At 40.1% G+C, this 65907-nt stretch overlaps 2 protein-coding genes across 2 annotated transcripts; one reads left to right on the plus strand and one right to left on the minus strand.

Moving 5' to 3' along the window:
- Nucleotides 1-10567: 10567 nt before the first annotated feature.
- On the minus strand, nt 10568-26120 carry FASTKD2 (FAST kinase domains 2). The gene is made up of 12 exons (XM_068544603.1): nt 25841-26120; nt 24328-25147; nt 21255-21358; nt 20452-20560; nt 20029-20152; nt 19618-19757; nt 18299-18471; nt 15219-15382; nt 14027-14236; nt 13538-13625; nt 11729-11843; nt 10568-10743 (listed from the first exon to the last, which is right to left on the minus strand). The coding sequence occupies exons 2-12, from the start codon at nt 25045-25047 to the stop codon at nt 10639-10641; spliced, it is 2052 nt and encodes a 683-aa protein (XP_068400704.1). The 5' UTR covers nt 25048-25147; nt 25841-26120; the 3' UTR covers nt 10568-10638.
- Nucleotides 26121-26175: 55 nt separating this feature from the next.
- MDH1B (malate dehydrogenase 1B) lies at nt 26176-54786 on the plus strand. Its single transcript, XM_068544604.1, has 11 exons — nt 26176-26238; nt 30426-30538; nt 33943-34077; nt 34269-34411; nt 36459-36955; nt 40184-40325; nt 41674-41837; nt 44850-44989; nt 45294-45345; nt 50275-50355; nt 54676-54786. The coding sequence occupies exons 1-11, from the start codon at nt 26217-26219 to the stop codon at nt 54702-54704; spliced, it is 1518 nt and encodes a 505-aa protein (XP_068400705.1). The 5' UTR covers nt 26176-26216; the 3' UTR covers nt 54705-54786.
- The last annotated feature ends 11121 nt before the right edge of the window (nt 54787-65907 follow it).

Consider the following 65907-nt stretch of genomic DNA (forward strand, 5'->3'; position numbering starts at 1 on the left):
ACATTTTAATACATGTGAACTCTTTCCCTTGGAAACCAAAGTCACATTTTGCCAAAATGGAAATGATCTCAGGAAGTGGAGTTTCAGAAGTTCTGCATCACATTTGGCCAGTCTCCTTCCCCCATCACTGGGACCTCAAGGACAGGTATATCTGGCCCTGAACCAACCCCTGAGCACCTCAGTTTCCTCCCCCAGGATCTGGCAGTCTGAAAGATGTTGGTTGCCAGACAGAATTCATCAGATTCACTTCCCAGATGCTATCGCTTCTGATGCCGAAAGAAAAATAGGTTGCCCAGAAATTGAGGTTGGAAAGGATGAGTGTAGCTGAGAAATGCACAGTGATACAAAACAGTAAAGGGCTATTCTTGTTAACATTCATTAGCATATTCTATCTGAATATTCCAGGGGTCCTCACATCCCTCAAATCCCAAACTTAGTCCCCGGAGGGGCAAGCACTACATCCCAGGCTAAACTATCCCCCAAAGCAGAGTTATAAATGGTTCTCGATCTGTCAAAATCAGCCACGGCTCCAACACCGAATGAATAAAAGTTGGCCTGACCCCGCTTCCTGTTTCCAATTACAGCAAACCCAACACCTGATGGGGCCTCACCAGCAAGAGTATTGTATACTCAATCCTACTAAAAAAGACTCTTTCTTTCTGGTCATTTTTTCCCAGACATCTCAGGGAGCTGTCCTGCTCTTATTTGAAATTCAGACCAGAAGAAAGTCACCTCTAAAAATATCGGTTCCCACTTGCATTTTCACGATGATGCAGCACCACCTAGGGGACATTTTTATTCATTTCTTACTATTTCCACTATAACATTTCTTCTAAAATATCGCAGCACCCTGCCCCCCCCCATATATACATGAGATAGGTATAGAAGCTTCTCTGCACATATTTTTCAAGATTTCAGCTCCAGACTTAATTCAGCTGGAAACCCTGGTTGACTAGCTCATTACATAAGGATCACTGCCAAGGGCTGCAGTTCACATTTACAATCACTATAGAAAAGTTGCTATATTAAAATGCTGTTATTAATATAATGCTATATTATATTAATATATTATAATAATATATTATGTTATATTATTATATATAACAGAATATATTTTATATTATGTAATATATTTATTATATATAAAATATATAACTGTTACATATTTTATATATAAATATTATCAATTCATATTATAAAATATAGTTAATATTTTATATTATAATATAATTAAATAAATATTATTTATTATTATAAGAACCACCAATTAAGCATCTGCTACATGACAGGGTATATATATATTTATTTCTAATATATACAATAGTCCTTCAAACTGGGTATTAGCATCCCCATTTTACAGATGAAGAAACCAAGGCTCTGAGAAGTAAAAGACCCAGAATCCCAGATCAGGGCTGTCTTACTCTTTCCACTATAAAATACCATGAGTTGTGCCTACACAGCAGTGACGCTGTTCATTCTAGTGACAATAAAGCAGAACATTCAAACATGCTTTCCAAAGAAGTCACTTTGAAGCCTGTATTATCATCCCAATAACTAACGGTCATAACATTTTGAGTACCTGTTGTGGGAAGTGCCTCAGAGCTGTGAGCTGCATGACAGAATCTCTTTGCCTTAAATGTTTATCACATGTTTAACAAAAATACGGTGGAGATACCATGGTCAAGCGGTGTGATATTTTTCAGGCCCCTCCTCTGCAGATTTTGATTAGGTATATCTGGGCTAGGGTCCAGGAATTTGTATTTTCACCAAGTATGAAAGTGATTGTAATCATCAGGAAAGTTTTAGAAAATAATAGTGTAATGATACACGTATGAGCTTTGGGTTCAGAAGGACTTGGGTTGCAGATCCAGCTCTGTCTTTTTTCTCATTGTGCACTCCTGGGAAAGGCATTTAAAGCTTAAAGCCCCTGAGCATCAGTTTCCTCATCTATAAAATGAATATTAATATTTATTAATAGCCATCAAACAGGGTGGTGATAAGGACTGAATGAGACTATGGGTGTGAAATGCTAGTACAGTGCCTGGCACATAGTAGTCATTACTATTGTTACCTAATCACCCACCCTCAATTCATCAAATTTGTCCTCTGTGGCTTTTTACTATTTCCAAAAATTAAGTCCCTGGTAAAAGAATATGAAGATGCACAAACTATAATACAGTAACATGTACTTAATTTAAAAATAAACAACAAAAGATTCTTAGGAGAGATGGTAGATAATAGATAGAGAGATACAGAGATGTGTAATCTTTAGGATAAGAAAATGCTCTAGAAATAAGAAACCAACATTTAAAATAGTTTAACACTCAAGAGAATAACAAGTTTCTTGGGGGAAAAAAACACAACACATTGATACAAAAAGTAGAAGCAACCCAAGTGTTCATGGATGGATGAATAAACAAAATGTGGTATATACATACAATAAGATATTATTTAGCCTTAAAAAGGAAGGAGATTCTGATACATGCTACAACATGAATGAACACGGTGGACATTATGCTAAATGAAATAAGCCATCACACAAAAGGACAAATATTGTATGATTCCACTTACAGGAGGTACCTAGAGTAATCAAATTCATAGAGACAAAGTAAATGGTGATTGCCAGCGGCTAGAGAAAGGGGCAATGTGAGTTACTGTTTAATGGGTACAGTTTCAGTTTTACAAGGTGAATGGAGTTCTAGAGATGGATGGTGGTGATGACTGCAGAATAATATGAATAGACAATGCCATTGAGCTGTACACTTAAAAATGGTTGACAGATGGTAAATTTTATGTGTATTTTACCATGATTTTTTAAAAAATTAAAATACCCAGATTGATATTAAAGTCACAGTTAACATGAGTTTGAGAAATGTCTTGCTTGGTTTGTATTTCTAAGACAAAGACTGCCATGTGAGATACTGTGGCTTAGAAAAGCATATAGTACAACCTTTTTTTTAAATGGGCAAGTAAATTCTCAAAAGTGTGACCAGCACTTCTTTGGTTGCCTGTTTTTCCTTAAAGCTACATGTTTACCCAAGATCACCCAAGATATATTATTGGGCAAAATAGGAGGCTAAGACTGGAAAACTTGTTCTGATTTTACTGCCCCAGCCTGGGAGAGTGCTTTGAGAAAAATGGCTGAGGATCATAGCGCACCCTAAGGAAAACTTGGAGGAAGCGGGATCGTGAGCTCTTAAAACACGGTGGCCTGTGTGGAGTTCTGCACGGGGGCAGCAGAGTACAGAGCAGGTACAGCAGGGGCACAGCCTGTGGACTGGACCGGGCAGGACCCCGTTTTAACTACCGCCTGCAGCAGCAGCGGGAGCGACAGCAGTGGATGCAACTTTATGTGAACCTCAAGCTGGCGAAGAGGGCATTGCCCTTCCATTTCAATTATCTTTAATTGATTTTCTTCCAGACTAGCATTTAATAAGGTAGATGGAATATGTTTTGATGATTGTGACACTGAAGCACTTCAAAGGTCCTAAAATATGATAGCATTGGCTTTTTTGTCTAATTTAAAAGTTATGACAAAAGTCTTTATATATTTAGTAAATTCCATGTCTTTCTCCCTCTACTGCATTTTTTTTTAGTAAAATAGGAAGGAATTTCCTGAGACAATTGGGCACAAGTTTGATGCTATTCTCCTTTCCCTTTTTCAGGATTGTGGGTCCTAATGTAAAGAAATTGCCCAAGATGAAACTAGCAAATTTGCAGAGTTGCAAAATCAGGAAGTATGGGGAAAATTGGGTACAAGGAGAAAAAGTAGAAAATAAAGGCAGGTGGGCTGATTTTGCCGTTCATCTGCCAGTGAAATTTTATTGCTGCCTAGAGAAACCTCCTGAGGGTGAGGTACACGTAAAACCAACTGACAGGGCTTCCCTAGTGGCGCAGTGGTTGAGAGTCAGCCTGCCAATGCAGGGGATACGGGTTCGAGCCCTGGTCTGGGAAGATCCCACATGCCGTGGAGCAACTAGGCCCACGAGCCACAACTACTGAGCCTGCGCGTCTGGAGCCTGTGCTCCGCAACAAGAGAGGCCGCGATAGTGAGAGGCCCGCGCACCGCTGTGAAGAGTGGCCCCCGCTTGCCGCAACTAGAGAAAGCCCTCGCACAGAAACGAAGACCCAACACAGCCAAAAGTAAATAAATAAATAAATTTATAAAAAAAAAAAACCAACTGACAGTATATGTGAATATTCCTAGTGAGTCTTAGTCACGTGATATATGGGTCTTACCTTGAGTGAAATTCTTTAGAGAATTCAGGAGGTTTTAAAGAAAGGTATCCTATTATGTGTGTGTACATATACTACAATACATATATACACATTCTATACACACACACACATATATACTGTAGTATACTGTAGGATATATGGGTATGTATATATAGAATGTATATATATGTATATACTGTAACATATTATGGTATCTTTATCAGTGTTTATTGCTGATAACAGAAACCTCTCTAGTTCAAACACAGTGTGCTTAGCTGACAACTTCTGGGCATTCACAGAAGCCCCCTTCTGCGTACAAGACGACTGGAAGGGCTGAAGCAGCAGCCTTTAATGTGACTTCCAGGAATCCCTCTGAGAACACCACCACAGAACTGGCTGTCCAGAAGAGCTGCTATCTCTGCTTGCAGCCCAGAAGCTAGGCAATCAGGACCATGCTGCCTCGTTGCTAGCTCTAGATCCGTATTACCTTAGCGACACTGCCCCCGGCAAAATAGAAGCCCCATATCCTGCTGCACCAAACCCTGGGACCTCTGCTATTGCTATTCCAGAAAAATCCAACGTCCCTGACTGTTGGCAGAAATAGCAGAAATACGACCTCCATCTCATCTGGCTTTCTTAATCTCAAGCAGGCACATCTGTTTGGAGGAAGTTAGGTCACATCTGGAATTCAAGCTGTAAGGGGATTTGGGAAATGTATAGATTTTAGTTTTCTGGGCCCACCAGTGAGCCTAGCACACACATGTGCCACAAATGGGTTACAAGTGTGTCTTGTAACAAGAGGTATCTATTTCCTCAGCCTTCTGGGTAGCCACAGAGGGCTGGACAGCCAAAGGCCTCTTGGCCAGTAACCTCCTCACCTAATGCTCCCTAGAAGGTAGCCTGAACAGCGTGGGGTCTGATGGTTCACTCCTCAGCTCCTACGGATAAATAATATGGGAGGTATCAGGCCCTCGCTGCTCTGCTGTGATGCTGTGTGAAGCCGAGAATGCATCCAGTCACCCAGACAGCTTCTAAGAAGCCTGCTGCTGAGCAAGCCACTGACCATCCTGGACAAGAAACACGCTAGCTGCTGGGTCATTTCATGGTAAGGTGCAGTCAGGGCTTGGGAAAGGCCAGCTCCTCATGAGTACAGCTCCAGGTAGATGCCCCAAATCTCTGTCTTATGTTCACTTATGTCTATTTGCTTACTTATGTCTATTTGCTAGTTGCAGGGTGACTGCTCTATCAACACACACACACGCGCACACACACACACACTCTATAAATTAGGACTTCACTGTTATTTGTAAATACTTGATATGAAAAAATTCAATTGCATTTGAGATCCACTTGTATTATCACAAAAAATATCAACATCACATTTGTCAATGACAGAACAAGAAAGCTGTTGGGCTCTAAACATAATTTTTAGTTTTTGAATGGTTTTAAAAATAGTTTTAAATTGTTCCATCAGTTACTTATGTAAAGCTTCCTGCCAATGACAACAAAGAATTTGATAAAATATTTTGATCAAGAATTGCATATAGCCATTTCAAGCATACAACTTGATATTTAATGGTTATGTCTAGAAAGCAAGATCAAGCTTCTCATTAAGGAATTTGGAAAAGTTAATGTTTGGGAATTTAACACAAAGTCAATATTTAAAATCTTCCTTAATACTTAGAATTTTACTGATTTTAGTTCTTACTACATCATATAAAGAAAATATATTTTTTTCTACTAAGCTCCAAATAAACACCAAAATACACTCCCACTTAGTGCTATGAAAGCTGTCATTTTCTTTGTGCACCATGACATAAAAATGATAAGGCTTGGAATGGAGTAGAATGAGCCAATTTGCAATATATGCCGCAGTGTCACATACACAAGATTTCACAGTAAATGTAAGAAAGTTATTTACTTGCGACATTAACATTCTCAGCAAAGGATAATTCTCCTGGCTGTTTTCCCTTTTAAAATTCAGATATCAGAATTTATCACATGTACCTCCATCAGTATCATTCATTCCATCTCAAAAAACCTGGGAGAAACAATTTTCACATCATATATGGTCTCCCTTTGTATGTTGCCAAATCTTGTTCACCCTCCTCTGTTCAGCTCTGTACAGCTCTGAAAACCCAACCCAGTGACTCCTTTCCCCTCTGACTTCCTCTTATCTTCTGCTTTGTCATACATCAGATTATCTTTCAACATACAATAATGGTGTCTTATAAACTTGAGAGCATCTCTGTGTTAATTTCTTTATCTCCCCCATAGTTCTGGGCATATATTAAACTCTTAGTGGTTATCATTAATTTCTAAAATGCTGTTTGGGAAATCAAACAATAGAAATGGATTGACATCAGCTAATGATTTGCTTTCTGATTTTAAGTATAATACATATTCATTCTTGAAGTATGAAAAATAAAGTATAAAGAAAATGAAAATTACAATTCTATCAATACTATTCAGAAATACCACTTTCTACATTTTTATCCCTTTTCTTCCTTTTATGCACCTCTTGCCATTATTTAAAACAAAATTTGAATCCTCGTATATAGAGTCAGTGTTTGTTTCTCCATTTAATAGAATCGTAAAGTTTTCCCCACATCATTAAGTAACTTATGGCACATCCAGATAATATTTTACAAATATTAAAATGATGTCTTAGAACAGCACTTCTCAAATTTTCATGAGCATACAAATCACCTGGGATATTGTTAAAATACAGATTCTGGTTCAGTGGGTCTGAGATGGGTTCCAAGAGTCTGCATTCCTAACCACCTCCCAGATGATGCTGATACTGCTAGTCTGTGGACCACATTCTGAGTAGCAAGTGCTTAGAAGATATCTATTCCATTAATGATGAATGCTTAAATAGTTTCCAGTGTTTGGCTCATACACAGTGAAATATCAAATCAATGGAGTGATAAGAATCCTTACACATATTGTGGGAATAATACAAATACTTATCAAGTGTATACTAAGGGTGCATACAGGCGCAAAGATAATTAAAATTCTAACTCCTGGTCAATGTCAATAGATATCAATATTTTCAAGACTCTGCATGCATACAGCTGAAGGGCATTCCAGTGACAGAAAGCCCATCAGTGGTTTCTAGGGAACAAAGGGAAAGGCAAAAAGGGAGGAAACTTTTAGGGGTGGTGGATGTTCATTACCTTGATTGTGGTGATGTTTTCATGGATATTTTATATTTATATATATATTACATATATAATCTGTTAAAGCTTATCAAATTGTACACTTTAAATATATAGAGTTTGTTGTCAATTATACCTCAATAAACCTATTTTTTAAAATATGGGGAAAAAAGCCACAAAATGTGTTCCAGAAAGGTTGTATTAATTTACATCCCACCAGCAGCATATGCAAGTGCCTGCCTCATTTCCTTTGTCAGCACTATAATTCTTAAAGAAAAAAAACCCCATGATGCTAATTTAGAAAGGCAAAATCTCTCACTTGTTTGAATGTGTGTGTCTTTGACTACTAGTAGACTGAAATTTTTTCATGTTGATCAGCTCTTCACTCGTTTTTCTTTTGTAATGTGTGTTTATCAACTTATAGGAGCTCTTTATTTAGATATGTGTCATAAATACATCACCTATTTTTTTTCTCTTGGCTAGATGTTTACATTTGTGTATGTGATGTAATTATAACATAGACATTTTAAATAAGTTCAAGAATCAAAAAAATAAAAACAAAAACAAAAGCCAATCTTAACACTGCTCAAAACACAAACAAAAAAAGCTGTCAGGACATAGAATTAAACATAAAAAAAACCAAAAATCTTTTACAACACCTATCTCTTCCACAAGGTGGCTGACTTATTAGCATAAAACTACATCAGAAGCAAGCCATATATATAAACATATCAACATTATACCTGTCATATTCACTCTTTTAGTTGGTTAATACAGTAAAGTAGGTTAGTTTTATCCTCTTTAAAATGAAGAGTTTGGTACTGAGGTATAACATATTTTGTGATTTAATCAGGAATAGTCAGAATTTGGATTTATAAACTTCCACTTTTTGTTTATTGATCGTAATTGTTAGAAATGGGTCCATAAAATCAACCTGGGGTTGAGTGGTTTTTGTTTGTTTTGAATCAACTGAATAAATACCAGAAAAGGAGAATATTTACATATTCTCCTGGAGAGGAGAGTAAATCTTTATATTAACAATCCTGAGAAGACGTATTTTTAAACTGTTTTCCTTCACTCTATACCTGAGTCTCACAAGATTTTTTTAGACAACACAGCAATGAAGAATGCTAATACTAGTAATACTGGTAAAAGAGGAATGCTTCTTTATCTGCCATGCCAATTGGTACAAATTCAAGAAAACTAGTTCCTCCAAAAGGTAGTTACAAGTATTCATAAATTTGTCCAATCCTTTGAAAATGAGTCATAATTAGCCACCAGAAGAGACAGATATGCACTTACCATTTAAAGAATGAACATTTTAGTTTCCTTAATAGACTATTTTCAACTCTTGTTCTGAAGCCTTATAAGGTTAAATCATTTGGTCAAGTACGTAAAACTAGATGATGTCCAATCTGGAACAAAAGTCCAGATTTCCTGAGGTACAAGCTGAAGAGCAGCAGGAGATGAAACGTGGAAATAACGTGGAAGATAACGTGGAGATAACGTGGAAATCAATGATGTGGCTGAGGGTCCAGAAAAATCCAATTCTTTGAACTTTTACTTCCTCAGCCATAAAATGAGGGAGGTGGATTAAATGACCGATACACTTCCTTTCAGCTCTAACCTTCTCTAAATGTAGGCGAGGTAAGTTGATAAAACCTGTGACACATGCAGTCATATTGCTAGAGACCTTTTATTGCCAACCTGGGGTTTCTCGACTACTTTTTTTGTAAGTCCATGTCAGCTCAGGTTCAAACTCTAGCCCTATCCTATTTATGTAGCTTTGATAGTTTATCCTCTTATTAGATAAAAGGAAATAAGGGTCCCAAGAGATTAATAGCAGCTACACCTCAAAGAGTTAAGATGATGAAAAGAGAGAATACATCCCAATGCTTAGCAGTGCCTGGCATAGAGTAAGATGTCCAGTAATTGCACGTCTGCGTATTTGGGGTACCTTAGTCCATCCAGGCTGATATTAACAGAATACCATAGATAGGGTAGCTTATAAACAACAGAAATTTACTTCTCACAAATAACTGTGGGAGAGGCTCGGAAGTCCAAGATCAAGTCTCTGGCAGATTCTGTGTCTGGTGAGGGCCCCCTTCCTGGTTCGGAGATGGTCATCTTCTCACTGTCCTCACATGGAGAAGTGACAAGGGAGCTCTCTGAGGCCTCTTTTATAAGAGCGCTAATCCAATGCATGAGGCCTCCACCCTCATGACCTAATCATCTCCCAAAGCTCTGCCTCCAAATACCATCACACTAGGGGTTAGGTTTCAACACAGGACTTGTGGGGATGGGGTGGAGGTGGCGGCACAAACACTCGGTCTTTTACACGGGGCTAAAATAATACCAACTTATGTGGCACTCAGGTTTCACAAGTGAAACCTGCTGTATCCCCAACGAGTCAAATATTAGGTAGACAGGCATATGACAAACTTGAACAAGTACTTCCACAAAAGGATGAACAAACGTAACTGAAAAATAGCCCTCAGGTCTGGCTCACAAAACAGTTCAGCTATATATTTACTTTAAAAGACTTTGTGAAATGGTGGGTGGGGAAAGGGGAAGAGGGAGAAAGCAATGACCTCACCAATGTCAAGAACTGTGGTGTTAGCAACCCACAACCTATCAATCTTAAGAAATTAGGACTCCTTGCCATCTCTGTACTATCTCATCTGTGTTTCTCTTAGTAAGGGCCACAAACCACTTCCACCTAGAATGCTTGTTACAAGTGCAGATGCCTGATCCTCACCCATTTTTAACACGCTACCTCATTAATTCTTATACAGTCTACAATTTGAGACCCCAGCCCAATTGCTTTGTGGCCAGTGCTTGAATGTGGTCCATACCTGAGTCCTAAAACAGCTTAGATTCCAAACCTGAGGACTGCCCACATCAACTTACCTGCAACCCATCACAACTAAGAAACCAGTTCTGAATGCACCAAAGCTAATGAGAAACAGTAAAACCTACAGCTCATGAATTTATGAAGTATCTGGGCACTGGAAGGAACAGGTATGACTGCAAAAATGACCCTTCTGGAATTTTCTCAGCATATTCTAAAGTGCCAGTAACAATATTTCTTTCATTCTCAACTTTAATTTTAGCAGTGAACTGAAGTAATGCTTTTTATTATGGTGAGCAGTCAGGTAAGTTCCATCGACAACTGAATTGTAGTCTTTATTAAAGTTATTTTTATAAATTTATGTCTAATAACATTAAAAGGTTGCTTTTTACTTTAACATGTGCTTTGTTAATATATATCAGCAGTAGAAAGTGCTTCCGGTGAATAGATTTTAGTCTTCAAAAATGTGACTGCATCCTTCATCTCTAGTTTTTCCACCTCCCAATTATTGACCTTACCAAAGAAAGAGGAAAATAATCAGTTTGCAAGAAGATGACGACGTATAAAATAAAAGCTAGTTTCGAGATCCAAGGATATTAAAATAACATCAGCCAACCACTTATAGTTACGCACATTTTAGAAGTTTAGTAAGACTATGTGCTATGGTCGAAGAAAGCTCTCACAGTGAAAATTATAAAAAAACTTTAAAGGTCCTCTAAAGGGTGCGAAAATTCCTTTCTTGGGATAATCTTCCTTAGAATATAAATAATAGCCAATATGAAAAAAAAAAAGTGTTACAGATTAGCCCATTAAGAGAAATGGGCCATCTTAACCTTGGTAATCCAGGCATGATCCAGTTTTGGATACTAAAGTACCATAATGAAGATTCAAATATTTACATTTCACATTATATGCAGGACCAAATGAGTGGCATTTAGATAGATCCCAACATTAACATAAATATATATTTATTCGTATGGTTCTTGCTCCATACCGAGACATCTAGAGAGGCTGTTCAAGAAAAGTTGTGCTCAGAATCAAACAAAGCCTAAGGAGGGAAGAGGAAGAAGCATCCTCTTACAATCATCCAGCATTTTCTAGTGACAAACATCCTTAACAGCCTCACAATGGCCCATGAAAACAAAGCTTTAATTAACATCTTTTCTTCTCCTGTTCAAGATAACCTAGAAACTGAATATGGTTTCATGTGTCTTAAATTAAAGAAGTACACATATTATCTACATTTTTCACTTAACAAAAATGATTAAAGTTGACTAAATGTAGCATTTATAAAACCCCAAGTAAATAATAGTAATCAGCTGAGTAGGAGCCAAATCATGTACGAGGAATGTTCTTTTTCAAAGAAAACAATAACTAAAACACTTATTCCAATACTGCTGACAATTCATCTAGTCCTAGTAACCAACTTCACCCACAACATTCCCAGCAGAATGAACATCAGTAATTGAAGACTATTTCATTTGCATTTTTTTCTTACCAAGATCACATGAAAACCCATTACTTTCAAATGCCGCGTTTTCATAGCAAGGAATCCTCTGGGGTGGGTTGAATCCAAACAGTACGTAGATCTAGGAACACAGAGTACAGCTACTCTGAAAACAAAAACACAAAACGTGAGACCAGTTACTAATGAGATGACCATGTACAATCCTGCTGCATCCTTGTTCTTTGGAGGTTTCAAAGCTGAGCTCTCCACTTAACCACATTCCTCACCATTCCCTCCGGTGTTAGTCCTTCACTTCCTCATTACCTAGACTATGTAGATATTCCAGTATATGAAGACTATCTTAGGAACCACAAGCTTATAAAAATGCTTTATACAAACAGTATCCCTTAACCATCTTTAAGAATGGCTACATTCTCGATGAGGAAAATTTTCAGATATGAAAGCACCCATTTTAGGGCTTTCCTGTGCAGAGCTAATCTCTGATCTAAACATAATTATTTATGCTACTAGAAGACTGATGTAAATACCAAATGGAAAATGCTCTGCTTGTACATATTGTCTCCCAGAGACAGACACATTTAAAAACCAGAATGGGGAGACCAAATACAAAAAAGAAAACACTAAGAGATAGGCAAGACTGTTGAAGAGATAAAATGTATACGTGTAACAAAAATGTGGAAGGTGTAATTTGTTTTTCATTGTTCATGGCCTTTTGGAAAGATTAAGTTCATTGGGGGAGAAAAAGACATTTGTATCCTTACTGTCTTCTGTTATACTCTGGCTGTTATCTGAGATAAAGTAAGAGAAATTTCATATCTTTAAAGGAACACTGATTCCTCACTTTTTCTCGGTACTTTAGGCTGAGAACTACTACATTATATTATTAGGCCAGAACAGATGAATACCTGAAAAAGAAAAATGATCTTTCAACTTGGTCAGAGAGAAAGCCTCTTTTTGAGGGAAGATGGGTAATATGTAGAAGGAAGATAGTGGCTGAAAAAGATGGCCAAGGAACAAGCTAGATGGATTTAGAAAGGTGCAAAAGTTACAGAGCTGTGTATGAGTGGAGAGGGATGAGGAGATAAGAGTTTGAATCCCTACAGACTTTTTCTGTACCTCTCTCTACCATACTTATGTGCATGTGCTACAAAGCAGTTGGGGATGCAGGTCGCTTGGGGTCAGGATCCACGTCTGACTCATCTTTGCGTGCCCCACAGGCCCTAGCAGAGCCTTTCCACAAAGAATGACTGAACACAGGGTGTGTGCAATATGACCTGATCCAGATGCTTACAAGGCAGAATATTCTCTCAGGGAGTAGTGTCAATTTCTCCCAGAAACACCCTCTGTACTGTGTGAGTCAAGGAAACTACTTCTAATTAACTTCAATATGGTTTGATCCATATACAATACAGCTTAATTAAAAAGCTGAAGTTTCTCTACCTTTAGAAAGGTTTGGTGGTAGAGAAAAATATTTTTTGGGTATTTGATTTTAGTAGAAGCCGTCATTCTTTATGATCACTACTGCATTATCTTGTCAAAAATTTACACTGCACTGATGGTTTCAATTATATTAGCATTGTTTTATTGAACTGTTTAGCTTTAAAACCTGATTTTAAAAAATTGCCTGTTTCATTAAATGGACAACTCCAATCCACTGTCTTCAACCACAGTGTCCCACATTTACACCTAAGGGGTAGATTAATGGATGAGACGTCCCTCGGTGCATTACAAGCTCTATACAAATACAAGGTCTTTGTATTGTTACTGCTATTTATATGAAGTCTTTGAGAATTAAGATTTAAATTTAGAAAGTTCAGCAAATGCGTATGTGTAAACAACCTTTGAATATTTGTAGCAGAAGTTACCGCATCCACGTCAGAAAATGGAAGCACTTGGCTCCTGTTAGCATCCATTCTGATTTCAAAATCTGAAAGAAAAAAGTTGATACTAATTTTTCAAACACTGCTCAAAGTGATTTTTTGTTTGAAAAGGTATACTACTACTACCAATAATTATAATGGCAGCAGGTAAGCTATACTGAGCTTATTTACCATGTGCCAAATACTAGTCTGGATTGTATATGTATAATCTCATTTGTTGGTCACAGGAACCCTGTGAGATGGGTACTATTATTATTGCCATTTTACAGATAAGGAAAGAGGCTGCTGAGTGCCTAACGCATAGCACTAGTAAGTAGTAGAGTGAAAAGCCACACCCAGCAGGCCAGCTCCAGAGCCAATGCTGCACCACACTAGACTGCTGCAGTAAACTCCTTATCTTTTGTCAGAAAAAAAGTAAAATAGAGGAAAATTATATAAAGTCCCATACCAATATAATAATTATGTGGCAACCATACACTTTTTGAGAAGCATCCTTCTCCCAGAAGGCTACTCAGCACCTCGGCAACCTTTGCATGTGGATGTAATGGCGTGGGGGGCAGCTGTGGCAGAACTAAGTGTGTGTCCTTGTGACAAGGAGCTTCAAGTTTTAGACAGGCAGCCAAAACATGAAGCTTGTGAACATTCCTCTCCACGTCACCTAATAAAAAAAGAGAACGAAAATATATAGTTAAGAAAAATATGAATGCTACATTTAAGAAATTGTATTAATGCACCTATAATTCTGATCACTTGCTTCGTATCAGGAGGAATCTCTCTGTGTCTCCCGAGGTCCCACAGTGTGTAGGTCAGTGCCCTGATAATGCTTTAAACTTTAAAATATCTTTCAAGGTGCTTTAGCCTCAGCTCTTCACTGAACAGATGGGAAAATGCTCAGGAATGTTAAAATGCTTCCTGATTAACTAAAGGCAAAGTTGGGACTAGATTCCAGGTCTCCTGGGTTCACGGCTGTTTCCTCCACGTTAGACTGCTTGAAAAATCAGCACGTGGTGTTCCTTCTCCACACTTCAACTTTGGAATTTCATACTGTTGTTTTTAAAAGGATTTAAAATACTCTATTCCCAGATACATCATCAAATTTTACACATCTAGCCTGATATTGCTTTTCCTTATTTAACAGTAAAGACTGAAAGACAACAATTAATTTGGTTCCAAGAGTAAATAAATTCACTACTTTGGTAACTATTTGGTTTCTTGATCTAACAGCTGTGCCCTCATTACAGGCCATGAGTGACAAAGTGTTTATAGCTGCAAAAGTTGACTTAACTTGGCTTCAAATGTGACACATAAGGATTAGAAGTACAAACACCTCTGATCAAGGCATAAAGAACAACCTGAACATTTAGCCTTTGCACAGGTGCATGAAGTGTAAATAAAAAGAACAATGACGCTGTGTTTCTTATTCATGCTGTCTATGGGCAGGATCTGTCATTAAAGGAGCCTCCGTCGGTTTGCTGGTTTGAAGCACGGCCCTTTGACTTCACCATCATTGGTCCTTTCATCAGGAGCACCCGCTCCACACGTTTTAACTAACACTGCTGCAACTGAGACCCCAATCAGAATCACCTGGTAGCCTGGCGGTACTGCTTTATTTTAGTCACCACTGTACACTGACATCCTACCTGACGTCAGCAGATCATGGATGATGTCCTTTTGAAGAAGCTGATTAATAGGGGCCAGGGGAAAATGGTTCATCAAGCAAAACGAACACACAGCATTCAACAGGTTTTCAGAAGAGATGTGGTGAAGACTACCAGTGAGAGCACTAGCCATAACTTCTAGGAACCTACAGGGGCAGAAAGGAAAGTCAGCTTTCAAATATGAAGAGTAGACAAGGTCATGGCAGAGCTAGTGAGGTGTCAGAGAACTGACAGCCTTAAGGGGATAAAACAATCAGGCTTGCAATAAGTCTTCACACATCTTTCAGGTCGGTGACTATCTCATAATAAATACATACACTCAATAAATGTTAGCTACTACTATATGTCTTACACAGGGCAAATGTTTATAAGCGTTAACTCATTTAATTCTTATTCAAACTCTATGGGATAGGTATCATTATTTTCTTCATAATAAAGATGAGTAAACAGGCTAAGCAGGGTCAACTAACTTGTCCAAGAACACACAGCCAGGAAGTAGCAGAGACAGCACTGGAATCCAAGTTGTCAGGGTCCAGAGGCTTTTAACCATTGTGCTAGATTTTTTTATCATGAGTAAGTCTTTAAGACCTGGAACTCCACTGCAGTTTTATAATCAATTAAAATTCTCTAGCTATTAATACTCTGAGTTAAAAGAACTGATAGCCTAATCCTACCACCCGAGCTAACGTTATGCAGTATAACAAAGCAGCTAAGCACAGAGGAAGAGAGGAAAGATCAAAATTAGGTAAGGTCACGTGTGCAGGGTGGCACTGCTAATAAACGGCACAGATACGCTTTGAACCCAGGTCAATTTGACTCTTAGGGCATAAGCTATATATCATTATATAAGAAAAAAGGAAGTATTGATACTTGCAAAGTACTGTGATAGTGTACAGGAAAGAAGGTAGATAGGGTAGCTTTGGGGATAAGGAGAATTTCAGTTAAGTGGAAAAGATGGCAAAAGGGAAGACCACTTGAAACTAACGCCTGAAAGTACATGCTATTCACACTGTAATAACCAGCGAGGCTGGGGCACAGGCAGGGAGGCTCACAGCAGGGCGAGTAGGCCCGGAAGTAAGCCCTCAGTACCAGTGAGCCGTAAAGAGAAATGTCTGAGATCAACTGGGAGGTCCCGTGAGGAGCAGATGGACGAGTGAGGAAGGCTGTGACAGGCTAAGCAGGACTGCTAACAGGTCCTAGAGACAACAGTGAGGCAACACTTATTAAAGGGAGAACTGATGGAGTTTGGAGTATGCAGCAAGAAACAGCAGGGCTGCAGAGGACTGATCTGGAGCCCAGCGGTAATCCAGTCTCCTCGCATCCCACTTCTTATGCTGTTACCTCATGCTTCAGCGACACCAAAATCTGTGTCGTTCCCTGCATGTACTCTGCTGTTTCTTTCCTTCCTGACTCGAATATGGAGTCCCTTCTACTCAGAATGGTCTTTCCATTGTTAACTCCTATCTATCCATCTTTCAAGATCTGCTCAGGTACCAACTCCTCCAGGCAGGATGCTTGGCACCCACTCTGACCCTCCACTTCGCCAGGCTAGCATCCTGGTACATCCCTCCTCTATTCCTATATACACTGTATAAAACTCTATCACTTCAATGTTCATGCTATATTTAACTGCAAAAAGGATTATGTCTTATTCATTTTTGTCTTAAGTACCTGAGTGCTTGGTACAAGTTTTCCGACTAAATGAACAAATAAACTTAGATGAGGAGGAGGAGAATGTTAGTGGAAAAGGAAGAATCAAGAATAATGAGCTAAAAACTCACCAAGTTGTATACATTGAATATGCACAGCATTTTACATGTTGTTATTCATACCTCAATAAAGTGGTTTAAAAAGCTCTAGAGCGCTTTTCAATTATGGAGCAGAGACAGGCTTATTGACAAATAATTGCAGCTATGTGTCAAGGCTCCACCAAAGAGTTATATAAGACATGACAAGCACAGGGGCTCTGATGGAGACAATTAAGGGAAGGCACATGACATGCAGTATGAACTGAGTCTTTCACAACAATGGAGAGCACAGTGGGCAGCTGCTTTTCTTGGCCCAGCACTTCTTTGATTACCTGCCCCAAAGAAATGGGCATGTGACCCAAACTCGTTCAATCAGATTTTCTCTTTTGGAAATCTGAATTTTGAGGGAAAACCACAGGGACAAAAAGCTGTTGGAGTCAAGCTACTCGATGGCAAAGAGATGGCCAGTGAACCTTGCCACTGAGACCCTCAGAACTGCCCTAGTTTATTCCTCCAAGGCCTCTATGACAGACACTCTAGTTTTTTTTTTAAATCTAACAATTACTGTGTGTCTGGCATTGCCTTAAGAACCTGACACAGGTTAACTCATTTAATCCTCATAACAACCCAATACGATTAGAAATAACTCTTTATTTCTAATCCTCATTTTAACAGATGAAGAAACTGAGGCACAGATAAGTAACTTGCCAAAGTTAAGTAGCTAATGATTCACAGAGCTAGGATTCAAACCTGAGCAAGGTGTCTCCAGGGTCTGCACTTTTAATCACTCTTCTAACAAATGACAAATGACATGTTATATGCGTTTCTGGTTTTTAATGAAACTTAGAACTGACCTAGAGAGGAAGGAAAGATGTCCTGGGTAGAAAGAAGATGAAAGAGCACAGCATGTTTGAGAAATTGCTGTGTTTGATAGTAGAAATGCACGGTTGTGGTTAAAATGAAAAGAATAGAAAGCAGTAGTTTGGGACCAAATGAAGAGTTATGGTCAAAACTAAACTATAAACTCAGGAGCTGAGGGAATAAGCTGGGGGAGAGTTTGAAATGAAAACTCCTATGCTGAATTACCAAATATATTGCAAAGAACAAAGAAACTGGCAAAAGCAAAGCACATATCTTTAGCAAAGATAAAATAAAATTCTGTTTAACTTCATAAATAAGGAATATTATGTTTAATTTCTGGACATGGATGAAGGCCATGGATGGGTTCGCATGTAAGAATTCATTGAGCTTCGTAATCTTTTCTATAAATACGATATGTGGCAATAAAAAAGTAAAAAAAGAACAAATACATACTCGTGAGTCCAGCATTTGTGGAAGTGATTGAGAGAAGAATACACATGAAGAATAGAGACAAGGCTTTTCACGTTTAGGAAGCCAGGTTCATCTGCTGCTTTCTTCATAAACAAGTCCATCAAACTAACAGGTCGAAAGCCAAAGTTTTCAAATAAGATGAGGAGAAAAAGAACCTAAAAAAAGAAAGAATTGAGGGAAAACTTCTTAAGAATTACAGTATGCTATTAGCAATCTTTTAGCTCTCCAAAAATTTAAACCGCAATAGAACTGTCCTGACTGATCAAATATTCCCTTAAAAGGAACAATTATCTTTTCCTTACAAAATCTGTTCCAGTTATTCTTGAATCAGAGTATCGAGTTAACAAGCAACCTCTTTTTATAAGCTGAGAACCAGAGCACACAACGGTTTCCATATTTCCATCTCATTTAAAATAAATCTTTTCCTATACGCTTTTCATACAACAGCTCTGAAAATTACCTTTAAATACACCTCTTCTGAAGTTCTTCAAAACGACCAAGCCAATTTTGAACTGCTCTCCCTTCCAAACCTAGACACTTCCTAGATTCTAACAGATAAGAGATAACTCAAAAATTTCTATGTTCAATACTAATTTCTATAACTGAGAATAGAGCTGAAATACGATGATTAAATGTTCCAGTTCACCTCTCATTTCCCTCTTAAGTCTTTCTCACAATAAGTACTTCTCTTTCCAAAATCAATTTCCATACTAAACTCAACCTCACCCTCCAAAGTGAACTAAACCAGTGACCTAACATGGTTACCACTACTTTACTACAAAAAGAAGTTTTTACCAGTTGCTTCATTTAGATGTTTAATTATTAACACATGCCCTGAATTTAAAGGCTGTTACTCTAGAAGAAACAAGCAAACTTTCCATAAATAGAAAACAGACATGACCATTAAGTAATGACAGTTTATTCTTCAAAAAGCGTTAAGCCTCTCACATCACCTATCCCTATTATTCTAAATCTAATAAAGCAAAAGTAGGAAGACAGAAATAATCCTTAGTATCCAACCAAAGTACCATACAACCTTTTGAAAAACAAATAGAAAAACAAACTTTGGACAATATAATTTTTGTTTTGGATAGAAAGATGGTCCAGACATTGAATAATATATTAATAGGTAACCCCCAGACAAAAATTATAAGGAGCTAGTTTTTCAAGCCGATTTAGCATTGGAATATTTTGGAATCTAAACCACTTTAAAATGACAGAAAAATTATTTCGAATGCTAAATAAATTAATACGTTTCTTGAAAGTTTCTGAGGCTTCTTCTAAACTGTTAACATACTTACTTTTTTCAACTTCCACATGTCAAAAGTTGTAGCCACATAATCTGCTATTCCCTTAAAAAGATCTATATTAACGTATTGGAGGTCTCTGCAAGACTGCAATATGCTGATCAATATTTTAAAAGGACACCCATGGATATTACCTTTAAGAATGAGTTAAAGAAACAAGAATTACCAGATGGTTTTGACTGTAAGATCCAAGATACTATATACACAGTACTTTTGTTTCTTTAGAAAAAATAGCACTATATTTTGTTAAAAACAAAAAAAACCACTATAGGCAAAAATAAAATTTAGATCTAACCATATCATCAGATATTTTTCATATAACAGCAAAGTTGTTAAAACAAACAAAACAAATATAGTCCAGAACAGATCGGATGCTACAAATCATATAAGAAAAATTCCCCTTACTTGTGACTATCTTACTGCACTCATTCAAAAGGACAATGGAGCGGTGATTCATGGCGGCCAGTACTGCAAACATGTGCTGGCTATTCAAAACAGAAAATTGGTCTAATTCTTTCAAGGCTTTCATCTAAGGAAAAGTAAACTTAGATTTAATTTTTCATTTGTGGCAAAATAAATTAAACTCCTATATTTAAATAAAAAAGGATAAAGTTTGAGCAAAATGACTCGGACAAACAGATATATAGATAAATATATGTAAATATACATACAGATAAAAATAAATCTATTTCTATTATTTCACTTTAGCAAAGTTACATCCAAAAGCACAATGTCCTCCTAATAAACTGACTTTAGGAGGTGATAGCAAATCACAAGAAATATTTTTTTCAAATTTTACACAACAGAGAAAATTCAGAAGGTATTTACCTCCAATTTCCTTTTAAGACCAATCGGTGCATCCTTTCCAATACACTTCATTACAGTTTGTAATGTGAAGACACGTTCTATTTTCCAAACTTGCTGATCAACTAGCATCCTGTCATCAAACACAATAAATACCACAGTCCTAGGATCTTAAAACCAGGAGAGAAATCTTAAAAGTCATTTGGTCCAGCTTCTACTTCTAGGCAAGGAATATGAAGCCCAAAGAAATGATCTACCTGTCCAAGAGAGTGCAAATAGTGAAAGCTCCAGGACCAGCCTAGTATTGTTTTCTCTCACATTATTTTGCTGTCTTTATGCATGAACAAATATCAGGAGACTATATTAAGACATCTCAATGCATAGTCAATGAAAAAGGGAATTAAAAATTATTCTCATCAACCTATGACATTAGATTAGGTGCATCAATTTTATAAGTTGTAAAACTTAACCTCCTTTTCAAGCTGGGCCAGTGTCATGTGACCTCCACATAGTACCCAATTAACCATTATGAACTGAGTACATATCAGTTATCACTCAGCCCACATCAGTACTATGTTTTAAGATAATTTTAGATTTTAATGTTACCCACACCTTTTATTTTATGGTGGACCCTGAAAGAAGCATTATTTCCAGCTTCACCTGATCCAGAGTCACTATTTTAAGTTTAATAAGGTATTAAAGACCATAACTACTAACAAAGTCTTCCATGCCCCCACTCCAAAAAAGGGAGCTCAACTTTCATCTTCGTTTTTGATTTAAGAGAAACAGAGAAAGGCACTTGAAGAAAGCGTTAAGAGAGTTCTCACCGCAATCCTGCTCGAAGAACATCCACATTCTTGCATGGCTCCATTGCCTCTAAGATAGTTGACAAAACTGAAAGACATGTCTCATCACACTCATTGATACGTTCCTATTGAAATATAATTACAAAAATACCACAGGTGATGAGCTCATAGTAGACTATCTCACCCAAGCAAAACCACTGAACTGATGCTTTCAACTAAAGGATTAAGTATCAAACCAATAACTCACAGTCAGTCCACAATAAACAGCATCTTTGGAAAACAAGATGTCATATGTAAGTGAATTTTCCAAATAATTGATACACATTCTTTTATGTATCAACCTTTTTTTTACATTCTCCGTTATCACTGAAAATGATTTGATATTGATTACCTTCCTCCCCTTCTGAAATAACTTTTATCAAACATTATTTTTACCTCTTCTTGAGACCTAAAGCCATCATGATGACAAGTGCAGTAATACTAGAGCTACAGGACAATTTTCCTACCCCTAAAGAATCTTACACAGCTGCGCTTACCATTTCCCTATATCCTTTCCTGGGTATCGAACTGCAACCTCAGTTGTGAACCTTCTAATTCACATCTGCTGTCACATTTTACCAGCACTACCTGGATCCCAAGAGGAGCCCAGGCTCCATGGATCCTTCTTTCAAATCCTCTGAATTAGGGTACCAATTTAGGTTCTAGAAATGGCCTAATTTAGAAAGCAAATAGTAACAACACAGCTTACCTAGTGCTCTACAATTTAATCACAACTAGCTTATACACCTCACAAGAGCACTTGTGATCACATCTGAAAGATGTATGCTCTTTTGCTAAAATTACAATACGTGACTAACTAGTCACAAAGTCTCAAGTCAGAACCAGATAATGATAAGAAATGGATACTGCTGGAAGGAAAAAAGGTCTCATTCCCATGAGAGGGTTTCCATTAACAATTTATAGCATTCCATCAATATCTACTGTGAAAGAAAAGACCACTTGGCTATGTGTTTGAAGGGCAAACTTCACTGATGACATATTTCATCTCTAGCTAAAATGTCTTTGCAACATTCCAACATGTTAGTGAGATACAATTATACGTACAGATAACCTGACCCCAAATATCCACTGTTCATTCCTCACCAATGCAGATACTATGCTGATGTGAATACCTGTCCAAAATTCATTTAGAGCATCACTGACCAGGTAGAGTGACTTACTGTAATCACTTTTAAATAACTATATAGGAAACGCAGTCCACCAAAAAACACGTATATTCTGCGGTTTAAACACACACACACAACACACAAATTAGTTCCTGGGCAAGAACATGGAAATCACAGTAATGTAAAAAGTTAAAGTTAAAAACTCTCATATACCTATGAACCCAATTCTTGAATTCTATAGTAGAATAGGATATATATCAGATCATCCTCAGGAAACTCCTGTCTTCAAAAAAAATTATTTAATTATGATCATTGAGTTCAGAAGTCTGAAGAGTCCACTCTTAAAAGGTAAATGATTACTTTAATGAACTCATCTTTTCCTCAGCCAGTCTGGCGTCATTTCAGTGACATCAAACAGGACACTGACTCCTTTGTTTGAAAGTAAAAGTGGCTCCTTCCTCCATTCCATTTCCCACTCCCACAGTAATCTAAATACAAATTGGAGCATGTTGATGACCTTTGCTTAAAATATTTCACTGGATCCCCATTGCCTACAGGATAAATCTGAACTCCTTAGCCAGGCAGAAAGGCTCTTCACGATTCATCCCCTTTTTCCCCAACCTCATGCCTTGCCACGACACCCAACCCCTCCTCCTTGACAACCACAGACACAATTTCCTCCCCATTCCCTCAAACTCACAACCCCAGTATTCTGTACTTCCAGCCACAATGAACTACTTTCAGCTCTGCAAACTATTCTCCAGGATTTGAACATATAGTCTTCTCTGCTTGAACCACCATCCCCTTCGCTATCCATCTTCTAAGTGCTGGCCATTTCTTGGACTCAGCTTAGACATCATCTCCTACTGGGCTTGCATTTTAGCTCTACTATGTCTAGGTGTTTGTTCATTCACGCAGCAAATATTTATCAAGTACCTACAGATAGTGACACTAACAGGTATGTGACCTTGGGCAAGTTATTTAACCTCTCTAAGCCTAAATTTCCTAATCGGTAAGATGAAAGTAACAATACCTACTTTTAAAAACTACACTGAGAATTACATGAGACAATCCTCTTTTCAAACTTTGTACCTATCACTGCTTCAAACAGTAATCCTGTATCCTCCTCCCCCATCACCTCTTCCCATCATGAAGGCATACTCCTGACTAGGTTTGAAGCCCTTGTAATACACTCTCTATATTTTTCTTTCATTGCACTGAAAGCTCTATGTGGCCGTTATTTTGTAACTGTATTCCCTATGCTCAGCACCATGCCTACAACATAGTAAATGTATGACTCATCAGATGATCATTGGTTATTTTTGTAATTACCTACAAAATATCTGTTGTCCCCTCTAGGTTATAAGGGCAGGGATCATGTCTTCTATATCTTTAAATCCCTAGTGACAAGTCTAGTAACTGATACATAGTTGACACCCAATAAATGTTTACTGTATGAATAAATCAATCCAGTAGCTGTGTGACTTTAGCCAAGTTAACATCACTAAATCTCTTTCCTCATCTGCTAAACTGAGGTAACATCAACCTTACAGGGCTATTGTAAAGATTAAATAAGACAACACAAGAAAAAGGTACAGGTAGTCAATAAATACTAGTTCCCTTCCCTCCTCTCCTTCTTTCAACTACCCAACCTTTCCTTGTATATTTTGTACCTCTTCCCATTTTAGCTTATTCACTATTACTCAACTCCAGAGAAGAAAAATGGGGCAAGCTTTCATAAATTTCTACAGCAAAAAGATCTGGCTAACTTAAGGTCTCTAAATCATATAATATCTATGCAGAAACAAATATAAACTACCATTCCAAAGATAAGTTTCTTTCAAGGAGGCTACATGTTTACATCCCATCATTCTTTCAAGATATGCTAAACCAAGTAAAAGTATATTTAAGGCTCCTTCTGATTTTACCTGGACCACCCTCAGCAAAGTCTGTATGAGTAGCGTATTGTGAGGAATCCCGAGCTTCACCATAGCATGAAGACTAAACAGCAGGTTGTCGTAGTGCATGATCTTGGCTTCTCTCATAATTTGTTCACACAGCTGGCTAAACGCAGGGTGGTTAAACATCAATTGTTTTTCAAAGCGCTTCTGCTCATCAGACATCCGTTTGGCAATTGTCCACATGGCTGAGAAATAGTTACTACTAGGAAATGTAGGTGCTTTTGAAAATATATCTAACACATCACTCAGGGAATTACACTCCTGAGACAGTTTTCTACAGTTGATCGGGGTTGGTTTTGTTCTCTTGGTGAGAACATCTTCATTGGAAGGCTCATGATGAAAGTTTTTCTTCAATCCATTATCAGAGACAAAGTGTTCTGAGTTAAAGGACAGTCTTCTAGGACAAAGTAGTCTGTCAACTGTAAGGACTGTTACAGTGCTTATGCCCTTTGTTTGAAAGCCATCACCTCCTGATTTAAAAATTAAGGCATCCTGAAAGACATATCTAATAGATGACTGCATTCTATTATCAAAGTTACTTAAGTAACTTTGGAAAAGGTTCCAGTTTGAATAAACAATTTTTGGTCTGCAAAATCCCGAAGGATACAGCCTCACAGTTCTGCCTGTTGGAACTAAAGTACTGAATTGTCTGAGGTTCCATAAAAAGGAACCTGCTCTGTTTTTCATTTTCCTAGCCACTGAAACACTTTCAAATGGCTTTAAAGTTGTCAAGATCACACACACACGTCGCTTCTAAATATGAAAGAAAACACATGCCGTAGCTTTCCTGTAGGGGAAGGGGTTATAAGAGAGATAAAAATTAGAGTAAAACTTCTACTTAAAAATATCAAATGCATTTAACAGAGACTAAAGTGAGACCCTAGGGAGACATTAAGATTTCCGTTAAAAAGGTAAAACCATGTTAGCAATGTGGGCTTTCTCCATTTCTACCACAATGTGTATATACACAGTCTTAAAGGTGCAAGGTTACTTTGGAAGTAGTCGTTGTACAAACAAGGTTTTAAAAAAATAAAAAAGTAAGTGGATTTCTGACGTTAAAGTTTTCCTACAAAGTTTTCTTTGCAGTAAGGCATTTTATGTTACCACTGCCTTGAAGACGTCGTCAATAAAAAATAAGGGTTTAACCTTGATGGATACTTTTTAACACAAGGATTTAACTACAGCTAAACACGAACTGTTAAGAATAAGGACTTGGACAAGTAGAACGGCTCAGAAGAAGCAGCAGCAAACTAAAGTGATGCTTGCACGTGGCCTGGGCTTGTCTGGAGACACAACCAGACAGTCTCACCAGGTCTCAGAACCGGTGTCACGGGTCCGTCCTTCCGGAGCTGGACCTCTTAGTATTAACCCACCTCCCTAAACTTACTTCCCGGGCAACTCCTGAGACCTTTCTCTGAAAGGCAAGAAGTCTAAGGCGTAGTACGACCACCTGTTCCACCTATGCTCGCCCTCCACTTACCTTAGTTCAGAGCTCCATGGTTATACACAGGCGCGGCCATAACAGCTTCCCCGCGAGCTGAGCGTATCGCGAGATTTTACGGATCCTTCATAGGTCAAAAAGTGTTATGTTCGCGGGAGGTTGGAAATAGTTTACTTGGAGTGAAGAAAGCCTACCGAAAAACTGACTAGTTTTTCTTAGCTGCAGGGAATAGGAACGGGGGAGACCACAGAGCTTTTAGTGACAGTGTATAACTGTGTACCCCAACACGCAACCTCTCCAGCTGGGCGCCAGAGTCCGCGCTCAGCTTCAGAGTGCGCCTGCGCCAGGTCCTGAGCGGCGTGGTTGCCTGGAAACGGTGGAGCAGCGGTTCAAGGCCCCGGGTCCTGGCTTCACTATGGCCAAATTCGTACTCGCTGGTGAGTGATACCCGCGTCCGCCCGCAGATCGCTCAAAACACCGACAGCTACTCTCCTCCTATGACCGCTTGCCAGTGATCTTCTTAACTGGCTTATATTCTAGCAACTCCAGCCTCTATATGGACCACCCAGGCTTTATTATGCTTTCATTCAAAAATGTATGTTGGGCAGTGACTGTGTACAAAGCACTGCTGGACACAGGGGATACAGTGAGGGGAAAGACACATCCCTGCCTTCGAGGAGCTTTCAGTCTCCTGGGATACAGAAGCATGTAAACAAGTACTTTTGATACAGTGTGATTAATGCAATGAGGGGTATGTGCACAGGGCTCTGAGGGGTGTTACAAGAGCTGATTTGTGAAGGTTTGGAATAGGGAGGACATTCCAGAAAAAGGCACAGAGGCTAGAAGTGTCATGGCCTCTGGATACGGAGGAAGTGACTGGACCTGGGGCAAGAATGGGAGCAGAAGCCAGATCCTTGCACTTCAAGAACACCAAGCAAAGGTGTTTGAACTGTATGCTGAAAGCAATGAGGGGTCATTTAAAATGTTTAAGCAGGAGGGTATCTTAATGAGCTTGCATTTTAGGAAACCCTCCTTGTCAGCAATGGAGGGGATGGACTGGAAATGTCGACTGGCATCCAGAAAACCACCAAAGAGGCTTTTACTGCAGCAGGCTATTGTACCTGCCTCCTTTCCTCTCAGCAAGTTTCTCAAAAGGGTAGACTGCTCTTCTATCTCCAGGTCCTCCTTCCACTCAATCTGGTTTCTACTTCTGCCTCCTTTCAGAAATGGCCCTCACCGAAGTCACCAATGACTTTACAGAAGCTGTCCGGTCCTTGTCTTATTTGACCTCTTTGATGCCTTAACACAATTGTCATCTCCCATCTGCCTGAAAACCTATTTCCTTTGCTCCTTTATTCATTCAGAAGAGTATTTTTGAGCATGTTGTATTTGTGGCAGTGGCAGGGCTGGGTTCTATAGGAGCAGTGGCAGTGGCCGGGGACCTTTCTTAGGCAAAGACTTCCCAGAAGAAGTGATTTTTTAATCAGGGTCCTGAAAGATGAGTGTTACCTATCGGAGAGGAAGTAAGTAGGGAGGAGGAAAGTAAATTAGGCACGGGTAGCAGGGAGTGGGGCTGCAATGAGGAGAGCTAGTTTGGTGATTTTTGAGAGTATGCAATAAGCAGAAAATTGAAAAAGATTTAGTAGGGTTGGAGCATAGAGTACAAGGAAGAGACTATCCTATGTTAAGGCCAGAGTTAGATAACGTATATTCTTGTGAGCCACATTCAATATTTTTTTTAGATGTATTTATTTTTATTTATATTCATTTTTGGCTGCGTTGGGTCTTCGTTGCTGTGCGCGGGCTTTCTCTAGTTGCAGCGAGTGGGGGCTACTCTTCATTGCAGTGCATGGGCCTCTCATTGTGCTGTCTTCTCTTGTTGCAGAGCACGGGCTCTAGGCGCGCGGGCTTCAGTAGTTGCGGCACGCAGGCTCAGTAGTTGTGGTGCACGGGCTTAGTTGCTCTGCGGCATGTGGGATCTTCCCGGACTGGGGCTCGAACCCGTGTCCCCTGCACTGGCAGGTGGATTCTTAACCACTGCGCCACCAGGGAAGCCCTCAACATTTTAAACTTTATCTAAAGTACATGGAAGGTTTTTGGAAGGAGATACATAATCAAATTTGCATTTTATCTGAGTGTTATTGCTACAATGTGAGAAGAAAAAGACTGGATGCCCAGAGCCCAGTTAGGTACTGTAGTCCAGGAAGGAAATACTGGTGGCCTGGTCTAGGAAGGTGGGCAATAGAAATGGAAAGAAGTGAATGGATTGAAGAGATGTTAGGGAGCAGGATCTATAGAACTAGACATTTACCTAAGTGGAGGAAGAAAGGAAGGGAGAAGAAAGAGTTAAAATTATTCCCAAGCAGTAGTTTGCATAACTGGGTAGATGGGAAGTCATTGAAAAACAGCAGAAGAGTAGGCTTTATACTCTGGGTACTGTTAATACTCTTAAATAACTGGGTAGATGAACATAAAGAACATACGAGAAGGAGCAAATTTAGTAGGGGAGTGGTGGCAAAATCTGTCATAGACATGCTGAGTGCCTATGAGACATTTAGAAGGAGTTTAAAAAATACAGGAGGGTGTAGACATCTAGATAAGGAGATAGTTCTGAACTGGAAATACAGATTTCTACTTGAAACCAAAGGAGTGGAGGAGATTATCCAGGAAGGATCATAGAGTATGAAGATAAGATGCCTTGTAGAATGCTAACCTTTTAATGCATTAATAAAGGAATAGGAACCTAAAAGTGTAATGAGGAGTGGCCAGAGAAGTAGGAAGAAAACCTGAAGAATGCCCCCACTATAGTGGGTATTTCAAGAGTTGAAGGGAGACAAATGCTACCAAGGGTCAACAAGAAAAGGATCAAAAAGTATCCATTGGATTTAGTGACATGGAGGTCCATGGTGACCTTCTAGAGAATTATGGGAAAAGCCAGATTGCAGTGGCATGAGAAATCAATGGAAGTGAGGAACTGGGGATGGCAAGTGTAGAGAACTATTTCAAGAACTATTTCAAGTTTTAATAGAAAAGGGCAGGTAGAAGGCAACGACTGGAGGGGGTCATGGGCGTTTTGTTTCTCAGGACAGGAGAAACTTAAATATAATGAGTATATTTTAATTATGGTAGAAACAGGCCATTAGAAACAGAGCTAAGATGCTAGAAAAAGGGGATAACCAGTGGAGGTGGAAGAGGGTGGTGTTCAGAGCATAAGTGGTGAGATTGGATCTGGATACGAGGTAGGATCCCTCTTCCACTGAATAGAAGAAAGAAGGAAAGGATGAGTCCAAATGCAGATAGGCTAGTAGGTTTGATGGCAGGAGGTTGGGGGATTTCCCAACTGGTGCCTTTTTGTATGATTTGGTTTAGTTTGCGTAAAGTAGAAAGCAGAGTTTTCTGTTGTCTTCTGATAGTACAGAAAAATATTGGCGAGAAGGAAGAGGCTTGAAGGAAGTAGACAGTTTGGAATGGTGATTATAGAGACCAGAAGAGAGTGCTGCCAAGGGAAACAGAGGGATCTCCAGGAAGAGCTGAGGGCCAGTTGAGACTGGTGACCATGAATTTATAATGGTGCCACCCTGCTTGGTTCTACCATGTTTATCCAGGGGTGCCAAGTACATGAAACCCAGGCACAGAAAAGGCAATTTACTGGGTTCATTCAGGGTGAGGGTCTTTTACCAGGCTTACTTGCCAGAAGCACAGTGGGGCAAGAGAATTGAAGACATGAACCAGAAGAGTGGTCTGAATTCATGAGCCATGGATTTGAACTAAACAGGGAGGCTAATAGCCAGGGGGAGTTTGAGAGGGGTTGATGACTTAGAAGTCACCAGGAGGTTGAAGAACTGGTGATTGGGAGTAATCGGGGAAGAATGCTATAGAGAGGGTTCTGCCCTTGGCCCCTGCCCCTCCTACTCTACCGGACATCCAGTCCCACCAATTTTAGTGGCTGTCACTTTCTCTGTGTTTATGCCTGCAATATCTGTATCCTAAGCTATTACATAAGGCCTGCTCTTCAGATTTGCAGGTGCAGCTGCCTGCTGGTCATATCCACTGAGATATACTACAGATACTTCCAGCTGCACTTTATAATTTAAACTTCTCACCCATGACTTCTCTCTAGTAAGGTCAGGATCACCTACCCACGCCAGAAAAAAGAAGTTAAGCCAGACTCTTCTCTCTCCCACCAATTCTCCTTCCCCTTCCCCCAATACTCTCTGCACACATATCAAGTCCACATGTGATTTTACCACCACTCCTCACTTCACCCTGTGCCTTTTAGTAGCTACTAATGAGTAGTTCATTATGAGTAGTTCATGCTTAATTAGTAGCCTGGCATCCTCTTAGAGGAAGTGAGGTCTAATTTAGCACTGGAGGAGAATAAATATTCAATAGTCTTTTTTCCTTTCCACATTTTATTACTAATGATTCTGATCTCCTATGAAATTCATTTTATTTTGCCAATATAATAAAAATCAAAAGTTTATGTTATGGCAGTTTATGCTATAACTCTATATAAATTATATTGTAACTGTGTGATTGATTCTGTAATTATATGACAAATACTTGTAACTACATGATCATTTCCATGTGATGAAAGAAAATATTGCTAATTTGAATTTTTTAGGTAGAGCAGATTGCCCATATTATGCTAAAGCAGAACTTCTGGCAGATTATTTACAAAAGAATCTTCCTGATTTTCGGATACATAAAATTACACAACATCCTGATGTTTGGGAGGTAAGAGGCCTTTACAGTTTGTTAAATTCACACACACAGAAAAATGTGTTCTGATTTAATTAAATATTAGCTAGTGTATCAGATAGCTTTCCAGTAATGAATGTTCGTGTACTATTGATATTTTATTAGTAGTAAAATATGTCCTGACTTATCAGCCTCAAAACATTATTTATATTTTTTTCCTAGTACCTAATAGAACAAATGAGGCCCTAACCTGTAAGTAGAATAAATTTGGCTGGTATTTTCCCCCCAAGAATCCACATAGCTTATATTGCACTTTTTAACTTTCAATTCTCCTTCATATTGATTTCTAATGACATGAGGGACTTGTTTATTTGACACACCCTTCTTTGGGACTGAGATGGAAATTTGGGTGAAGGAGTTTCCTTTACTGGGGAGTGCTCTTGGGAATAACATCCTTAGAAAGAATGAGGGCAGCAGGACTGGGCAATGGGAGAAGTTGAACTGCCATCCAGCTCTAACAAAGGGCTCAGCCAGCCCTACAGGGAACTCTGAAGCTGGGATGGCCCTTCGGAGATACCCCCCCAAACAGGCAAGGAGGCCAGGCTTTTGTTCTCCTACAGCTAGCAGTCATAGGATGTGGGCTGCCCTGGGGAAGAGACTTAACCTTCGGCAAGGGAACATCCTTTGGTTGAGGTCAATTTCCAGAGAGAGACTCAGCACTGAGCCATCAACAGCCAATACACCTCGTGGCAGGGGGAATGAGTGCCTTGGTCACGAAGGAGGAATAGGGACTACGCGTGACAGGATCTGCTAGTTCACCAGTTGTGCCTTTTGGATCCCCATGCTGCATGTAATACGTTCACACCATCTGGGAACAGCTCTTCCAGAATTCTGGTTGGCATCTCTCCCCGGGGAAACTTTATAAGAGGAAGTTTAGTTAAATGAACAGTAGTCTCCGCAGCACATCATTTCAGCACTACACATCATTCAGCACCATAAATGACTCATCACCTTTCTTCTCTTCTATCCATTGTAGATTCCCCTCACCCTCTGTCTGCTGATTCAGGTGACTTATTAGGTGTGGTGGTGACTTACACCTGTATCCTTAGGGGTCTGAGCCCTCGTCTCTATTCCCTTTTCAGGATATGACTGTTGCACCTGTCCATTTGCTGTCAAAATTGAGCAAGGCACTACCAAGGATGCCCCAATGGATTACCTAGATGCCAACCATTCTTTCCTGCCCACATTGGGTAATAGCTGCCCTGTATGCTCCTGATCAACAGGGGCAATTACTCCTTCCATGATGGTAACTCCTTTCCTTACTGGCTGATCTCTTGGCACAGGAGCTCTAAGTGACCATGTGGCAGCCATAGATTAAAGTTTAACGGGACTCTTCCTGATAGAAGCACCCCTCACCCTGGGCGGGTCACTGGGAGTGATGGTAAGCAGGGTCACTCTTAATTCCGTTCTTGGTTCCTGGATTCATGTATTTGACCTATTGGGGCAAAACTCTATTGATTTGTGGTATATATTGCATCCTGAAAGATGGTACCCCCATCCTTGCAAGGTATCAGTCTCTAAGCTGGTGCCTGTATCTTCAGTGTGTTGTTCCATCCCTCTATCATGCTGCTAGATGTTGCCATATATGGTAGGGCCAGTGGGTCCCTGGTTTCATGCCCAATGTCATACATCCTTTACTTTAAAATGGGTTTCTTGGTTCAAAGTGATGTTATGCAGGATCCCATGTTGGTAGGTTAAATATTTTGAAAAGTCTTGAACAGGGTGCTGGCCAAAGTCCTACAAACAATAAAGACAATTCTTTAACCAGAATATATGTTGATTAAAATCAAGGTGAATCACTGCTCTTTCCAGGGTAGAAGGGGTCCAATGTAATCAGATTGCCACCAAGAGGCTGGTTGTTGTCTTTGAGGGATAGTGCCATTAACAGGAGGTCAGCATTGATCTCTGTTAATGGCAGCAGCAATGGCTAGATCAGCTTTGATGAGTGATAGCTTGTTTTCTCAGACCATTGCATAAGCTCTAACTTTTTCATGTCCCCATTGTGGCTTCAGCTGTCTAAGTTATCTTACTGCTGGGTTGCTTAGTGCTTCTGTCATAATAGATGTTCTCTGGTGGGCACTGCCCCGTCCTCTTTAATTTCAGAATTCTATCATCCCAATTGCCATGGGGCCCAGCTCTATAACAGCATGTCATTTAACAGCCATGGCCCACAATTGACAGCCACACCAGGCTTCTCAGTGATGCTGAGACCCCTCTCATCAGTGCATTCCTTGTCACTTTGGTGAATGTAGTGTCCTCCAGGCCCTTCCAGAGAACATAGGTGACCAATAGTTTTCCAGCCTTCCGTCATAGCATATGCACTCTAGCGAGCCCATTTTTTCTTAAGCTTTTTCATCCCTTCTTCCGTGGTCTTCCATGACAGTTCTGGCATTTCCATTTTATTTCATCCCTTCCTCCAAGCTTTGAAGAGCCATCCTAGCAACATGTTAGCACTCTCTTCTGAGGTCTTTGTCGGGGTGTACACTCTTGAATCGCAGAAGTGTGATTCATTTTGATAAATTCTCTCTTGTTCAGCTTTATGTTCCACTCTTGATTCAGCACCCTCAGGGTCCAGTCCTGTACATATTCTTCCAGCTCCTGCCAGGACATCACCATGCCCTGCTTGCTGCTGAAGGTCCTTTGAGGTAGAGTCTCTTTCTTCTAGACTCCCAGTATTTCACTGGTCAGGCTACGTTGTGACTAGAGGGGCCATGGGGGAATCATCATGGTGGAAACATCAACAAGGGAAATTCATTTGTAAGATTTTATTTGTAAGGTAGCTTCATTATACATTCCTCCAAAAACAAGAATGTTGCCATGTACTTTGCCCATAGAAATGTTGCATTCTGTCTCTATGCAGATATTGTCATTGGAAGGCCTGGTGTACACAAACCAGATAATGATGATTTAAACTTTTTCTACTAAATATTATCAGAAATCCCCAGATAATTTTTAGCTCATTAATTCAATCTAAAAAATATAAACTATACTCACATATTTGGAAAGCAATATCAAATTTATATGGCCCTAAAACCAGAGACATCTCATACAGAAAACCATTTGAGTTGGAAAACTTGGCTTCTTTTTTAAGCCAAACCCTTGCACTTCAGGTCTACTCAGGAAAGAGAGCAACATTCAGTACCTTTATTTGGTCGATGAATTCGAAGAATATTCTTTCTTACTTGATTAATTTGTTACTCAGCTCATCACTATTTCTATATTTATATTTTACAGTTTAACGATATCTAAATTTTATTATGTATATACAGAGGTAGTAAAAAAAAAAAAACTAGTATTTTAATGTTTGAACTCTAAAGTATTGAATTGAATTCCAAGGCAGATTCAATGTGTGACTTCTCGTGGACTATATCTTTCAATAGGAGTGGCTGAAAGAGTTGTGTAAAAAGAATACGTGGAGTCACAAAAATTCCCCCATCATCTGGAGAGAGCTGTTGGATCGTGGAGGAAAGGGTTTGCTTTTGGGAGGATATAATGAGTTCCTAGAACATGCCCAGGTATACAAATTAAGTTGATTTATCTGTCTAAAACATTATCGTTCTCTCCTATTATTATATTTTTCAAATGTCTTGCTTTCTAAGGTATTCTCTCAGCTCTCTTTTTACTCTATTTGGGCTTTAAACAAGAACTCTCCATTATCGCCATTGTCAGCTATTCTGGTGTTGATTTTTTCTTTCCCAATATTTAGCTTTACTATGGTGTCACCTCTAGCATGACGACTGAGCTGATGAAGACAGTTGCTCAAGAGAACCTGGGGACACACATAGAAAAAGAGCTGGAGAAAGAAGCCCTGAAAGGTCTCATCAACCCCTTGCAGGTCTGGATCACCAGGTGGGACCGTCAAATCCCAGGATTCGTGAGGTTGGCTTTTTATGTTTAGAAGGACAATGATGTACGATTCATTACATGATGGAAGAATATCTGAGTGTCAAGTTTGAGATTTGGATGTATGTATACAAATATTATAGATATGTAATATATGTATATGCATATATATCCCCTAGTGTAGCCCCATGTATGAGTGTTAGACTATATATAGGTTTAATGTGTATGTAATATGCATATAATACACATACATACCAAATCTAAGAGCAACTTTATAGCAAAATATTTACTTTGCATAACTGTCTCCAGCTCTCCTGCCCTCATTCTGTGCGTCTCACGCTGTCTGCTGCTCATACCATCTTGCTCTTCGCCTTCCTGTCCTTCCTTCCCTCTCCCTTGTTTCCTCCCTTCCCTCTCCCGTCTTCCTGACTGTTGCCCTCTTCCTCTTGCCCACTTGCTTTTGCTCCTCATCACTCTCAGTCTCAGTGGTGGGTGGACACATTCGATGTTTGTGTCATTGCTTTTTCTCTCTATCTCTGTGCTCTGCCTCCCTCTTTGTCCTTCTGCTGTCCATCTTGCTCTATCTCTCCCTCCCCCTTTCCTTTCCTCACCTCCCAATCTGTCTCTCACACTGCCCTTCTTACTCCCTATGTGTGTATCCTAATATACAGGCTCATCTGAAAAATTCTTTGTTATTATGAAAGATTTCAAATGCAGAAAAGAACTGAGAATGATGTAATAACCGTCCATGAACTTTACACCCAGATTTAATAATATTACATCGGCTTTAGGATTTTTTTAATATTTATTTATTTATTTGGCTGCGCTGGGTCTTAGCTGCAGCACGCGGGATCTTTATTTGCGGCATCCGGGCTCCTATCTGCGGCATGCGGGCTCCTCCTTGTGGCCTGCGGGACCCAGCTCCCCGACCAGGGATCGAACCCGGGCCCCCCTGCATGGGGAGCACAGAGTCCTAACCACTGGACCACCAGGGAAGTCCCTAGATATTTTTAAAGGATTAAAATGGTACACATGTTCTTGAAAACACCACTGCGCCTCTCTCCAAACCCACTGTGAAAAATTGCCCAGATGCATTTCCAAACTCCCCCTCAGCGGTCATTAGGGCTCTCAGTTATCAGCCAAGCTATAGAGTACTCAAATACTGGCTGAATTGTGGGTGCAGATACATGATACCTCGCCTGTGTTGATCCTAGGCTTCTTTATAAGGATTTGGAAAAATAGGCCTTTCTAAAAGATGTCATTACTTTGCAGATAAGGGTACAACATAGAAAAGAGTTATGGTTAAATGAAACTGATTTCCTTATCTTTTTTTAAAAAGAATGTAAACACGTAATTACAGTAATATGACACAGTTCTTTTAAATTTTGCTTTCTGCCTATTCTATTTAATTTGAAAAGCCTTATAAACAGGTACATTTCTTACTTTGGTATTGTTTTCAGATGGCCAAAGCAAGAAGTTAGCAGTGAGAATTATTTTGTTCTACTTTTGATTTCTAGCCTTAAAAATGTCTGTGCAGCTGTGTATGCCAATTTAAGATATTAAATCACCCTATTAATGCACATGCAGAATTATATCTATTAAGAATAAAGCCTGGGGACTTCCCTGGTGGCACAGTGGTTAAGAATCCGCCTGCCAGTGCAGGGGACACGGGTTCAAGCCCTGGTCCGGGAAGATCCCACATGCCGCGGGGCAACTAAGCCCATGAGGCACAACTACTGAGCCTGCGCTCTAGAGCCCGTGAGCCACAACTACTGAAGCCCGTTCGCCTAAAGCCCGTACTCCGCAACAAAAGAAGCCACTGCAATAAGAAGCCCGCGCACCACAACACAGAGTAGCCCCCACTAGCCGCAACTAGAGAAAGCCCGCGCACAGCAATGAAGACCCAACACAGCCGAAAATAAATAAATAAATAAATTTATTTAAAAAAAAGAAGACTTTTATACATGGTTGGTACTTAAAAAAAAAAAAAGAATAAAGCCTGAAAAGGAGCAAAAGATTTAACCATTCGTAATCGGCTTTGCATTTTTATTAGTGCATCCGCGCCTGCCTGCTACAACCTAATTCCCATCTTGACAAGTGGTGAAGTGTTTGGACCGCATATGGAAATTAGCATAAACCTATTTGACAACAAGCAGGCAGAAGAAAAACTCACAAGCCTTGTGAAAGAGGCTCAGGACCTGGCGTCGCCCTTCCTGCAGAGTGTGTCCGTCTGCACCAGAGCGGAGGAGGCCTTCCGCCAGGCCCACGTGATCATCTTCCTCGACGACCACGTGGACAAGGAGGTGTACAGTTTGGAAGACTGCATCCGAAGCAGGGCTACTCTGTGCCACCTCTACGGATCCCTGATTGAGAAAAATGCTCATGATTCCGTCAGAATTATTGTGGGAGGAAAAACCTTTGTGAATCTCAAAACGTCTTTGCTTATGAGATACGCCCCAAACTTCACTCACAATATTGTCGCTGTGGCCTTGGGCGTAGAAGGCAAAGCGAAGGCGGAGCTGGCCAGAAAACTGAAAACGACTCCCTCATGTGAGTGAGCTCCCGTTTCCGTGTCCGGTTTTAAACAGCGTGATTTCACAGCAGCTAGGAAGAACACTGTCCCCTCTAAAATCAGTCGGGATATCTGGTCTACAAAGTATGAAGCAGAGGCCGAGAACTTCTGATTGTGTGATTTCACTACTGTGCATTTTCTTTCTACTAGCTTTTATGACTAGCTGATCTTTTCCCATCATTATAAAAATTAAGAAACAAATACTTAAATAAGGTTTCTATTTTTCAAGTAGTAATTTGAAACTTAATATTCCTTTTTTTTTTTTTTTTCCGTGATAGTAGTCAACCGACGTAATGGGTGTTTTTTAAAAAAATACTCAGGGCTCTGTTAAAGTGACCCCCACCCCACTTCCCACCTGTGTGACTTGGGGCAAATCACTTAACCTTGCTGTGCCTCGCTTCCTCACCTGTAAAATGAGGATGTAAATAGCACCTACATCCTAGAATTGATGCCAGGATTTAAAGAGATGATATTTCTAAAGTGCTTGGAGGAGTGCCTGACACATGGTAAACATTTGCAAGGATAGTAAAGTTGTTAAGGTGATTATGCTATCTGATCAGTTTCTGCTCCTAGTAATCTTTGTACTTATAGAGGTCAAAATCATAGGAGGATGAGACAGAACCAGAAAATGGATTTTTGTATCTAAAGGGGGAGTGCTGTATCTAAAAATATTTGTCATATTTGACAGACTTTAGCTATTTGTGCCCTTAGATGCAGCAGGTGCAACGAAGTCTATTGAGAATGCCAGGAAGTGCAAGGCATGACATCAAGCAAAATTGGGAAGACAGTAAAATGTGAGCCTAGAATGCTCTCGGTCAGAGCTATAAAGGACTTTGGTGAGCCCCTCACACATTAGGGCAAGAGCCGTATTGTCCTTTTCTTAACAACAAAGCCCTAGGACCATAACTTCTGGTATTCTTGCATACAAATCATTAGTGTCTTACCCCCAGCGTCAGTGCATACCTCAGCCAAATGGATACTAAAATTATTCAATAGGAAAACATTTCTTAATCATTTTATCTCTGTTATCAACCTTATATGTATATGTGTAGATACTGATTTCTCACAAAAGATCTGTGATACACTGATGAAAGTGTCAAGAAGAGGCAGCGTTACAAAATTTAAAACAGAGCAGGCACTTTCAACCAGAAAGCTGCTCTCTTGTGGGCCTGGTGGTACCATAAATTCTAAACCCTGCTGTATTCAAAGCCAATAAGCACAGGAGCAGCAGAAAAAAGAAAAGTGGAGACAAGTTGGGGCAAAAAAGGGAAATGTTAGAGGGACGGCTGTTAAAGTGGAATTGTCAGTGGAGTAGTAAGGAGGAAGTTGGCAACGACAAAGACAGAGTTAAACAAAGTAACATGAACTAGAAAAAGCATCAGGGAGAATTATTCCAGGAGAATTCCAGATGCCCAGAGGGGAGCAAACCTTTTCAGGATATCCCTTGAGTTCAGTTCACACATAAACCTGTTTCTCAGACTATGTACATTGGTTTAGTTGGAACTCTTTCTGTACAAGTGACAGAAAGTCCACTCAAAGCGACCAAAATCAGAGCTATTTTTCCACATAACTGAAGAGTGCAGGAGTAGTTCTTATTTGGGGCATAGCCGGATGCCGGGGTTCAAATGATGATGTCAAGCCTGGTTCGTGCTCTCACGTGGCTCGTCACTCAGCTCTGCTTTCCTCAGCTTTGATCTGATTCTCGGATAGGCTTTCCCTAAAAAGTGGCAAAATGGCTATGGGCATCATAGCTTAACTACCCCAGCAGAAAAAGAGCGTTCTCTTTCGATTCTTTGTATAAAAGTAGCAGAATAATATCTCATTGACTGGGCTTGGACCATATGCCCTTCTCCAAATCAATCATTGTGGCCAGAAATCTGGAATCTAGCTCTGATGCCTATTGATAGACCTGAGAGGTGAGGACAGCTTCACCCAAACCAAATGGACTGAAATTGGGGAAGGGTACCTATTGAAAGAAAAACCAGTATGCTGTTAAAGAAAAAAAGTAGGAAGAGATGTTAGGACAAAAAAAAAAAGCAGATGTCTGCTATAATTTTCTCTAGCTTGATTTAAGGCATTTAGAGCTATAAAGGGCCTTAAAGCTTTAAGAAAAATTCTTTTCCCTCCTGCCTGCCTTTGAACACAACTCTGTAAGAGTGTGATACTTGGAGCTGCTGCAGTCATTTTAGGACCATGAGGGGAAAGCCGAGAGAGTAACATCTTTGAGCTGCTTAACAAGCACCAGTGTCACTGCCTACCTCGACTTGTTATCTGAGAAAAGTAAACTCCTTCTAGTTCAGCAAAGTCAGAAGGATATTCTGTTACTTGAAGCCAACAGCAATCTTATCTCATACAGAACAGGAAAGAATTTAATCTCCGTAATAGAAAGTGGTGTGACCTTTTAAGAGAATTAAGTTTTTAAACAAATAAATAAGTTTATAAATAAATCAATAAAATCCCCTATTTTCACTTCAGATACATTCCCAGAAAATCCACAATTATTAGAGAGAATTATTAGAGAGAATTTCATATACTAGAATCATATGAAATACCAATTCCTATTTCTCTCTACCTCCATCCTCTTCTTTTTCTTGGTAGTATGTATCACGTTGTATAGTAGTTGTTTTCTCACCCACTCCCCTCTACCCCCAGAATATTGCAAGGATTTGGGCTGATTTGTTTTCTTCTGAGCCTCCCATCTAAAAGTGCCTCACACATACAAGCTAATTCAATATCTCTTTGTTGATTAAGATGTTCCTCGGGGTCCTCTTATCCCAGCATCTCCATTCTGCAGGAAACGAAAGCCACCCAGGGAGTCAAGTGACTTGCCCAAATTTCTATTCCAGTCTAAAATCAGGGACTCTCTGTCAGAATCAAAGCAGATAAAAAATCCTCTTCATGGCAAGCAGAGTGGTGAAGTTAGGACTAGAGCAGGGGTATAATTTTCAGTAGCAATTTCTTTCAGGGAGCATTTCAGTGTTCCCTGAATTCAGTCCTATGCTCACACCATCCACATGCATTATTAGGAATGGCCAGACTCTGATGATTAAGGAGATAATCCACATTGTTTGCACATTTTTAGGGAACATAAACTTAAGTCTGTTTTATAGCAAAAGGACCAATCGTAAAACAAACACACAAATAGAAAGTAGACTACAGGCAATTTTTTATATTACGATATTTTTTTAAATTTCTTTTCTTCACAGGCATCAAAGATGTGATAATTTGGGGTAATATTAGTGGAAATAACTACGTCGATCTGAGAAAAGCCAAGGTTTACAGATATGAGAGTGCTGTTTGGGGACCTCCTCACTATTCACGCCCTGTTTTAAGCCTGATTTTTGATAGGTACAGTATCTTTTTAAGTGAAGTAGTTTAACAATATTGAATAAACATGTAATGTTACTATAATCATTTAAAAATCATCTTAGAAATCTGTGGGCAGAAGTAACTTTGTTCACACTCATCCTCATTTATGCTTTCTATTGAAGAAATGTAGAGAATTCCACAGAATTTCAACTGGTCAGTCCCCACCCCCAATTTATTTGATTTTGGAATTTTGAATTTTTATATTTCAGATTATCCTTAAAGTGGCTCACAGATTCCATTAATGTTATCACTAAAGCAAACATATGTAAAGTGAGTCTTATTTAATGTAAAGACCTCTGTCCAAGTTGAAAAAGCTTCGAGAATAAGGAATTACGATGGTGAGCAGGCCCAGGCCATGCTGGGTGTTGGGTCCCAGGAAAGGCAGAATTGAGACGTGGTAAGAAGCACCATCTCTGGAGCCAAGCCACCTGGGCTGGAATTCTCATTCAGCCACTCATTAGCTGTGTGACTTTAGAGAAGTGACTTAACGTCTCTGTGCCTCGGTTTTCCCATCTGCCAAGTGGAAATGGTAACAGAGTATGGGTCTTATAGGGTCATTGGGAAGATGAAATGGGTTAAGACAGGCAAAGCACTTAGAAACTGTGCCTGTCACAGTCAACACCACCATGACGAAAAGGGCGTGGAAGGAGGAAGGGGGAGGAACGCCTTTGGAACAAGTTTCTAAACTTTGCAGCACTTTCCCAGCGGTAGCATGTCCTTTCCATCACCCCTTTCTTCCCTTCCCTTCGTTTACCCGCGCCTAGAAATTGTGTCCCTGGACTCATTGTCCTGGAGCGCGGTTCCCCTGCATTGCTGCGTGGGCGCGGGCAGCATCTCCTGGGGCTGCATCGTGCCGGCTTAGCAAGGGCAGCCGTTTCATGCCTGTTCTAGGCCGGCTGGACTGTTCCCCGAGTTTAAACTTCACATTAGAAAACTTAATTATTTCCTTAGTTCTCAATGTGAATAATTCAACATTTCATGATACTATTTTATTTAAAATGAAGGATACCACTGGTTCCAAGATAGCCTCTATATAGAATAAATTCTTTGTGATGAAATTAATTGTTCTTGCAGCCTTTGGCCACTTTTCTATGTTCCATATTTATGGTATCAAGTTTTTAGTTTGAAACTTTAGGACTCCTTTCTGCTCGGTTTCATTACTTTTCAGTTGACTCTTTATGGGCTTAAAGAAGCTTGAAGAAGGGGCGCAGGAAGTCATATTTCTATTTTGTGGAGGTCTTGTACTTAGATCCATTGACCCAGGGAACATTCTTATTCATTCGTATTCCTTCCTCCATTGTAAAATTGTTTCTTTCTCTCCTTGCAGTGAGTGGGTAAACAGAGAATTTGTGGTAAGTCTTAAAAAGTTCACCGCCACAGGAAGACAATTTGGAGGCATCTTAGCTGCACACAGTATAGCCACTACGTTGAAATACTGGTACCATGGCTCACCCCCTGGGGAGATTGTGTCTTTAGGGGTACTGAGTGAAGGTAAATCTGGGTTTTTCTTATCTTATGATATTTTAAAACCTCCACGTATGCCCCCTGTGCTCCTACTTTTGTGTCCTTACCTAGACAGGCTCCTACCTCTTTAAAGACTCTGTAAGCTCTCTGGATTTTCACAATTCCATAATCATTCATTCATGCATGCATTCCTTCAGTTATCCATTCAGCAGTGCAACAGTATTTTGTGTGCATGCACTGGGAACACACATAGGGAGTAGGCCTGGCTTTTGCCTTTCAGGAAGCTCACAGCAGAGTAAAGGAGAGCCACATACATAAATGAGATAATTCTGTTAAGTTTTTCTCACTGTATCCCTACTGAGGAAGGGAAAGCAAGGTCGATTTTCAGCAGGCAGCAGGAAGAATCAGGACCGGCACCATAAAGGAGGTGACACTTCAGGAAGTGTCACCTGCAAGTTTGAGTAGTTGTTTACCTGACAGACAAGTATGGGTAGAACATCTGGGCACAGGAGATGCAGGAGCAAAGACACAGACACACGATACAAAAGGCACAGCAAGACCCAGATCTCAGAGTACCAGGCAGCAGCCGGAATGTGGAAAGCTTGCTCTCCGTTCACAAATACTGTGGATATATTTTTATATCCTTACTATTTTAATCTGCTAAAAACTATTCAGAGCAATTCTACTGTTTTTTGAAAAATAGGAAAGAGAGAATAGCTGATGGTCTGTGCACTGTAGGTTCTACCTAGAGCATGTCTTCCCTTTGTGCTTTACATTCCCCCTGAACAAGCCCATCCATTCCCAAAGCTCCAGGCCTGGGCCTCGCTGCCGAGCCCTACCTTGTCAGACATTGCCACCTGGATGTCATGCTGTCACTTCAAACCCACACACACCAAACTGAACCTGTTGTCGTCCTCCCCAGTCTGAGCCACCTCTTGTATCCTTTATGTTATTAATGGAACCACGATCCTTCCCATTGTTTCAGTGACTATGGTGCAGCTCACGGAAATCTCCCCAAATCCCCCAAGTCAGAATTAATCTCTGTCTCTCCTCTGTACTCACATAGCATTTGTTCCTCTATCAGAGAGCATATCACAGCCTGCCTTTATGGATGGGGTGGTTAGTTGCATATGCCCTCTGCATTAGAGTTCACCCACCCTGAGGGCAGGGCTTTGGCTGGGTTTTCTTGTTGCTCCTTCATGGGTAGACTCTCAATGCGTCTTGTTCAATTAAGGTTAATGTGCAGGAACATACGCATCGTGTGAATTCAAATCACTGTGTTACCTTTTTAGTGAAATAGACATTTAAAACCTCATCTTTATCTGTAAAAGTTTAATTAGGGAATTCCCTGGCAGTCCAGTGGTTAGTGTTCCCCGCTTCTACTGTTCGATCCCTGGTCAGGGAACTAAGATCCTGCAAGCCACGCGGCACAGCCTAAAATAAAGTTGAATTAATCTCTAGGAATTCATCAATAAGCAGTTCAGTGTTGGGGGCAAGTGAGGTGAAGAGCAAGTGATCATTGTGTCCCTGAAATGGTACCACATGTGTAAACCCTCATCTGTTGTTCACCCATAAGGCTGGCTCTCAAATAGAGAGTGAACAGAGGGCCTGGGGCATCCTCTACGGAAGAGTCTTTTAGATCCTGGTTTCCTAACTCTCCTCAATATTTTGCCCTAGTGACAACATTTTTTTTTAATTGAAGTATAGTTGATTTACAATGTCATGTTAGTTTCAGGTGTACAGTTCAGTGATTCAGTTATATATATATATATATTCTTTTTCAGATTCTTTTCCCTTATAGGTTATTACAAAATATTAAGTATAGTTCCCTGTGTTATACAGTAGGTCCTTGTTGGTTATCTGTTGTACATATTTTAGAGTATATATGTTAATCCTGTCCTCCTAATTTACCCCCCCCCCTTTTCCCTTTGGTAACCGTGAGTTTGTTTTCTATGTCTGTGTGTCTATTTCTCTTTCATAAATAAGTTCATCTGTATCTTTTTTTTTTCAGATTCCACATATAAGTGATACCATATGGTATTTGTCTTTGTCTTATTTCACTTAGTATGATAATCTCTAGGTCCATCCATGTTGCTGCAAGTGGCATTATTTCATTCTTTTTTAAGGCTGAGTAATATTCCATTGTATAAAAGTAACACATGTTCTTTATCCACTCATCTGTCAATGGACATTTAGGTTGCTTCCACGTCTTGGCTATTGTAAATAGTGCTACAGTGAATATTGGGGTGCATATATCTTTTCAAATTAGAATTTTCTTCAGATATATGCCCAAGAGTGGGATTGCAGGATCATATGGTAACTATTTTTTGTTTTTTAAGGAACCTGCATACTGACAACATTTTTGATGACTAGAATGGCAAGAATAATTTTCTTATTTGATTGAGACACAAAAAACGGGAGGCATTTTATCTGAAGGTTGCTCAGTTAGTAATAAGCATTATCAATTTTTTTTATTTGGAGCACATTTAAACTGGGAACTAGGAACTGTGAGGAAATCACCGACTTTCCCTTCCCAGTGCTTGCCCCTTGGCTCTGTGACTGCAGTAGTAGGCTGGAAGAGCAAAGGCAAGATTGGACAAGTGCTCGGGCTCAGGGGCTACCTAGGGGGGCAAGGAAAAGCCAAGGAAGCAGACAAAAGGAATCCAGAAAAGGTGGAAGAGAAGGACTTCATTAGTTCCCAAGGCAGAGGCAGGGCATCTGAACCCAGCAGGGACAAAAGGGATAAAGAGGGACAAAAGGGATAAAGAGGGAACAATGGTTCTTCCTTCTGAGAGAAACACAGAAGGGCCAGTTGTCAGAACTTGCAGAGGTGCTCAATAAATACTTCTCGAGTAAGTGTTTTGATCTTCCCTGGGGAGGAATTCGCAGAAATTCCTCCATTATCATTAAATCCACCATTAGGTCCACCATTATCATTAAAAAGCATGTACTATGTCTGTCCTTTTCTACAGTGTTACCAGGAAGGTTTATTTATCTGAGTGCTTTTGTTTTGCTTTGCTTTGTGTTTGCTCCCTGCAGGCCAGTTTGGTATTCCTGAAGGGATTGTCTTTTCTATGCCTGTGAAATTTGAGAATGGAACTTGGGTGGTTCTTACAGATCTCGAAGATATTGAAATAAGTGAACAAATAATGACCAGAATGACAAGTGATCTAATTCAGGTAATGTCAGAATAGCCCTAAGGGAACTGACTTCAGTAATAGCCTGAAACCGATTCCCCTAGATCAAGGCATACACTGGTTTTCTGTGGGTTCGATTTGCATCTTATTCCTAAGAACAATAAGGAGGCAATAAAGGTTTGAAGAAATCAGCAGAAGAACACTACTCATTTGGTTATGTAATTTCTAGTATGTTAAAAACAGTTGTTGGTTACTTAAACATCAAGAATCAAAGTGTTTTTCTATTAAAGAATGATTGTTAGTAATTGTGGTCATTTAACTCTCTGATTACAAAATTTTTCCATAGGAGAAACTTGTTGCACTTGGCGAGTTGATACATTTTCAGCCATATCAATCAGGTAATCTTTTAGATATGATGTTTTACTGGGCTGCTATTAAAAGAGTATTAAAATATGTGTTAAACCGGAATCACTATTTAATATAAATAAGTATAGTTCATATTTCATCACTTTTAAGGTAAATTATTGACAAAATAAACTACCAGGTTTAGTGTGTCCTTTGAAATAAAGTTTCTTAAAAGAATGCTAAAGAAATCACATCTTAAAGGCACTATTGCCTTATAAAGTTTATGTATACCATATGTATGAGTTTCCTAGGGCTGCCATAACAAATTACCACAAATTGGGTGGCTTAAAACAACAGAAATTTATTGTCTCATAGTCCTGGAGACCAGAAGACCTAAATCAAGGTGTCACCAAGGCCATGCTCCCTCTGAAGGCTCTAGGGAAGAATCCTTCCGTGCCTCTTCTAGCTTCTGGTGGCAGTGATTGGCATTCTTGGCTTGTAGCTGCTTCATTCCAATCTCAGCCACGGTCTTCACAAGTCTGTCTTCCCTCTGTGTGTGTCTATGTTGCCAAATATCTCTCTCTTTATAAGGACACCAGTAATTGCATTGGGGGCCCACCTTAATCCAGTCTGACCCCATCCTAACTTGATTATATCTGCTAAAACTAATTTCAAGTAAGGTCACATTTACTGGTACCAGGGAGCAGGACTTCAACATATCTTTTTGGGGACGCAATACGACCCACAACACTACAGTTACTTTTAGGTAACTTTAAAAAAATAAATTTCAATAAGCTTATTTTTCCTATTGGTATTTTCTCTAATTGTAGACTTACAAGGAAGTGGTCTCATCTTTCTTTCTTTCACCTTAAAGAAAATCTCATCTGAAATATGAAAATATAAACATAAATAAATTAATTCATTTACAGAAAGGCACTCAAGTGCCTTTTGAGAGCCCAACATCCCTTCCATGTACCAGTGTTTATGGAGTGTCAACTGTAAGCCAGTGCTAAGAGCTAGAAATATGGGGGTGGAGAAGATAGACCTGTTCTTGCCTTTTGAAACCTACAGTCCATCAGGGGATCATAATTTACACAAATGTCTGCAGCTGTGGTGAGTCTTAGGCATGAGAAGTACAGGGTGCTGTGCTATGAGAGCTTATACCTGGGGATGTGAGCAAAGAACTTGAGGCAGGAAATCATGTCACCTTGTTTGAAAAACCACCAAAAATAGCTTGTGTGGCCAAAGCCTAATGAGATGAAGCTGAGAGAGCCATGAAGGGTAGATGAGAGTTGCAGAGGCTTCTGGATGGAGAATGACCCAATCGGGTTGTGATTAGTTTGGAAAACAAATTGGAACAAGGCTAGACTGTTTGCAGGGAGACCAGTATCAGGAGAGTAGCAGAGTGACACAAGGAAGCGGTGATTACAGCTGAGGCTGGAGGCTGTAGAATTTTGAGAGATATTTAGGAGGTGGAATTATCAAAGACTTGATGACGGACTGGCTCTGGGGAATGTCAGAGGACTCAGACTTCGTTTGCTTGAGCAATGGGGTGGGTTTACCAATATGGGAAAAAGTGGTAGAGGAAATTATCTGAGAAAGACAGAGAGAGAGAGAAAGTGCATGTGTTTGCCTATGTGTGTGTCTGTTGGGTGGCAGAGGATGGGTGCAGTGCCAGAGTAGAGGAAGGATGAGTTTAGTTTCTCACATTTTGATTCTGAAATACCTACGGGGTATCTCAAATGGATACATTACATAGAGAACTGCATACTTTCTGGAGCTCAGCAAGATCTGGACTGCAGTTATCAAATTGGGAGTTGTTGCCTATAAATAGGAATGAGGCCATGAGCATGATGGAGATTGGAGAGAGCGGGGGTGCCTGGAGGAACTTAGCCTTTAATGGTTAAGTATAACAGGAACAGCTGACAGAGGACTGTGAAAAAGGGGTGATCAGTCAGGACAGCCCCTGAAATCTGACACCATGGGAGACCTAAAGGCGGAGTGTTTCAGGAATGAGGGCTGGTCTACACTGTCAGATGCTGCCAGGGGGTCAAATAAAAGGAGGCCTGAAAAGTACCCAATGGATGTAGGACACAGAGGTCATTTGTGACTTTGATTAGAGCAATTTTGTGGAATGAGGGAGGCAGAAGTGAGACCAGAGTGGGAGGGGAGGACCCCAGCTCCCTGTGGAGCTGGGGTGCTTAATGCTGCGGGCCTGAGGAACATGCTGGGTGCTTAGAACAGTGGGAAGGGCCCCCATCAGGATTTTCACACAATAGAAGGGCTTTCTGCAGGAGGTGACATCTAAACCAAGTCATGAGAGGAAAGAAGGCATTAGCTAAGGTGGGGATAAATGGGAGGGTTTGTTCATTCAGAGGGAGCAACAAGGTGTACAAAGGCAAAGACATTAGGCAGAACTTTCTGTGAACCGCCAATTCATTTTATCTGGAAAATAAAATTTGAAGTAAGAAATGTCAGGAGGTGGAGAGGTTACTTATCTTGTTAAAACCAATGAAGGATTTTAGGCAGGGGAGGGACGGGAGCAAGTTCAAATTTGGAAATGATCATTCTGTTCTTAATGAGAAGAATGAATTGGCTGGGAGACACCAAAAGTAGTAAGACCAATCTTTTTGCAGGTAGAGAAATGATGAGGGCCCTAACCAAGAAGTGGCCATGAAGATGTAGAGAAGGGGCTAGATTTGAAGATATAAAGTTGACAGAACTTGACCAATCTGAGATAGAGGCTAAGAGAGAGCTCCGGAGGGTCAAGAATGTCCCAATGTTTTTGGCATCTCGACATGTGGTGGTGTCATTCCCTAAGACAGCAGTTCCCAAACCATCAGCCACAAATGGGTTGGGGGTGTGGAGCTAATGGTCCCCTTAGCTCCACAGACTGAGTATGGGGCAGCTGGAGTCCCCAGGCTGGTTCCCTCTATTGTCCTTGACATTTGCTGTGTGTGCTAAGTCATGAAAATGATTGGGAAGCTGTGGGCAAGGTAAGGAATATAGAAGGAGCAGATTTTTAAGAGGCATCTATGTCCAGTGGGTGAGGGACACATATCTCTGGAAGCCAGCAGAGAGATTTGGGCTGGAGATGAGGCTACGGAGTCATCAGCAACTAGGCGGTAGTTTTTAGAAGAAGCTGATAACCATGGTGGTCCTGTGGGGAAGGGCCTGAGTGGCTGGGGAAGGAAGACTTCTTCACTGCATGGTCTCTCGTGGCTTTTGAATTTCGTTCCAGGAACATGTTTGACACATTCAAAAATATAAATAAGTGGAGAGATAGATATCTGGATGGATGGGTGTTAACGTTTAACTACCATTGGAGGGTGAGAGGGTGAAGATGGAGGGGCGGGAGGAGAAAGATCATCAAGACAGCAATAGAAAACAAGCTTCAGAGCACAGGGTCAGCTTCCCACAGGAAGCATCTCTGCTGCTGAGACCTAAGAGAAGGGAAGAGGTGATGGATGGGATGCAGGGAACTATGTAGGATGGGGGGATTCAGAACAAAATGGGCAGCAAGGCCAGGTCCCAAAGATTAAAAACTAGGGGAAGGGCTAGGGTTATAAGGAAAGAGGTGAAGATTTGAAATAATTTGTTAAGAGGAAAGGAAAGAAGAACAATGGAAAAAGTCAGATTTCTTTTTCAGAGCTGAGGGCTCAGTGGAATTTAGAGACCGTGAAATTTGTAGTAACTCCAATGTACAGTTGCGTGATTCCCTGCAAAGGTGCTTGGCTGCCTGGATGCAGGAGAGGAAACCGAGATGTATGATTTGTAGTAAGCCCTGAAATATTAGAGAGTACTGCCACCCCTGCAATTAGAATAAAACTAACACTGTACAGTATTCCAACAAAATTCTGAGCATTTCCATGATGACTTCATTTGGAATATCAAATTATTTTCCCAAAGTTTTTATTTTTCTCATATTTTTTTGTGTCCTTGTTTTACTGGTGCCCTAAGTGAGTGCTCAGGTGATTTGCTCATTGGCTTTGAATATGGGAATGGAAAATGAGTGCAGTTTTTTTACTTAGCATTTGGGAAGGAAGCAGGTGAGGCAATGAAGATGAGGATAATTGCAAGAAAGTCGATGAAGTGATGGACTACAGGGGTCTCCACTGGACAAAGAAGGACGTAATAAATAGAAATAAAATTTAAAAGCTCCAGGCAGGGGTGATATTGAAAATATTTAACAATCAGTATGGCGCAGATTACAACCAATTAAAGCAGTTGCTGCCTCTCAGAATGGATTAACTAAAAAGAAGCTGGCAGGGGACAGAGGACTGCCCTTGGTCAGACCCAAGAGGCTTTAGTGAGGTCACAGTACCAGCAGTGGGAGGAAAGGCAGAGAGACCACGAGGAAAAGAGGTTATGGGCAGAGCGTGGGGTTTGGGAATTGAGAGCCGGTTATGGCTGGTGGTCAAGTCACCAGGAGTGGGCCAAACCAAACAAAGCCCCAAGGCAGCATGGAGGTGGACGGGGTGGGCACAGAAGTCCAATGACCAGTTGGTTTTACCTCAGACTCTTTTATTCTCAGAATTTAAGGCCCTCTCCTCCTGCCTGGCAGACTAGAGTTGCAAATTCCTCTTACAATAATGAGCTATAAGGCAGTCACTCTAAATTTGACTCCATTGACTGGTAGGTAGTCCTAAATTTCCCATAACACTTGCACTGTAGATGGTTTTGTGAAAGAAAATGACCTGATTTTATGCTGTGTTTTTATTAACAAAAGTCAAGGCATATATATATATATATATATATATATATATATATGTTCATTCAGTTGATCTTAACTCTGTCACCTTTGGACCATTGGACCTCACCCAAAACACTGTTCCAGAGATTCCAAGCTCAGAGCATTGAAAATATTCAGAACTTTGTAGAGTTTGGAGATCTCTGCTTATTATCATATCAATGAGATGATTCATGTATGAGGTTTGTTTAACCTTTTCAATTAATTTAATACTTAATTTCCTGATTTTAAGAAACCGACTTAGCCAAAGAAGATGAAAAGACCACCTTACCCACCACAAATGACAGCCAGGAACATTGGAAAGTCTCAGATGGTAGGTATATCACTTGAAAAAAAAAGTACCCTTTTTATCCAAGGCTTAACACTAAATTTCAAAGAAAGGAGTTTGATCATTTATTAGCCATAAAAAATGAGAGTTAAGTCTTTCATCACCTTCATCCTATAATCAAAAAAGAAAAATCATTGTTAAAAATCTATTGAAATCTTTGAAGGAAGGTACCAGACATTCACTGAACACCTTCTAGATGCTGGTCACGGTGAGAGACACCGGGGCCCACAATAAGGGAGTTGTGGCCACACAATTACATCTGGGGGAAAGGAGCCATGAGAATATGAGAAAGTAAATGCGAAGACACACAATGAATTAAAAAGCTTGATAAAACAGGGCAAGGTAGTACACAAGGAAAGAAAGTATATAATCTAGAAACTCACAAGGAAAGAAAAGATCCTTGTAATGTATGAAGGGAAAAATTTAGTAATATCTTGAAATCTAGTTGAGACTTAAGATGGCTAAAAATAATCCAATAGCATGTATTTATTTATTCAGAAGCTGTGCTGGTTCAGTCACACAAGATGAAAAAATTCTAGAGATCTGCTGTACAATGATGTGCGTATGGTTAACAGTTCTGTACTGTAGATGTAAAATTTTGTGAAGAAGGTAGATTTCATGTTATATGTTTTTACCACCATTGAAAGAAGAAACTGTGAGAGGTGCTAGGGACATAAACATACATTGAACGTTGCCTTTGCCCTCAAAGTGCTCACCATCTAGCATGGGTGACTGCAAAGCAAAGCGAAAACTACCTTATGGAGAGGTAAGTGTTATGATAGAGGGTATAGTGGGACCACACAGGGGGTCTCCTGACATAGAGAGTGTTAGCAAAGGCTTTCGGGAAGAGATGAAATGAAAGCTGAGTCTAGGAGGAGTAGAAATTACTCATGTAATTTGGTGAAGAGGAGGTGTGCAAGTAGAGGGGTGGGTAGGGAAGAGGTTGTGAAAGGTGTCCCACCAGAAGGAAAAACAGGGGCAAAGCAGGCATTTCAGGGGATCAAGGCATGGCCAGAAGTGTGAACCAGAGGCAGCATCAAATTATATTCAGAAGATGATAAGTCGGGCAGCTGGGCTAGAGTAGGGGATCCAAAAAGGATGAAGAAAGCTGGAAAAGGTAGGTAGAGGCCATCTGTTGTTTGGCTGAATAGTTGGTGGAGGGCTCAGCAACATAGCTGGCGGCTGGACAAAACATGAAATCGATGGGGGCATGCTTAGAGAACTAATCTAGCTTCATCACTGACCCTCTGCAAGATGCTCAAGCAGCCCAAATCACTATCCAGAGGAGCGTGGTGAATTCAGTTCCAGCCAGAATACATATCTTTAAGAGGCCCAGTCAGACAGTGTATCTGGGTACCTGGGTGGCAGCACTATTATTCTAGTTGGCCCAGCTGGTGATAAGCAACACTCATGGAAAGGAGGGAGGGCACTATGGCCCCCGTGAGAGAACTGAGAAAAAGCTATACGGTCTCTCATGAAGGGGATGACCGGCAGCTTCCCAGGATGGAGGAAGAAAAGCCAAATGGTCGAGTATGTATTCCCAAGTCTTTGCATCAGAACGATTTAAGTTCGTCATTCAAATTTTAAGGCTCTTAGGCTTAACTAATTCATAATCTTAAAGAACTTTCGTGGTAATTAAGTGAAGGAAATGGGGTTGATTTCAGGTTGTTGGGAGGGCTGTTTATTCAATGAGCATTGGAATCAAATATAACGAGATACAGTGCTTTCCATATTGTGGGTTAGGTGAGTTGTGAAAAAGATTTAGTGGGTCATGAAATGGATTTAATAACTGGTGTTTTTCCTTGAACTAGAATAAAACTGATGCTAAAAGGGTAAGTAAGGAGAGCAGAATTTTTTGCCAATGAATTAGAATAGGATAGAAAGAAAAAGATAAGTATTAGAAAAGATAAGAGAAGGATAAGAATAGATTAGAAAAGGGTGAGTATTTTTTTCATGTAACTTTTTGTTTCATTATATGCACACAAGTGAAGGTACTGGACTGGAATGTAAAATGTATTTTTTTTTTACACTGGGTTTTGGTCAACAAAGTTTGAAAAGCACTCACAAAGAACATCTCACGGGCTGTTAGTTATATTCTAAACCACCATGTTTTATCTAATATTGGTTTCAGAATATAAAGATTTGTTTTCTGATCTAATGCCAGATGATGAAAAAGATCTGATTTTGTCAGATGGTAAGTCTGTCAAGTGATAAGCAATCTGCGTGGTGCTAATGGTCATGACACACGTTGTCCAGCCTTAGAGAATGATCCTGTGGTCAGAGAACACAGTCCAGCAACCGAAGTAATTTTGAAATAACTCTGTTTCTTTGATTCATAAACACTTTGAAGGAGGGATAAAAGATGGAAGCAAATTTTTTTTTAATGCTGAAATTGCTTCCATGTCATACTCACCTCAAACTCTCCCCAAATACCCTGACTTCGGCTCCAGCCTCTATGTCTCATCCTTCTCACCTTTTCTTCTCAATCCTTCATTACAAAGCTCAAAATAGCTGACATGGCAAGTCAGGATCCTCCTCAGAATGTGGGTGAAAGGAAGACCCTGACAAGTCCAAGTTAGAATTCTCTTTAACAGGGAAAACCTGGGAATTTTTATACATGCATACATATATGTATCTTGTATATATTTGTATAGAGGCTTATATATTTTCTAAATCTGCCTATATGCGTTGTATATCCAGAAGATAATAATAATCTACTCTGTTTCCATCTTTACTACTTCTTTACTTAAAACTGTGTACAGGAGGGAGCTGGCAAACACTGAAACATTGCCAGTGATTTATTTTGTGGGGACCAAGGTTTCACAGGGAAGTTGGTAGAAAGATGCTACACTGAGCTGTTTGGCTAGACACCCGTTTGCCCCTGACAGTGGCTTATCCATGATGCCACATAGAAGTGATCTGGCATCTTGCAACTTTCAAAGAGGGCAAGGCATTCAGAGAAACTTGGAGTAGAACGAAAAAGGAGAAAATGAGAATAACTGCAAAACTCAATGTCCTTTATTTATTTATTTTTTTTAAAGAATTGTGTTACATTCTTTTTTTTTTAATTAATTAATTTATTGATTTATTGATTTTTAGCTGTGTTGGGTCTTCGTTTCTGTGCGAGGGCTTTCTTTAGTTGGGGCAAGTGGGGGCCACTCTTCATCGCGGTGCGTGGGCCTCTCACTATCGTGGCCTCTCTTGTTGCGGGGCACAGGCTCCAGACGCACAGGCTCAGTAGTTGTGGCGCACGGGCTTAGTTGCTCCGCGGCATGTGGGATCTTCCCAGACCAGAGCTCGAACCCGTGTCCCTGCATTGGCAGGCAGATTCTCAACCACTGCGCCACCAGGGAAGCCCTCAATGTCCTTTAAATACTAAAAAACTCCGTTCTTTTAATTCTTTATATACTGCAGTAGATTTTTTAGATCTGATTCCTCAAACCAGCTCTGAAAAGCCACACAGTCAAGAACACACACATGGTAGGTGGTAGACAAACATTAATGTTAAAAGGTGGTCTTTCCTTTTATAAATGGAACTGGGTAGAAGAGGTCAAGTGTCCCTGTGATATGGTTCTTCTCAAACCCTCCGCGTTCCCACATCCCCAGAAATTCAGCCATGTTTGCTGATTCTCTAGAGCCTAGCTTCCTACTTTTATAACCAGGGCTATGACAGTGACAACCGAATCCTTCCCTCAGAATGAGTAAGTGAGGAAATGGACACAAATATATCTGCAGGTCCAGATTTTCAAAGATTGTAACTGAGTTGTCATGATATTTTATGCAAACAAGGCAGATGTAGGTTTCTTTGTGGTTGACCAGTCAGGATATTCACCCATGGCTCCACACTTTCATTTAAATATCCAATAAGATTAATAGATCCATTGCACCTTCCAATCTGAAAATGTGCAGTGTGATGGGCTTTGGTGTGGGGCTAGCTATGGGGAATTAGAATTGGTGCATAGAGGAAAAGCAGGGCCAAAAGAGGAAACGGAACTGACAATAGAGCTGCTAAAAAAATTCAAAATGAGAAGCAAAGGAGCCAAGAGAGACGGCACATAGAAATAGATTAAGGTCAGGAAAGTGGCCAGAATTTAGTTTCGATATGAAACTGTCAAATGATGATCATGTGGTTTGATTCCCCTCATAGGATCCTTCTCACACATGCACTCCCTCAGCTACTGAATCAGATTGAATGCAGGAATCCAGTAAACAGAAGGAAAAGGGTAGCCAAAGAAAAGCTAATAAAAACATGTTACTAACATATTTTTAAAATAGTTACATCGTTTCATTTCCTTCCTTTTACAGATTCTGAAGGCAAAACTATGGAACAGTAGCAGATCAAATTAGATCAACTATAAAATTATTTGGTAGTGTAATAAATATGGAAAAACCCATGAATGTCTGTGTTTAGAGAAGAATAATTCGAAAGATTTACTTCAGTCTTGGATAATATTATGTGAGACAATTAAATAACTGTGACAGCACACACACAAAAAGTCAGAGTTCAATCATTTTATGTTACTTGTATCCATTTATATGTTTGCTTATTATTGCACTTTCTCTAAATAGTTTGGTGTCAACTGCTGTTTTTTAAACTACACTAAAATAGAATTGTGAGTCATTGCATCCTTGCCCACACATCCTTCTGAGAGAACCTGTTTCTCCCGCAGGCCATACCTAAGACATGGGCCTAGGCGGCCATGTTTGCTCAGATGGCCTTACCACCTTGGCCTCAGCTGATAGGGCCAGAATGGATACACCTGACTCAAGGAGAATCAATCAGAGTTTTCTCTTGCTCTCTCAAAAAATTTGAACTGAGAAAAAATGAGTAAGTTGGTGTCTGAGTGATGGTAATGGTAGCGAACAAGAAAAGGCCACCAAGTTCTGTATGTGAGGTCTTCAGAGCCCGTCACGTTTACCGCCTTCATAAGAACCGGCTGTGTATTGTTTTTCCTTGCATTTGCTTTTATTTTAGTCTATATCGATTAGATTTCTGTTTCTTGACACCATATGTAGCCTGAGTAAATGGAATTTTAAAAGAAAAGCATCATATTTTACCTTATAATTGCATAGTTTAAGAAGAAAATTACAGTATTTTATTAAAGTAGTAGTAGTCATACCCATTTGCTCATATATTTCGAGCTAATAAGACCGTTTACAAAGGCCAGTTAGGAACTTTTGAAAGACCAGGAGTGATGTTAAAAATTGCTGATACCTGTGCTTTCTATGTAGTTTTTTTTTTTTTTTTAATAATTATTTTATTTATTTATTTTTAGCTGTTTTGGGTCTTCGTTTCTGTGCGAGGGCTTTCTCCAGTTGCGACAAGCGGGGGCCACTCTTCATCGCGGTGCGCGGGCCTCACTGTCGTGGCCTCTCTTTGCGGAGCACAGGCTCCAGACGCGCAGGCTCAGTAGTTGTGGCTCACGGGCCTAGTCGCTACGCGACATGTGGGATCTTCCCGGACCAGGGCTCAAACCCTTGTCCCCTGCATTGGCAGGCAGATTCTGAACCACTGGGCCACCAGGGGAGCCTCGGGGAGCCCCTCTCTGTAGTTTTAAATGGTGCTTCAGGTACAAGTTACTTTCTGAAAATTCAGGGAGCTTTCAGATGCTTCTGCACTGCTTCTATACCATCATAATAAAATGGATGATTTTAAAACCATGACTAACTTTGGCTTATTTCCGAAGTCAGCACCTCATTTATTATGAAGAAAACTTAAGGACTTAAGGGCTTCAGGTGAGGTTTTTTGCCTTAATCCTACCACTTCCTCTGCCCCTTCTTGTGGGGTTCTCAACCAAAGGGGTGAGACCACAAAGAACAGTAACTGGAGGGGAAATCCCCTGGTGCTGTACGACACAGGGCGGGGCATGTGGCAGCTGCCCCTCAGCACACAGGGCGGGGCGTGTGGCAGCTGCCCCTCAGCACACAGGGCGGGGCGTGTGGCAGCTGCCCCTCAGCACAGGGCTTCTTCACGGTAAAACTGAACTCGATTGGAACGTGTGACTCAGACTAAGAAACTCGAGCAAAGCTTCCTGTTCCATTCCCCTGGAGTCAGCTATGCCCATCAGTTATCAGCCAGAACCAAGAGGAAAAGTCAGAACAGAGAATACAACCATGAACACAATCACCTTTCAATCCAGTAGCCCTGCGTTTAGTGAGACTCTTCCCAGTGGGTGTCAAGCCCTGACCAATCAGATAATCAGCTGCTTCTCCAATAGCTGGACATCTAGGAAGGGGTTAGAGACAGACATGGGCAGAGTTTCTCCTCTCTAGGGACACTGTAGGAAATATTCAGCCCCATCCCCAGCAGGCTGTACTTCCCAGTATGAATCTGAACAATCGCTCGTTTGAACCACTGTGGGATGACCAGGATGGTCCAGGATAGACTCCCATAGGAAAAGAGAACAAAGTGATTTTAACCACTATACCTACTACCATACATTTGTCCAAAATTAATACAAGATATGGAATTATACGTGCTTGCTATTTGTTTAAAAATAATGAGGGTGCCATTTCAAAAATAATATCTTTCAGAGAATTACTATTTTGTTTTTGTTTGTTTGTTCATTTTTCAGCTGATGCACTAGCTCTCACAGTAGCTTATTATTTGTAATGACCCAACTTGGGAAATCTCAAGTCTGGTCTTCCCATTAGGAGTAACTTTAATGTGAGATTATTAAAAAATAATTTCTCCATGTTATTAAAACTGTCATGATAAAGGCATAAGGGAAGAATATTCAGTAGAACTTTTAGAATATGACTCAGAGAAAGGCATTATATGAATAAAGCAATTACTTTATTGGTCACTGAAATATAGGTTAAGTGTACATATCCTGTAACTGTAGCAGGCACTCTTAGTTGCCCTCCCTACAGCCCTGCTCCCATTCTCTTGACTAACAGAACTCTGATTTTGTTGGGATGGGCAATGGGCCCAACTCTAGGCCATGAATCTTGATAGATCTTAGCTAGTCCCATTTGCCAGTGATTGGTCTAGCAGCAGGCATGTGACCCAGTTTTGTACAGTGATACATAAGGAGAAATCGTCTTCCAGCGGGGTTGTGTGTATGTGTGAGAGAGAGAGGGTGTGGAAGGCAGAGAGAAAGAGGGAATGAATGAATGAATGAATGAATGGTATGCAAGGAGAAAGCACTTTGACTTCCACCTACTTCCTTCCTGCTTAAAATGCTACTCTACCAGGGCCTAATGCTTGCAGCTTGGGCAGCCATTTTGTGGCCATGAGGCGAGACATCACCAGCAGGGTGCCACCAGGAGAGTGGCAGTGTAGAAGGATAGAAAAAGCCTGGTGCCTGAGCCCAAGGCCTCAATGACTTCAAAGAGCCTCTGAGCCAACCCTGGACCAACTTCAGAATTCCTGTCGAATAAACAACAAATAACTTTATGGTTTAAGCCCCTGTGAGTTGTGGTTTCTGTTACTTACATCCAACAAATAGATACTTATACATATGGCTATATATACTTACAGCCCAAAGCTACATAACTTGATAGAGAAATATCTTTCACTTTGTTATTGTCATTTGTTCTAAGGGAATAAATAAGAAATATATTTAGATAATTTAGACAATTCTCCCACTCAGTCAGGTTCAAAACCTGTATTGACTTTCATATTTTTTTATATTTCAATTTCTTTTTTATTTTATTTTTTTTATTGAAGTAGAGTTGATTTACAATGTTGTGTTAGTTTCAGGTGTACAGCAAAGTGACTCAGTTATACATATATGCATATATATATATCCTTTTTCAGATTCTTTTCCCTTAGAGGTTATTACAAAATATTGAGTATAGTTCCCTGTGCTATACAGTAAGTCCTTGTTGGTTATCTGTTTTATGTATTATGGTGTGTATATGCTATCATGTTTTTAATATTCTCAATTCCAGTGAGTAAATGTCATCAGCCTAGCTCAATGGCCAAGTGGTTTTCAGCATTAGCATGAATCGGAATCACCTGTTAAAAACAGATTGCTGTGCCCCATCTCCAGAGTTTCTGATCCAGCAGGTCTTATGTGGGGCCTGAGAACTTGCATTCTTCACAAGTTCCCCGGGGACACTGATACTGCTGATCTGAGGACCACACTTTCACAACCACTGCTCCAGCCAATGGGCAGTCACCTCCTAAGTCAGCTACCTCCCCAATTCCCTTTATCCACATCTACAGTCTTGGTACTTTAGTGTGAATTTCACTTTCTGACTGCAGGATTCCTCTCCACACTTACCAGCACGTTGTTTTAGGACTTCTTAATGTCATCCAAACTGGTTCACCACAATCCTGTGAGCCTTAGGTTTGCTGCCCTACCACGTTTGCATAGACCATTTGCCCCGCCTAGAATCTTATCTCACTGAAGCTACTTTAGGTCTGACACAGTGGGGTGACCTTCCCTCTGTAGACCAAATCATTTCTTTTTATATCAGAGAGATGAAAATTATGGGATTCCAACAGACAGAAATAGGTTAAAGAGCCTTTTCCTCCCTCTACTCCTACCAGGTGGGAAATAATGTCATATATAACCTTCATTTGTTCCTTTTTTGGCCTTAACATGAGCATCTTTACGTCTAAAATGGTCCTGGCCCAGAGCTGCGTGCTTACTCATTCTGCAGAGGACACAGAAAGGTTACCCAAGCTTACAACTGAGCCGCTGGAAGCAAAACCCGTAACCTTCCCAAGCCTGAGCAGCTGCTCTGCGCCTTAGATTAATTTCTTCTGGGCAGAAATTATAAGCCCTCAGGGATCTCTAATCACAAGTTTCTCATTTGATTGGTCCAAGGAAGCATGGTTGCTATACAAAGGGGCCGTAAGCAAGGGTTTTGCAGAGCCACGGTTTCCTCCTTCCGTGTAGGTACACTACCTATCTCAATCTCAGGGAAAGTGGCCCCCAGGCCCGAGTGTCTCTTGCCCAAGAACAGCACGCAGTAGTCACACTCGAGTAATGCCATCAAGTCAGGTTTACACCCACAGCCCCCAGAAGTTACTGCGATGACTGAAAAATCCCAGAATGTGTCCGTAGTTCTCATACAGACTTGACCTATCAGCAGTGTTTGACATGGTGGATCATTTCCTTCTCTCGGTTACACTTACCTTCCAGTGCACAGCACTCTCATGGTTTTCTTCCTAATTCATCCCCATGAGGTGTCCCACTTTTTCTCTGTTTCCTTTGCTGGTTCCTCCTCTTGTCCTCTCGTAAGCTTGGAGTGCCCCAAGGGTCTATCCCTGGTTATCTTCTCTACCTACACGCATCTGTTAATAATTCCATCTAGTTGCATGGCTTTACATACCATCTGTGTGTAGGTAACTCCCAAATTTATATCTCCAGGCTGTCATCTCTTCCAAACTTGATACTCCTCTATTCTACTTGAGATTCCTAGTTAAATTGCAAATAGGCAAATAAGTTAACAAGCCCCAAATTTCCCTTTTATTCCAACATCTCACACCTCAAACTTGTTCCTCCCACAAAATCTCAGTGGAGGGGAACTTCATCCTCGAACTGCTCAAACCAAAACTCTTGGAGTCGCCCTTTACTTTTCTTTCCCTCACATTCTACACCCAATCTCTTAGGAAGTCCTGTTGGCGCTAACTTCAAAATATTCTCCTGTAAATCAGATAGTATCTCATCTATGTTTAAAAGCCTGTAGAGGCTTTCAGTTGACTACGGGGTAAAGGTCAAGTCCTTACATTGGCCTGTTCCCACCCCACCTTTACATCCCTCTGATCTTTCCTACTCCTCTCCTCCCTGCTCATCCCACTCTGCTCCGGCCACACTGGCCTCTTAGCTACAACTCACATCTGCCAGGCAGACTCCCACCTCAGAGCCTCTACCTGGAGCACTCTTTCTCTAAATGGTACTTAGCGAACACCTTCACTTCCTTCACATCTTTGCTCAAATTTCACTTTCCTAATGGAGTCTACACATGCCACACTATGTAAGACCGTAATATTCAGCAATAGCTAAACCCCCTTATCCTGCTCTACTTTTCATTTGATTCCATAGCACTTACAATAATCAATATTATTGTTTGTTCATATGTTATTATCATATTGTCCATCTCCCATACTAAAATGGCAGGATCGTCATCTATTCTCTAATGTTTTCTAAGCACCTGGAATAATGCCTGACACATAATTGCGATCAATCAATGTATGTTTTTGTCCCTCTCTTCTAAATTCTGACAGTACTCATTATTATTTTTTGAAGTATCTATAAAAAAGGAAAACCAGTAAGTCTCCAAGGAAGTGAGTAGGTTATCTCCTAGGGTGATATTACCTGGTAGAATCCACCACCAAAGCCTATTCTTCATCCTTGCACAATCTTGCACAAGATTATACTTACACAAGAAGTATAGTGTGTGGGCACTATTAATGATCCTCACAAAACCAACCAAGACTAATGATAGAACAAGAATGCCAGTTTATAAGTCTTAGATTTAAAATAGAACCTACCAAGGAAAGCAGATGTCCACAGCCCTGAGAGTGACTTCACTTCCTGTGCAAGCTACGTGGAGGCACAGATTATAATCAGAAGGTTTGGAGTCAGAACAAGGAGAAGTATTTAAATAATTTGGGAATCTGAGAGCCTCAGACTATAATTAACTTTCATCTCCACAGGAAAGCAATATGCAACATAGATCATAGGCAGGGCACTCTCTCCATGCACAATGCTAACGAGTCTCTCCTGATTGATTTTATTCAACACATTTCTTGGATGCTTACAATGACTCATACAGTATGGGAAGCAAACACTGAGGATACAGAGTATAATTCTGCTCCTAATTCTGAAGTGTAGGGGTCTTTCCCACCACTAAACAATTTTCTGACATCAGCTGCATGTCCTGCAATCCAACTCAATTCTAATACAATCTACCTGGAGATAGGGTCAGATCCCACAGGCTAAGAGCTCAGTCGTATAAGACTGCCCCCCAATACACACACACACACACACACACACACACACACACACACACATGCACACACACTACTTCAGATACCAATCAAAAGGCCAGGTTGTCACCTGTGCTTCTGACCAATGGCTATAGATCAGATCCCCTCCTTGTATTAGATTAATTTCCTAGGGCAACTCACAGAACTCAGGGAAGCATTTTACTTAACAAATTAACAGTTTGTTTTAAAAAGGATATAACTCAAGGGCCAGATGGAAGAGAAGCACAGGGCAATATATGGGGAAATGTTGCAAAGCTTCCATGCCCTCCCCAGCATGCCACTCTTCCCAAATCTCCATGTGTTCACCAACCTGGAAGCTCTCTGAACCCCATCCTTTTGGGGTTTTATGGAAACTTCATTGTAGGAATGATTGATTAAATCATTGGCCATAGGCAATTGATTCAACCTCCAGCTCCTCTCCCCTCCCCAGAGGTCAAAGGGGTGAGACTTAAAGTTCTAACCCGCTAAAAAAGGTGGTTGGTTCCTCTGGTAACCAGCCCCCCATCCTTAAGTGCTTCCAAAAGTCACCTCATTAACATAATAAAAGACAATTTATCACTTTCATCCCTTAGGAGATCCCCAGGGTTTTAGGAGCTCAGTGCCAGAAAGGGGACAAAGGGACAAAATCCAAATATATATTTCTTATTACGAATCACAGTATCACACATGAACAAACAAGACAAAAGAGCTCTTATTCCTGCCCCTGAGGAGCTTGCTTTCTAGCAGAGAAAAACAATGATAGATCAGTAAACAAATAAAGAACCAAGATGACCACAGGTTGTGCTAATAGTTATGAATAAAATGGAGTTTTGTGTTGAAGCTACTTCAGATAGGGTGGTCTTGGAAGACCTCAGGGAAGCCTGAAGAATGAGTTTGTACCCTTAGATCAATGTCTACCCCCTTCCCTGCATGTCCTTCACCCTGCTCTGCCTCTGGTAACTGGGAACGACCATTCTACTCTCTGTTGCTTTGAGGTAGACTTTTTTTTTCTTTTCTTTTTGAATTCCATGTGTAAGTGAGATCATGTGCTATTTGTCTTTCTGTGTCTGGCTTATTTCAAATTAGCATAATATCCTCCAGGCTCATCCATATTGTCACAAATGGCAGGATTTCCTTCTTTTGTAAGGCTGAGTAATATTCCATTATATATATACATCACATTTTCTTTATCCATTCATCCACTGTCAGACATTTAGGTTGCTTCCATATCTTGACTACTGTGAATAATGTTGGAATGAACATAGGAGTGCAGATATATCTTTGAGATACTGATTTTATTTCCTTTGGCTATATGGCCAGCAGTAGGATTGCTGGATGACATGATAGTTCTATTTTTAAATTTTTGATCAATCTCCATATTGTTTTCCATAACGGCAGTACAAATTTACTTTCCCACCAACAGTTCACAAAGGTTCTCTTTTCGCTATTTCTTCTTGAGTCAATTTTAGTAACTTGATTTGTTAAAATTGTTCATCATGTATGTAAATATGTATATAAAATTATCCTGTAATTTATGTAAGGGACTACCTAAACATTTTAGGGTATGATGTGTCAAGGCTCTTCTTTCTCTCTTGGAACTTAGAGTCTTCAGATGCATGTGTAAAGAGCTATCAGATACTGAACAGAAAACGGCTGCCTCAAAAAACAGTACCGATGCACGATAAGGAACAGTCACCCAGTTTCTGGTTGGTGTGGAGTCTGTCTAAACCAGAGCAAGTTGTGATTGTACAGGGAGATTGAACCCTCTTCTCACCTGCTTCCTCAGGGTGGAGCTACTCCATTTCAGAAGGTAAAGGCAGTGCCAATTACAAAATTTTGATTTACAGAAACTACTGCCATACTAGTAAAAAAATGTCCCCTTGTCAGTTACCTATAATATTGTAAAATTGTAATAGTTTGCTTTGATTTATAACCCAAAACATACTACGATAAAGAAAAGAAAGTCTTAATGTGATTAAGTCTATCTGAGCTTGAACCAGGAGGTGCAACAGTAATTAAAAATTTCCAGTTAACAGAAGTAAGTGAAACCGAAACTGTCCTCGATCTTTCATCTCAGTTGTCCAAAATCAGCCAGGCTGAGAGCTCAGGACTATCAATTGCCCATTTGCTTAAATTACTTTCCAACATCCCCTAGTTCACGCTCATGTACTTAAACATTTGTCTACGTAATTATATCATTTTGCCTGGAACTTCAGACAACTTTTTTTTTTTGATGCAAAGTTTTTGATCCATGTAATTAATCAATGCCAGAGATATGCTCAAATCTCAACATGGCAGCATTCAGGAAAACATTCTAACCTCCCTCTATTGCCAATACCTCAGATATTATGTTATGTCTTGATGCAGATATAATGAAATACAAAACTTCTAAATATGTTCTCAACTTTGAGTCTGTAGCACTCAAACAGATACAGATTTCCTGTGAGATAGACTTTCTCTCTTCCTGCATTGTCTTATCTGCTCCCAGAATATCAACAAAATTCATATAGAGAAAAACAAATGATACGTTTTCCTCCCTCCACTTGATCCCATTCTTGCCCCATTACTAATCAACTTTCATTTTTAAAAATGTCCCAAGTTTCTGTTTTTAAGAAACCAGTAGTGTGATACTAATACTTTCAAAAAGAAAGGGATAAATTGGTTGTCGTTGGAGGTCATACTGATTTTTCTCATGGCACATTCTGGAGTGGATTGGTGACCACTTATCATAATTGTTTTAGGAGCATCGATTGGGAGCATGGACCCAGATATTCTGGCTCTCCATGTACTGCTCATGGAGTAATATACCTGTGCTTTGGGTTCCAGCCCTTTTGAAAGACATGTCTCCAGCCACCTGAAGACGTTGATGGTAAAGTTCTAATACATTTGGTTGATATGACTTCATTTTTTAAAAATAAAAGCCTAGGACTTCCCTGGTGACACAGTGGTTAAGAATCTGCCTGCCAATGCAGGGGACACGGGTTCGAGCCGTGGTCCAGGAAGATCCCACATGCCGCGGAGCAACTAAGCCCGTGCGCCACAACTACTGAACCCGTGTGCCACAACTACTGAAGCCCTCACGCCTAGAGCCCGTGCTCTGCAACAAGAGAAGCCACTGCAATGAAAAGCCTGCACACTGCAATGAAGAGTAGCCCCTGCTCGCCGCAACTAGAGAAAGCCCGCGTGCAGCAACGAAGACCCAACACAGCCAAAAATAAATAAATTAAAAAAAAAAAAAGATGGTAACTAGAAAAAAAAATAAAAGCCCGTTAGGATTACAACAGGTTTATTTTTAATTTGAACTTTAAAAAATACATTTTCAGATTATACTTAGAACTTAAGAGGAAATGTGCATTCATAACAAACTATTATCCTTTTGAGGACTTGTATTATATTTGGTGCCTTTAAAAAATCTGTAACCGTACCTCTGTATTTCTAAAAGAATTAATAATCAAATGAATTAGATTCCATCCCTAGGTCACTCTTATCTGGGATGGTTAGTAAGGTGGCTGTTCCCTGGGATGTGGAGTTCTTCATACTGTTTCTTAATCTCTGTGGTAACCCTTGTTCTCAACAGCACCCAGAAGTTTTACTTGTCTCTCCCACACACGAAATCAATACTGAAATAGCCCTTTGAAACAGAGATGTAGGAGTAGTCTTAAATTATGCAGCATCTCTATTACTAATGAATGCACTTCTGTGAGCCCTTAAAAACAGTGCAACCTCGATATCAGTTTTGTGTGTAGTTGCTGGACAGTCAGAACAAGACATCCACTCTCCATAGGAATGCCACATCTGGAAATCTGTTAGTACTCAACTTCTCCTTCTTCCAAAACTGCTGAATAACCTCTACAGAATGTTTGACTAAACTGCTTCCCCAAGGAAACTAAGAAAGGTAAGGACCTAGAGTGGAGGCAGATAGATTGTATCTCCAGGTGCACTGTTGACAGGATGGGAGACTGGACCCTTCTGCACCTACCTGGGGACCTCAGGAAGGGCTCGGGGAAGTGTTTCTACACCAAGGAGAATTCTAACCTGATTGCCCTCGCTACAACTTTTCAAAACAAAGCTTACCTGAATATATTTGGAACCTTCCTGGTTTGGGGCAAGTCTGGTATTTTCACTATTGCTATCATATTTTTAAAGAACTAATGTAATCAATTTTGTTTTAGTTTCTCTCTTTGTAAAATGTTGCTTATCTGCCCAACAATTTGTGCCTTAATTAATATACTCATTAGAAGATGATGAAAAGTCCTACCTAAACTTAATTGCCATGTAATTTTTTAAAACAGTTTTCAACTACTCATATTAAGAAATGTCATTCTTAGAAATGTGTAAGGTTTTATTATAGCATAACCCATTCTTTTTGTTGAAAGCAAACTGAATTGTATACACACACAGACACACATAAATACACACATATATGTGGTAAGGTGTTCAAACGGATAGTATTTTTCAGATACTTAGTATGTAGAATGATTCACTATAGTGCTATTAGAAATTCAAGCATTGAGAGCTTCAAATTTTGTCCTTCAAAATTCAAGTAAATTTCCATTTTCTTGAAGTGAGAATTCAGTCCACTCTTAAAATTATAATGCCTCAAAAGTTCT

The sequence above is a fragment of the Eschrichtius robustus genome, chromosome 5, assembly GCF_028021215.1.
Source record: "Eschrichtius robustus isolate mEscRob2 chromosome 5, mEscRob2.pri, whole genome shotgun sequence".
In the NCBI taxonomy this organism is placed as follows: Eukaryota; Metazoa; Chordata; class Mammalia; order Artiodactyla; family Eschrichtiidae; genus Eschrichtius; species Eschrichtius robustus.

Excerpts from the sequence above, each read along its gene's own strand:
- MDH1B (XM_068544604.1), top strand. The coding sequence starts at position 26,217 with ATGGCCAAATTCGTACTCGCTG. Across the intron at positions 26,239-30,425 it reads GGCCAAATTCGTACTCGCTG|GTAGAGCAGATTGCCCATAT; the intron begins GTGAGTGATACC and ends TGAATTTTTTAG. Across the intron at positions 45,346-50,274 it reads TTTTCAGCCATATCAATCAG|AAACCGACTTAGCCAAAGAA; the intron begins GTAATCTTTTAG and ends CCTGATTTTAAG.
- FASTKD2 (XM_068544603.1), bottom strand. The coding sequence starts at position 25,047 with ATGAAAAACAGAGCAGGTTCCTTTTTATGGAACCTCAGACAATTCAGT. Across the intron at positions 20,153-20,451 it reads GTCTTAAAAGGAAATTGGAG|ATGAAAGCCTTGAAAGAATT; the intron begins GTAAATACCTTC and ends ACTTTTCCTTAG. Across the intron at positions 10,744-11,728 it reads TGGGTTTTCATGTGATCTTG|GTCAATAATTGGGAGGTGGA; the intron begins GTAAGAAAAAAA and ends TTCTTTGGTAAG.